Genomic DNA, 58803 nt, shown 5'->3' with positions numbered 1-58803 from the left:
GGGGGGATTCACCTTGCTGGATCCAATTGTGCGCTGTGTGTTTTTATCTCCTCCTTTTCTTCTTTGTCGTTCGCTTTTTCGTCAGTAAAATTTACAAGAATTTCTTCCACCTCCTCTTTCTCTTCCTTCTCCACATTCTTTTCCTTCTTTTCCTTCTTTTCCTTCTCCTTCACCTCCTTCTCATCCTCGTCCTCCTCCTTCTCTTCCTCGGTGTCATGTTCTTCCATCTGTTCGTTCACGGATTGCGAAAATAATTCATCTTTTGCAGTTTCAGTTTTCTAAAAAAAAACAATTTTAAAAGAATTGTAATATATTTGTTACAGAATGAGCTTTGGTAAATGTAAAACACTGTAAAAAAATACCAAATTTTTACATCGAAGGCTAAACAAAAGGCCAGGTATCAATTGCGTTAATTTGAATATAAATCATGGTTTAATGAAATAAGTCCTCAAATAACACAAAAATGAGGTTTCTTCGCATGTCAGCTTCAGAATTATAAAACAGAATATGTAAATTTATTTTCTATTAAATTAAGATATAGAGTAACATCAAATTCAAATTCAACTAAACTAAAGTTTTCCCTATACAAGTTGACCTACTTAACTTAGCTAGATTTGTTAAACCAAGTTAAGAACATTTTCATGCTACTAATTGCCCTAATCATAATTTAAGAAAAGTGTGTTCTGGGGTTTTTGTGTAATGATCTAACATTAAATTTTAACTAAAATAAACTCTCTAGAAAATGAAGGTGTTTAAAACACATACAAAATGTTCAAGCAAGAATGTTTTCAGAAGCTAGAACTTTTAAGTTGTAAATCTTAGGATCAAGCATTGATCTCCATCTTATGAATATCTATACGGATCAATTTATGTTCCTCTTCGATATCCCGTGGTGATCAAACTCTCCAGGGACAACTATAATTGAGGGATCAAGCATAGAATCTTAAATTTAAAAGTGTCCATATTGGATATCAAGATTAAGTTTTCAATATAAGATATATCCGAACTAAAGTTCCGATTTCACAAAACAAACAAAACTCGAGTAATGTTATGTTAAAAATATGGCGTGTCAGTATTCTTCATTCTTCTCTAAAGTTTTATAGATTTCCAATTATCAACATGAAAAGTTGTGTATATAAAAAGTTTACAATGGCAGTGTAGATTAAAAAAAAAGTTTAAAAAGTAAAAATTTGTTTTAAACGATTTGACCCATTTGAATCGTTTTGAAAAGAGTTTAGCTTTGGGGTCTTTATGTCTAGGTATATAGATTTTAATCTTAGAAAATGAAAAAGGAAAAATATATAAAAGCAATCCCACCCAGCGACCAAAACAAAATGTCGTTTAAATGATAGCCGGACGTTTCACCTTCTTGTCTTGGTGGCAAATGCTTGATTTTATAGTTCTGGTAACTTGCTGAAACTAACATATTTTATGTTGGGATAGGTAGGGATGTTAATGTTTTCATTTTTTTGAAAAACAATCGTTTTTTTTGTTTAATTAATGATCGTTTTCAAAAACGATTAACAACCCTAGGGATAGGTTTTGCCGAGACTTGCATATTTAAAAAAATTCACAAAAATCAATTTAAATTGGATATGTACTGTATACATTAAACACATGTACAGTGTACAGTGGTTGATGTAAATAAAAATTTTACACATATCCTGCAGTTTTTCAATAATTGTCATGAAGACATATAGGCTGTTGTGTTTTTGGACAATGCGGAAAAAATATTCTCCAGAATGGAGATTTTTTCCAGACTCAAAGAATTTTTTTTGAAAACACTTACATTGGAAAGGGAACCGAAAGCTTCAGAAAACCCCTGAGGCTTCCTTTAGAAATTTGGAATTTCTGAGATGAAATTTTTAATAATGAACCCACCACAAACAACCAAACTGAACGATGGTTTAGACAGTGGCGTACGAGGGGGTTTAGACAGTGGCGTACGAGGGGTGGGCGAGCCCCCCGCCCCCTATACGTGCCCCCTCTGAGGGGAGGGCCGACTCACCAAAACTAAAAGATTAAGAAAAGTATTAAAATATATTCTGATTCACAACAATACCCTTTAAAGCTTTGTCTGATCAAGTATTGCATTAAAAATCCATATTTCCCATTTTGAAAACTGAATATTTTTATTTGTGGTTTCTCTACAAAAGTGACTCGCGCATTTCTTGCTTCAGAACCAATAGAGAAATGAAGGTTTCAAAGGTACATCGTACATGCCACTATAATGGCTAATGGAGGGTCACTTGAAATTACGCATGTATTCCATTTAAGTATATTATTAACATTCCATTGTTTTCCATTCATGTATTTAAACATGAAAATAGTAAAAATAGCAAAAATTGCTTATAAGCACCGATAGTGTCCAAATTTTGACCTCACATGACCGGCCCAGGGAGGGTTTTTGGATGATCAAAAAGTTCTAAATTAGCTTACAACAAAATTTGACTTTTTTTAGAAACGTTTCCATCTATATTTTTCATCCCTTGAAGCTTACAGCACAGTATTAAGAGAGATTGCCTGGTTTTGTGCCCCCCCCCCCTTGGCAACAAAAAAATTAAATACATTTAAGTTTACATAGTTAAAAGGATCAATATTTTTTCCAAAAAAGGAGTTTTTAAGGGGTGGGCCCAATGTTGCCAAGGGGGGTACAATATTTTTTTGGCGCGCCGACGCGCGCAAACGGTCCCCCCCCCCCTACACAAATGCTCTCGTACACCCCTGGGTTTAGAAGTTTTAAAGCTGACCAGCCTGGAATACAAACTGCTGGGAAGTCCTTTTTATATGAGAAGACACATTGGTTAAATTACTTTTTAAAGAGCTCAAAGACAAGACCTACACTAATCCGCAGGCATCTCAATCGGCAAGAACTCTTAAAAGAAATATTCGACTTAAACTAATTGTCAATTATTTTGATGTATGCAATTTAAATTATCTTTTACAAATAATGAATAATATTTTTTTTGTCAAATTATTAGTGTTATTCATTACTGTAATGTTAAGTTCATTTCGTATCAACACTAATATTGAAGAGATTATGTTGTATTAAAAAAGCAGCCCTGACTGCAGTTTCAGTAATTTGCCGCCATGGAAAGAAGGTGAAACGTCCGGCTATCGTTTGATAGTTTAAATTATATAAAACAAATAAAAAATTTAAATCGACACTTTGAGGTTGTAAAATCTAAATTTTTAAATTTAAATTTTTAAATTTTTGCAATCATTATTGTTGTCGTGCTTTTATAAATACTTTTCATTTGGGGTATACCTACAAATAGTATGCCAGGGGCATCAAATGAGTATTTTTAGTTTTTTTTTGATTAAGGACTATGCAAAGAGAATAGAACATATATTGGAGGGGAATTTACTAGAAAAAGGTGTAAAACGGCCATTTTGTTGTACTGTTTCTATACTGCAGGTGTACTTCACATATTTATGCTATATAACCTTTTGGGCCCTGGAATACCATTTTATAGAAAATCTAAAATTAATTTTAAAAGAAAACCAAATTATGAAATTTCATAATTGACCAATGATCATTTCATATAGACTCTATGCCTTTTACTTTACAAACGATGATTTTCCGTTATAACTATAAATCAAATGATGTTTTTTGTTCACCTAATTCATTATAAAGTTTATTTAACAGTTTTAAAAAAAACAAAATTGAAATGGATAGTCTAGGGAACATACTGTGTTCTTGTACTCTATACTGCATATAATTTGTGAACATTTACATGATTTGCACACTTTGAACTCCCTTTCAGGCTTGAAAGGGACTGAAAATATTCATACGTAGAGATTCTTTAAATTCCCCTCTAACATATATTCTATTCTCTTTGGCTAAACGTCTACTTTTTAAAAAAATTTAAAATTATTAAATGATTGTTTTTATAATTGAGATGCATTTCTTTTTTATATTTTCAAAAAAATAAGAGTTTGTGAGGTTGAAAATGAAAAAATCGACGTTTATAATTCCAAAAAAAGCTGGCTGGCAAACGTTTCTGTCTGCTACAGTTGCGCAGACATCGAACTATTATCTTATAATTAATTTAACATTTGTACTTAAACTTACAAGTCGGCCAAGAAATAGAAAAAAGGAAGAAGCATTAAGACTAAAAACAAAGTTTTTACAAATGTGCATAAATTGGTATTAAAATCTTTGCAATACAGAATTTCTTTTTGATATAAAACAAACATATTGTTTTGATTTTAATATTGTCCAAAGACTAATTCCACCTCTTTTAATTAGATTATTTACGATCTGAGTGGATTAATTTAACTCTGTGAATTTGTATAGACGCAACACTCTGAGGTACAGGGTGTCCCACCGAACATGACAGTTATTGAATAGTTTTGAATGTCTTCTTTCATATATTATATTGGATATTAAAGACTTTTTTGCATGTCATTTCGTAAAAAAAAATCTTTTTCTAATATATATTTTACTTTGAAATTAATTTTACAATAATATCATTTATTGGCATACAATATACGTTATCATTCTCTTTAATATCAAATAACTTAACTAATTATGGTAGAAGACATTTTAAACTATTCACCAACTGCCACGTTTCGTGGGACACCTTGTATAAGACATGTTGAATAAACCATGTTCTCCTCATGAGCGCAACAGATAAAAGTAAAACTAATTAGTAAATTGAAATTATAGTGTTCATAACCATCTTTAATTTTGATGTACAGAAAAGTCAGACGATATTCAGTATTTTTCAAAAATATTGATTTTACTGTTTGTTTACCTCGGATAAAGAAACAAATTGTTTACTGAAAAAAAATTATATTGATATCTATCGACATAGCGTAAGCTGAAATAATCTCGGGAATGTAATGACAGGTTGTCAGAGAATTGATTTAGAGAAAATAAAACAATACTCAAGAATATTGGTTCTTTAAAAATATGTTCCAGGACCCTAAAGGTTATAATGCACAAATTTGTTAGATAACATGAAGTATGTATAACAGTACAACAAAATGGGGGTTTTACACTTTGTTTGACTTAATTCCACTCTTTATTAATCTATTCTCTTTGGTACATATATGCACACTGCACATGTTTCATGTTCGTTGGACTATTAAAATTAGATTATAAATCTGAAAGTTGTGTTCCTCTTACACAGGTTTATGGGCCTTGCTGTATCGTCAAAATAAAAATTAAAAATTCATGAAACCTGGATTCTGATACTGGGTTTGTGATAAAGGGTAAATTATTTAGGATTCCTATTAGAATAATTAGGAATAATTAATAATTTTGCTTACCTTTTGTTCTACAGATTCATGATAGTTATTTGAATCGTCATATTCGATATTTGTATTGGGCTGCTCGTTAGTTTTATCATCCTGATCATCCTCAAGAACTTGACTGGAGATTCCAATCCTTTTGATTTTCAAACTTTTTTAATAAAGATTGACATTATAAAAATATATTTAAAATGTTGGTAATGAGATTTCAAGATACCCTTAATCTGAGCATGCAACGGTGAGAAAAATATCGTCACTTTTAAGCTTAGAGAAGGAGTGTGGAGTGAATTCAGACAATTTCACTTTTCATTTCTTTAGCAGTCAGCTCATATTTTTGCAATTTTAGTAAAAAAAAACTCTGAAATAGGAAGACGACTTTTAAACTAGTTCAATGAACATTAGTCATAGCAATTGTACCCTTTTCACTTAAATTGTGCTTTGCTAAGTTACTAAAAAAAATATTTGCTTTGTAACAACATCAAAACGCTTCAGTATTGCTAATGTCATCTTTCTATTCCATTTTTTTCTGGTTATCACTGTAAAAAAAGAAAGTTTAACATTGCGTGTTTGAATATTTAAATGATTAGTCCCTGAGTCTGTTAGCAAGTGAGCTTATCGTATCATCTGCACTTGTCAAATAATCCTGAAATAGAAATACGGTTACTGACCTAGCTTAACATCTGCATGGTGAGAACATTACACTAGATAAATTAGACTATATGTCGTCTTTACCACTCCGTTCAGGGATAAGCTGAAATTGAAGATGGTTGTTCAGGAATAATCATAAAGGATAAGACTGTAAAGACGAAATGTAACTCGTAGAATATGACGGTCCCAAGGTTTAAATCAGTCTTCTGTTAAGAGTTTAGTCTGATAGAGTTAATTTAATGATTTGGCAAATAAAAACAGTTTAAAATTGAAGGGGATCAAAAATATAAGGATGAGACTTCAGAGACGACTGTATACACATTTTGTCAGCCCTAATCCTTTAAATCTTGATTGATAAAGCAATGAACTTATTCTGAGTCTTTTCTTCAGATCAGCTGATATGTTAATCTATTGATAGCATCAACACGATTCGAATGCTATGCAGAGGACTAAACATCATGGTTTGAAAAAGGTTTCATCCCATTCAAGTATCATCCTTTGTGTGTAACCCCTATATCTAGACTGTAGGATAAATATCGTCTTTAGGAATTCTTTCATTTAAGAAATTTCACAAATATTTTGTAATTTGCTATAAATGTTACAAACTTACGAATATTGTATTCCTAAAAAGCCTCGCCAGCAGAATTTCATAAAATAAGAAAAGACGACATGAATAATACTCGCTGCAAATTACAATAAAGCGTTAGTTTGTAAGATATTTTAACCGAATTATCAACTTCTACCTTAATTGCTGCAACCAGAGATATTTTATCAAATAACCCATTTTTGAATACTTTTTATGAGTTGAATAACGAGAAGGTGGGAAGGAAAAATAAGTTGGTGGTTCATTTAATTAGTTGAAAAGAGGAAGTAAATTGACGAAGCACTTAAAAAAAAGATATTTGAAGCAGTTATACCGGGAAAGGGAGGGGTGGCGGCTCTCATAAACTTTCACATTTTACTCCAAAACCCAGGGAGCCACTTCAAAATCCTGGGAGAACTCCAAAACCCTCGGAACAGTTCCAAAACAAATGTCGTCAGTTTGGTTAATCAAAACTTTATGATCACCACAGTCTACTGATGTTTGAGATTTTTTTCTCTGCAAATATCTGATTCTGAACAAAATCAGTAAAAAAAGGGGTAGCAGAGCCTTTTTTTTTCAATTTTCGATTTAAAAGTACTTTTGTTAGAACTTTTCTTCATAAAAGGTCGGATAAATATAACCCTGGAAGCAACTCCAAAATTCTGGGAGCACTCCAAAACCCTGGGAGCAATTCCAAAACCCTGAGAGCAGCCAACCCTTCCTCATCGGGGTTGATATGGAAGGGGGGGGGGGCAATGGGGGATTTTGAGTTAGATATTTTATAAAATTATAAAACGTTTCACAAAAAAAAGTTGCGCCTTGACAGAAGACCCTTAAAAGTACAAGAAAAAATCTTATGAAATTGAGTCTTTGCCGCTAACTCAAGTTTTTTATTCCCAATATCTTTACAACCTGATGGAGTAAACCTTTGATATATTTGATCTAACACATTGAAATATCTAGGGTCTACGATATTGGGTTGCAAAGATATAGGGAACAGAAAATCAGAGTTTGTGTCAAAGAATCAATTCCATCTTCGTTTTTTTTAATGCAAAGTTAAAAAGATTCAACAACTACTGCTTGGATTCTGGAAGGGAACTGTTTTATGCATTCATATTTCACTTGGTTTACCTGGTAGAAAACAAGTTTATTTCCTTGTCACTGGACACTGGTATTCTTAGATCTTCCTCTTCTTCTTCCTCTTCATCTTCTTCCTCCTCTAATTCTTCTTTTTCCATTTCCTTATCCCATATTTTAGTTGGTGAATTCATGCTGTTTCTAAAAATAATTTCAATTATTTTTGTACCTTAATCCCATGCATAAATGATCCAACCCGGTTCAAGGATTTAGCGTCAAAGTCATAATTTGTATTAATAACATCCCTGAGCATGTGAAGAAAACTGAAAGTGTCTGTAGACGTAATTTCAAGTCATTCTCTGTTATAGATTATAGTCGGATTATTAAACCCGCTCAACATTTATTTCTGCAGCTCGGAAAGGTTTAATTATGACAAAATGTTCCCTTTTTTTGTAGCAGAAATCCGTAAGTCACTCTTTTATAGAAACTAACCAAATTTCAAAATTAAAAACATTGATATTTCATTATTTTTCTGAAGGAGGGCGGGGGGGGGGGCTTCAAGTAGCCCTAAAACTAAAGAATATAATGTTACAAAGTGTTTAGTTTCAATATGTTTAATGTGTGTGCACATTTAATGCTTATTAAGCTGCATCCGAATCCTTATAGATATATTAAACATAGATTAAATATCATACAGTATGAAACTTGGCACAGGTAAAAAGAATTAAGATTATTCAATGTCAGAGCATATTCTAAAAGATTGTTGAATTAAAGACCAAACAGCGATTGAATTCAAATAGAAGAATCCGAATGCACGTTGCTTGAATGGCCCTTAACAATACTTTGTTACATGTATACACATAGATTATCAATTACAATAGGTGGCAACAGAGAAATGGATCAATAAGACACGACGTCAAGTGTCAAATTTTCTCATTATATTATTTGACATATTTTTCAAGATTAAATAAAAAAGTGTAAAAACAGAAAATAATTAACACATAAAATTGTACCTTTTTCCACTGTAAGATAAGCTCTTTATCTTTAAACTATCACTTTTATCAATAAACACTGAGTTGACACTTGTGACGTAAGAATACAGATGTACTGAGAGTGTACAAATACTATGTTGCCATCTTATGTACTTAACAATGTATTTGCATGTTACATGTATAGTTATCTAGGGAAAGGAGATGAAATACAAAAAGGTTTTCAAGATTTTGAATAAATTTCCTGTCTCGAATGTTGTCCTCCGTTTCTTGAGTCCTACTGGCCTCGGCTTTGGCCATCTGAGTGAGGCCGGGGACCAGGGTGGCCTCGTTTTTGGCCAAGCTCACCAGCGAAGTGTGTTCGTCATTCTAGAGTAAGAAAATGGTAAATGAATGATAAGACATTATGATTGAGTAATATCATTTTTCAGTATCGAAATCACTAACATTCTGATCTAAATAAAGAAACGGTTGATAGGCATATTTCACAAGTTTTAATAAGTCATTTCGATATTGGTATATTCTTTAATGATATTATCACCAAAACCTTTAAAAACTGAATCTAAAAAAATATTATATTTTCTATCTCATACTAGTAGTTTTTCATTTGAGTGTATTTAATATAAGTGTGGATTTATTCAGCAGAGAAAAGGAAAGAACTTTACAGAATTTAACACTTTCTGAGAAGGTAAATTTTATTTATATGAAGGTTTAAACGGTACATTTATGAATTGTGAATTGCATCTCATGAAATGGAGGGTCACTTGAAATAAAATTTACAGTTCCTTAAAAACATGATGTACCCGCATCGCAAAAACGGTGAAAATGAAAAGTATGCAAATTATTTGCAAGCCGGAGAGTTTTATTGCTTATGTAGTAGTACTTTGCACATGCCATTGTATGTAAATAGAATTAGCAAAACAAAACTTTATTTCCAGTTTTCTTTTGCGAAGAGTTAAAAAACGAATTTAAAAAATGTATGAGTTTATAATTAAGAAATGAACCTGAAGAAAAGGCCAGTTTTAAAAAGAATAACAATTAATAGATGTAGCATAGTCCGATTAACAAAGGCACCTCTGTCTTCTGAGAAATCGTTTTTCCATATTGAAAAGTGTAAAATTTCCTTTGCAATGTAAACTTTGGTAGATGAACCACAATTTTATAAAATCTATTTTTAGCTAGAAAAATAAGGTTATCTTATTCATACTTGACAAGGGTTGTAAATCGTAAACACCTAAACTGGAGAGTCTCTAAGAACTCAGCTTACAATCCTTGAATTACCTTTTTGTTGGAAAATTGTTCCCCGTTCATATACTTGGTGGCTATCTCCGAGATGACCCCGAAGGCGATGCAGAAGACGAATGTGAGAAGGAAATGATCAAAGTACGCGGCAACACACCAGAACACAAGGTAGAGGCTAGAGTAGATCTGCCAGGGTTGCAGGCTTCCAATATCATCATCCATTCTAATCATTTTATAATATTTGAACTTTTTAGAATTAGGATTTATTATTATTATTGATACTATTATTATTATTGGTTTTCAGCCATGGCATACGCATATATATGTATATATATATATATGTTTATATTTTTAATAGCAAAGAGCTTTATTACAAAGATGACTCATGCTTAAATAATTAATATATTCATGAAATATCGATCCTTTTATGAGTTATTTACTTATTCATTACAAATTCAAAGAGTTTCTACTTCAAATCATCTATTCAATTATATTTCATATAATTCATGTGCAGGTTTTATGTTTATTTTGTTTTTAAATTTCACATATATTATACATAAACAGAGTTGATGAGTTGTGAATTTGTACGTGTGTTAATTGTAAACATAGAGCCGCTGAATGTATATTTTAAATGGCTCGGTGCGTGTCAGCCGCGCCGGCCAGTATTTATTTTATTTGTCTTGGAACCGAACTTAATGAATTTGAGCTACTTCGCTAAACTACCTATTGCCAGTTCAAATTCATAAAATGGGTAACCATTATTCCTCGGATTAACTGTTTTAACGCAGAGCGTAAAAGTAAATTCCACGGGCAACGACCGAGCCGATTTATCTATTGGTAGACCATGAATGTCGTCTATCGGCCACCAAGTCATTAGACGATTTTTTAAATTCACGGCTGTTTCTGCTGGTTCTGATAACTGAGATACAGGCCACAGGGTTTTAACATAAACAAGCTACCATCAATATGACTCATGCAAAGAAAGAAAGTTCTACACTGAACATTTTATAGTCAGCAAGCATGAATCTTAAACTGGTAGAGGGGGGAGGGGTTAAAAAGGGGAAAATGTAAGTGAGGGGGAGGGCGGAAAGAGGGGGGAGAAGGACGAAAAAGGGTGAAGAGGGGGTAGGAGAGATTGACCAACAAACTACTCTCTCAACATAAATAATCAATATATTGTATAAACAAGATCTTTTTACCCAAACTTGTGGAGAAAACAGAATCACAACACAGTTACGAAAAAAACTTTTTACACTTTTCACTTGTGAATATGCATTCATAGCAGTTGTTTTTAACCACAGTTGACAGGAAAATAGGTATAGGAAGAAAATATATTTCTTAGATACGTATTTACAAACATAATTTGTGGACCTTTAAGAAATATTTTTTAAGTTATTATTTTTTATATTGCCTTCTGCTTACAAATAATTTGAACAAGTTGCTTATTGGCTACTGTCGACCTGTCCATACAGGGTTAAACATTGCCCCCCCCCCCGCCCCCACCCTTTCCTTTAAGAAAAATATAATTTTGCTGACACTTTATTTTTCTATTTAAGTAAGTTTAGAACGGTATTTGTAGTATTCAATTTCTGTGTACGTGTATGGGGGTGGCCACCCCTCAAATTCGGGGGGGGGGGGGGGGTTAACAGGAAAAGAGGGAGTATGATTTCTAGGAAAAGTTGGATAATAGTATTAATTGACAAATGTTGACATACATTAAACTAAATTAGTTGGTTGGGTATAATCCAGATGATTTTATTTTATCCTTGATTGTCATTTTCTGCAAGAAATAGGACGCATTATGCAGAGAGAAAACTTACCATTTTTCAACAAAATTTAAACAAGTTCTGATTATATAGTTTAACCTTAATCCCTGTCAACTTGTTTTATTGAAAACAAAATAAAAACATAAAATCTGCAATAAAATGACTAACCCGCACCTGTTCTTTAGAAACAAACTTGAATCATTTTCAGACATCTTAATGAATTGAGTTTTTGCCACAAACACACATTTTCTAATTACTATATCTTTGCTTACTATTGGTGAAAATCTTTAAAATTTTAAACTTAGATTATTTTAAATAACATAATTTATATTTTTCAAATATCTAAGATCTACGATTGCGCCAGATGTCTGTTTATCATTTGTGTTATTGTGTACAATCTTTATTATTGTTGTTACGCAAAAACTAGTTCTTCAGCAGTCCAAAACCGTCACAGCAAAGTGTACGAAACCCTATCGCCCCCTCCTTCTGTTCAATTCTCCTTGATTTCGAGCATCTAACAAGTTACTTTGACTGGTAAATGTTCACAATATACCAATGTTGCCAAGTTATAAAGATTAGAAAATCAAAGTTTGTGGCTCAATTTCTTTGATAAAATTGAGCATATATTGTAGAATTTGAGATAAATAGAACTTATAACTATCCAAGTGAGTCTGCGTTTTTTTTTTGCACAAATTCTTTTTATTGGTTTTGTTTTACCTTCATGAACTATTTTAAAGATACATTATTATTTATTAATGTCCTTTAAAACTTTTTAAAGAATTACATATTTACTTTTTTGTTGATACAATTTGCCGGTTTAAATTGCTGTAATATGATAAGAACCGCTGCTATAATGTTCCTTGAAATATTACCTGATGAATTGTTGTTGCTGTTGAAAGATAAGATTTGAATTTGCAACCAAGGAGTATTTGCGAAGAATAGATAGAGCCGGGTTGTATATAGTTTAACAGGGGCGGGGGCAGGATCAATACTGACTCTCTCGTACACTTTATATATATACAGCTTTTCACCAGCTGATTCACACACACACAGACAGACAGACAAAAATACCATTTCAACCATGCAATGAATATTATTGAATATAGAACTAGGATCAGATTTTCAATAATGTGTACGTAAATAATGACGACAAGCCAAGACAAGCAGATTTAAACTGACAGTTTAGTATATTCAACATTTACCTTTGTCTAATGCAAAATTACATTAAACAATATAAAAGTTAACAATTTAATATTAATACTCTTCTCTCTGGATATCGCATTTTATAATTGAAAGGGTTTGCCAAAAAACAGGTGCCAGACAAGACTTTTAGCATGAGTATAGTTTAGTTCATGAGATGGTTTTCAGAAATGGAGTTTCTTGGTCTCAGTCTAGTGTTTTTCGTTTTCTAAAATGTGGTATGATGACAGCACTGCAAGAGTTGATAGATTTTCGCACATTGCTTTGAAACAAACACTGGTTTTGCAAAACGTAATCAGTTTCTTTAGATTTGTTTTACATGATGGTGAGATATATCCTCTTGAGCCGATTTCAAAAGGCAGACAGAGAAAATGTCCTAGTTTTATGAGTGTTTCTGAATGTTCTCTCTGCAGAAAGTTTCATTTTTAAAAGATACTTTTTTATAGCATTGATGTTTTGAAGCTTGGTCATCCCACTCAGGTATTTCTGCTTGAACATAGTTCTCTAATTTGGCTTGTTGAAACATTTTTTTCTGCATAGTCTGTGATTAAATCTTTGCGGAGCCAATTTAATCCCTGTCTAATGTAGATTGTAAAGCAGAGTTAACTCTTTCATCCCCCAGTATTCTTATTCTAGTGTATGCTTGCGTCATGTGTTGTACAAGTTGTTGCTCTTCTTGAAATATATTTGGAATTTCAGTTTCACCAAAAGTAAAGCTTATTCTGCTAGGTACACCTGATCTGATGGAAAATGATCTACATTTTGCTGGTTTTAATCTCATTCCCATACTTTTAATCTTGGATTTTATTTCATTTTGAATTTTTTCATGTTTTCTCAGATCTGTTGTTATCAGGCAAAAATCGTCAGCATAGGGCAGAGTAATACTTTTCTCTCCATTCAGATTAAATCCACAATAATTCTTACTCTGTAGAAATTCAATGATTGGATTGAAAACCATCAGAAATATGATGGGACGAAGCCACGGGCAGCCGTAGTACATTTAAATTTCCTGGCCGGGTCAACCTTTCCGGTCCCAGTTTGTATCTGTACCTATAGCTCGATGGACAGGACTATCCGGTGCAACAAGGTTGACGCGTTAAGACTTTATGCTTTATATAGGCTGAATTTACTTTTACTGAAGGGGCAGATTTGCGTGAAGCGGCTCACCTCATGGAATACTCCTCTTTTAAAAGGAAACCAATTCATATTATGTGATAAATAGTTGTCTTAAAGATAAATGGATTAATAGATAGATAGATAGATAGATAGATAGATAGATAGAAAGATAGATAGCTATATATTTGCCGTAGATGCAGGTGTAATTTGAAGTGACCTTTCATTTGTAGAGTGGTGAGTCCGATTTACAACTGTACTAACTGATCTACATTATATAATTTCTAATTTTAGGACGGGTCGTTTAAGTAATATTTTGTCGTTCGATGCTTCCGTTCCGAGTCAAACTATGTCGAATGTTAGAAAATCTCTCTGTTTTAAAACAGTTAATAAATTTTATTATTCTATTCAAATCTATATTGCAGAGAGTTAAAAAAATAAACTTACATAATTGGATTACTATAATGTTTATTTCCTAAAGAGGTCCCAGTTAAATGATCTGCAAAAAAATGGCCTATTTTGAAGGTCCATCAAACCTGTTCGAAACTTAACAATTCTAAACTAAAGAATGCTGCAACCTCTCGTTTTAGGATTCTTTTCCATCAAGGAGTTCTGGGTTCAAGACTACTTGATAAAGAAGTAAAATATAAGAGGGTTCAGATATATGTAATATAGGTTTTTAAACAACATCGGTCAGCTGAGATTTTGGAATATCCGACTTATATAAAAGATAATTTTCCAGTCTTTTTAATGAGTAAAAGGGCTGAAAAACTCTATTCCCTGTTTACAGAACGTAATTGTTGAATTGTTGTGCAAATGATTTGCAAGCTGTTATATGTACATTGCCTAGTAATATTTATGTTTACATTATAAAAATCTCAGATAATTAATATTTACATGCATTAAAATTTTTGAAAACTACTTTTGACACAGAATATTTTGTACTTTTTAAGGTATTCATGTAACTACAGCTGAGTTGAGTGCACACTATAAGCTTCAGCAGAAATTTTGTTCCGATTTAGTGAAAACAGGTAAGTCCATAAGAATTTAAAGTTAATTCTATATAGTGCATAGTTTCCTTTGGATGCATAGAATGATAACTGAGAAAAAAATAAGATGGAGAAAAAAAACAAAGAAAAAAACTCTCAGTGCGACGCTCAGACTAAACTATTTTGAAAATGATACAGCATGTTTCTTCAATTATTTAGTAATCCCCGCGCATATTTTATTAAGCTTAGAACCAGAAACCTCAGGAATAGGAAGACGGCTTTTAAACTCAAGTTAGGTCTTATAACTAGTCCATTGAACATGAGACACAGCAGTAGAGCAGTTGTGCAGTGTAAACAAACCCATTTTAATTAATAACTGATTCAGTCATTATCTGAAATACCCGGGATACATTACAATTAATCACACGACTGTACAATTAATTACACGACTGTACAATTAATCACACGACTGTACAATTAATCACACGACTGTACAATTAATCACACAACTGTACAATTAATCACACGACTGTACAATTAATCTCTCCCTTCTTTACCCCTGTTTACCCTAAATAAATGTGTAACTGCATTGATCCAAAAAAACATTGATCAGAGCTAAAAACTTAAAAATGGTGGATATCGAGATCAATGCTTGATCTCCTCTTTTTCTTAATCTAATTTAATTATGCTTCTTCTCCTCTTGTTATTAATCTCCAGATTAATAAAAAGATCGTGATTAAGAATATACCATTCTAAATACTTTAAGATCAGTACCAATCCAGGTATAACCTTCGGTATTCTCAGGTATCTGTCTAACAAGATATACAACTCAATCTCGAACTCCAGGTTCCTCAATAATACCTTAGTCAATATCAATCCGGATATGACTTTGTCTGTATTCTTTGGTATCTGTCTAACAAGACACAACTCAATCTCAAACTCCAGGTTCCTCAATAATACCTTAGTCAATATCAATCCGGATATGACTTTGTCTGTATTCTTTGGTATCTGTCTAACAAGACACAACTCAATCTCAAACTTCAGGTTCCTCAATAATACCTTAGTCAATATCAATCCGGATACGACTCTATCTGTAGTCTCAGGTATCTGTCTTTCAAGATACAATTCAATCTCAAACTCCAGGTTCCTCAATAATACCTTAGTCAATATCAATCCGGATATGACTTTGTCTGTATTCTAAGGTATCTTTCTTACAAGATACAACTCAATCTTGAACTTAAGGTTCCTCAATAATACTTTAGTCAATATCAATCCGGATACGACTCTATATTTTGAGTTCTATGATACAGGCTAGATTGATAAACTTAATATCAAGTTTTACGTACGTTATTTACAAGTATAGTTAATTAAGCTAAATCGTGATACAAGTTTCACGTAGTTTTTTTTACAAGCGTAGTTAATTAATAACGAGCGAAGTTATTACAGATCATGTACAACGTAATATATATGCAGGTATGTCCAGGTTTACAGATATAGGGTTTACTACGATATTTATTTCATGTCGATATCCCGTTGTGATCCTGCAGTAACGACTTTGCTTGAGGGATTAAATATCCTTCTCCTCCTTAAATGCTACCCTACAGATTAGTTTAATACCGCCTCGATATTCCGAATTGTGGTCATATCCTGTAGAGAAAAAAATTAATTCAAGGATCATCAATTGATCTCCTTTTAAAAATGCAGTTTTATGGTCTAATTCAAAACCTTATTAATAATCCGTAGTGGTCATGCCCTGCAGTAATGACTGTAATTAAAGATTTATAATTCGGTGATGGTGATAGACCAAACCTGTGTAGAGTAAAAGAAATAGATTTTAGTTCCACATTTATTGAAAATATATTTCGGTCTGGGTAGACCCTCATCAATTTTAACTACATAATAACCATCAAGATCGATAAAAAGGTTGATAAGAAAATAAAGAAGAAAAAAAAGATTATTTAAAAAGAAAAATTGGGCTGTCAAATGGACAAAAGGGAAACGTAATCAAACATTTATTCTCAAATTCAAAAGTCACCACATTGGAGATCCAGATGATGAAGCATTTAAGATAAAGCAAAATATATCACTCCACTAGGTTAAATTTAAGCGTGGGGGGGGGGGTCCACTGGGGCTCAGCGCCCGTTGAGGACCCCCCATCTAAGGCCCCTTTATTGGAAAATCTTAACCATTACTTTTTTAAAGCATATACATAATGTCGTCTTACGTAGTAATTTTTATTTATTTTTTTGTTAAAAATGCAGTAAGCTACATAATTCGAGTTTTCGTGCTGTTGAAAGCCACACATTTTGGGTTTCATGGACATGTAACTTTTAATTTTTGCAATTTTTTTTGTTTGGAAAGATCTTTGGTCAACAATGGTGGAAATAAATGTTTGTTCTGACTTTTCAAACATTATTGTTTTCATATTTCATATTTTAGGATTACGTGCATTCTAGGACACTACGCAATGAATGCGCACAAAATGCGGACTTTACGCGCACACGATTATTTCATTCCGCTAGAAATCTCAATATTGTAAATGTAAGAAAAACATAAAAAAAAATAAAAAAAATAAACTATGAATTTATAATAAATTACAGTGTAAAAAGTTAGTTTTGTTCTATTATGCATTAAAAGAATTAATATAATCACTCTTATAGTTTTAATTTGATACAGTGACCAGTGTTTGTATCAATTCAATGAAGACGACTTTTTTATTGAAGTTTTTATTGTTAACAAGCGTTTTTCACAAAAATAATTTTACAAGTAAAAAAAAAGAAGCTATTATTTAACAACTTTTTTTCATGTTTATGTGTATTGTGTATTAATATGCTGTTTGATCAAGCTTTTAGAAAACGAAATTGAAATCAAATTTCGTCTTCATTGTATTGATATAAACGCCGACCACTGTAAATAAGCAATGGAGACATCAGCAGTTTTTATTATGTGCATATATTTGTTCTTTACCAGAAAAAAACTAAAAGCAAAATATTGGCTGAAGTAATAATAAATTAAAACGATAAAAAATCAGTTTTATTCTAAAGATCATTTAACAAATTCATAATCCTAAAAGTTGTGGCAGAGACGATGAAAAAAAAAAAAAAAATTTATTTAACTAACTATACAAATATATTGTTGATAAATGAGTTTGGTCCCGGGTTTGGTGCATTAACGATTCATAACACATATACGTAGATTCAAACTGCTACAGTTAAACCCTAAATGAGCCATACATCGAAAGAATTTATCAAATGTCGTCTTGACAATTTTTCAATGGGTTTTATACTATTTTACGTAAATCTCAGTATTTGCGAAAATAAATAAATAGCCATGAATATGCGGGAACAGTTTTAAAGAGATCTAAATAATCATTTAATTAAAAACTAAATATCTGAAACATTCCATTATTAGTAAGTGAAGAATACAACATTTGATGAATTCTTTCGATGTATAACCATGCATTATCAAGACTCTATAGGACGACTTTAAAGTGTTGCAATGCTTTGGCCTTTGATATTGAGTTACTAACTCATTTTTACTTTTTCGTAGCTCTAGACATGTTGATTTGATAACTTTAGGGCTCTTGCTTTTAGCTTTAAGTTAAAAAAAGCAAGCGGGAAAATTCTTGTATGTTTTTGCTTGAGAGCTTACAATCTTTTGATCACTATTGACATTTGACACTAATTAAAATTAATTTCATGAGTGACCATCCATGCAAAAATGGCAATGTCCGATTTAAAACGGTACCCTTGAAACCTTAATCTGATCAAAAATAGGTAAGAAACTGTTGTTTTTCTAATTCGTTAGTTCTGTGAAGTTCTCCTAACCAAGAAATGCGCAAGTCACTTTCGCAGAGAAACCGCAAATTGAAATAAACCGTTTTAAGTAACAAAAACTTGCATATCTAATTTATACTTTGTAAATCAGGCATTACCATCGTTGCATGGAGTGTCACTTGAAATTTCCCTTACAGTCTCTGTATCTAAGGTCACTATGAATGAATAAAACAATCCCTTTAATTTTTCCTCATTTTGAATGAAGAATCTGGATCCCACATCTGGCTTCCACTAAACCTCCTCACAGCATCCACATCTTCAACCTTCACAAGAAAACAAGCTTCAACAAAAATACATAAAAAATTTGGTTTACGAAATACAAATATTTGTTCGTGATCAAATAGTACTTTGATATAATCTACTTGAAAAAAATATTCAAATTACCAAAATGAAAAAAAAACCTTGTAAAAGAATTGAGTCTTTGCCGCAAATTCAATTTTTGTAATCCTTATATTTGCAACCTGAGGATATAAACCTTTGATATTTCAAACTTATCATGTGATCTAACAGAATTCATAGTTTGAAATATTATAGGTCTACAACATTGGTTTGCAATGATATTAAAATTAGAAAATCAGAGTTTGTGGCAAAAACTCAATTTCTTTAAGTGTGTTTTATTTGTTTTTGTTTTATTACATGTTTAAAAAATCTGTATGATCCCTGAGTCCTGACACTAAATATCAATTTTGCATTTTTAAGTGATCTTCCGATTAAAAAGGTCTTGCCGGATTCACAATTCTTTCAAACTTTAACTCATTAATAATATAAGAAGTGAACGGTGTTTAATTTTCACAAAATCCTTCATTGTTTCTGAGACAAAACATTTTGCAAAAAAACCACAGTTGAAAATTATCAATTTTTAAAAACAAGCAGATAGATGTTTAATGCATTAAAGGATACCGTTGTGAATCGAACTTGCAATTTTTTAAATCGAGAGTCACTTAAAAGATAACATCTGATTTTTATTTGAATTGCTTAATTTTTACCTTTTTCTGCGAAACATTGGACAATCGGGAGAAACAGGTTTCGAAGGTATCATCAAACTTTCTGAATGGTATTTTATAATATTATGCAGGCTGTTCCAAATTACAAAACATGGAAAGAAATTTCTGTAAAACTTAAAGATTGTTTGATCTAACAGAAGAACATTTTAAAAGATAAACGGTCTACGACATTTGGTTGCAAAGATTTTGGTATATTAGAAAATCAGAGTTTGCGTTATGCGACCTATTTCGTTATTTTGAGCTATTTCGCTATTTCGAGGTATTTCGTTTAATTTAGATAGCAAATTTCAGGAAATGAATCAATTTATCACTCCGTCATTTAAGACGTCCAGCCGACGGAGATAGGTAAAAAAAAAACAAGCAGACACCAAAACAAGAGAAATGTATCAATATCTATAGATTAATACAAAGATGTTATCAGTAAAACTGAGACGTCTCCATTAGTACCTTTTTTGCATTTTCCCAATGATTATCATGACAAATTTTATTAATGAAAGTAATCAACATTTTCACAGTGTCTAAGCTATAAATATGATAATATTGTGAGTATTGCTCAGTAATAAAATAGAATGCAGCCATGAAAAAAATATACTGAAACTACTTCACATTTTTTCTTTGTGTTTCTATTCATGCATTACTACATTTTAAAAAATTTCAATTTTTTCTTTATCTTGAGCAAGGCACGATTTTGTGCAAAAACTATGACCTTGTATTAATGCGCAAAATTATGCAAAACTGGTTTCGTATTAATACGAAATTGATGCAAAATTTCGTGCAAATAAATTCATTTCGAGCAAAAACGCGAAACTAATTGTTTGATCCGACCTCTTTGATTTGAAGAAACAAAGTCTTTGCAACAAACTAAAAGTTTGTAATCCCCTTATCTTGAGAATCTGATGGTGAAAAAATTGATATTTCAACCATAGATTATTTGATCCATTAAAATTTATATTTTAAAAGATCATAGTTCTTTTCTTATATGATTGTATTAAGAAAATTCTAAAAGTCTGGGCCTTGAAGTACTATATACCATAAAACTATGGTTAGTAAACCAAAGAATTAAAAATTAAGAAACTTGTTTAAGTTGTAATATTAGCAGGCATTGTGTCTTTGACACCTATTCTGATTTTCTAATCCATATATCTTTGCAACCCAATGTCGTAGATCTTAGATATTTTAAAATAAGAATTCTGTTAGTACACCATCAGGTTGCTAAGATATATGGGTAATCCTAGAATTTGGAAATACTTGTATTATAAAATAGGTGAAAAATCCCATTGACTATTTCTTATATATTTTCTTTTATTATGTTTGGCTCCACATATATTCCACTATTTCTTATATATTATCCTTTATTATGTTTGGCTCCATATATATTCCACTATTTCTTATATATTATCCTTTATTATGTTTGGCTTCACATATATTCCACTATTTCTTATATATTATTCTTTATTATGTTTGGCTCCACATATATTCCACTATTTCTTAAATATTATTCTTTATTATGTTTGGCTCCTTATATATTATTCCACTATTTCTTATATATTATCCTTTATTATGTTTGGCTCCACATATATTCCACTAATGATATGTTAATGTTAAAAACATGCCATTATTAATAAATAATAAAGAACTATCAAACGACCAAAAATAATATGTAAGCATAATAACTGTTAAATTTATATGCAATTATTAATTTATTTTGATAGATTTATATCTACTATTTATCAAAATGAACACTAATCATTTTGTTTTTGATAAAGTTTGCTTTTTTTAACCTTTTAATATTTAATCCTAAAATAATGGAAAACCCGTTTTAACAAATTCGTTTTCAGATAGGTTTTGGATAGTTTTTAGATAGGTTTTGGATCGTTTCTGGTTCGTTTTTAGATATGTTTTGATTCGTTTATAAAATAGGTTTTGGTTCGCTTTAGAAAGATTTTGGATCGTTTCTGGTTCGTTTTTAGATAGGTTTTGATTCGTTTAAAAAAGGTTTTGGTTTGTTTTAGATAGGTTTTGGATCGTTTCTGGTTCGTTTTTAGGAAGGTTTTGATTCGTTTTTAAATAGGGTTTGGTTCGTTTTAGAAAGGTTTTTGGATCGTTTTTGGTTCGTTTTTAGATATGTTTTGATTCGTTTATAAAAAAGGTTTTGGTTAGTTTTAGAAAGATTGTGGATCGTTTCTGGTTCGTTTTTATATATGTTTTGATTCGTTTATAAAATAGGTTTTGGTTCACTTTAGATAGGTTTTGATTCGTTTCTGGTTCGTTTTTAGATAGGTTTTGATTCGTTTTTAAAATAGGTTTTGGTTCGTTTCAGATAGGTTTTGGATCGTTTCTGGTTCGTTTTTAGGAAGGTTTTGATTCGTTTTTAAATAGTTTTTGGTTCGTTTTAGATAGGTTTTGGATCGTTTCTGGTTCGTTTTTAGGAAGGTTTTGATTCGTTTTTAAAAAGGTCTTGGTTCGCTTTAGAAAGGTTTTTGGATCGTTTTTGGTTCGTTTTTAGATATGTTTTGATTCGTTTATAAAAAAGGTTTTGGTTCGTTTTAGAAAGGCTTTGGATCGTGTTTGATTCGTTTTTAGATAGGTTTTAGATAGGTTTAAGATAGGTTTTGGTTCGTTTTAGAAAGGTTTTGGATCGTGTTTGATTCGGTTTTAGATAGGTTTTAGATAGGTTTAAAGGGAGTGTTAGCGAAAAATGAAAGAGGGTAAAGGCTTAATGCGATAAAAAAGCGCTTTTGTTCGCCACTAATCTTACTTCTATCTGTTGCGTCTATAAGGAGAAAATTGTTAAAGACGTTTCATACCGAATAACATTGTGTCCATACAAATTGAGAAAATTGCAACATACGACTTAGACCGCAAAAAAATCAATTTAATTTCAAACAAATCATTCAGATATTACAACCTATAGTCATCGATTATCTTTCGCCACATTTATATATAGTTGATTTTTCATAATATGTCTTAATTGTTATGATCTGAGAGTTACTTATAAAAACATTTATTCCTGTTTCGAGGATTTTTGGTAATGAAGACGACATTTTCATATTTTCCAGGAACGTTCGAAAACAAGTTGTAAGCAAAATATTATTTTAAAAAACAAAATCAAAACTCCCTTTAAGATAGGTTTTGGAAGGTGTCTGGATTATTTTTGATTATTTTTAACATAAAATTTCTGTCAGGGTTAAAGTTGACACAATACAGTACAAGAGAAATACAATAGAATAGAAATAAGAATAAAAGTATAAACCTTTTTTAAACATTTATTTTTATAACACTTTCCCAAATATGAACCTGAGAAAACATATAAAGAAAAAACCGAACCAAATTGATTAACAACACTTACTTTGGGGGAACAAATCTCCTTTCATTCAATCTTACTTGATCAAATGTAAAAAAGAGTATTCTATTAAATATGCACTGAAAATTATCTTTAATCATTGATAGCAAAAAACAAAGTGTGTTTAACTAAAAAAGTCTGCATAACTATGTAATAAGTTTATCAGAGGAGTTTTTTAATAGCATTTTTCATCATATAAAGGGTTTCCCACAAAAGATGAGACTTCAGAGATTACTATACGAAATTCATAAAAAAAAATCTCCATGAAAATTGTAACTTTTTCTTTTATTATATCATTTAGTAGATCATATATAGATTATCTTCAAGACAAAAAAAAACAAATTCATCGTTCAGATCATTTTCGGTTGCCATTAAAGTCTCATCCTTTGTGGGTAACTCTGTAAGACCAAAGACAATCATTCAGGTTATCTCTGAATTGTTAGGATTAGCGAACACCCTGTACCATACCTTGCAAACCATATTCTTGCAATATAGTATACTAGTCCACCAGCTAGAGTACATAAGCCTAAATAAAATATCACAACTTTTCAAGTCAAGAAAACGACGGTAACTTCAACATTGTTGGTCAGATTAAGATTTCAAGGGAACCCTTGCCATCTTTGCATAAATGGTTACTATAAATTAAGCCTACAGTCTCTTTAACAGATAGAATAATATTAACAGTGGCGCATAGTAAACGTTATTTAATGGTAAAATCTTGATGATTGATATTAAAAAAGCAGAACTAAAAGCTCTTTAAAAAGTTAGGATTTAGAAAGAACTAAATTAAAACCGACGGGCATCAATCCAGATTTTGGCCCTCGTTAGAGAATGTTGGAAGGAACGGTTTCAGAAGGTCTCTATAGCTCATGGGGTGGAATAAATTATGTCTAAGCCTTAATTTTAAATATTACCAAAAACAATTAGAAAAATGTGGAAGCCATCACTGCTTGTCGAAGACATCTGTATTCTGTAAACTACATTAATTAATAAAAATGATTATTTCTATTTTTTTAACCTAAAAAACTAAAAAACTACTGAAGAAGTTACAAATGAAAACTCTTGTTTTTTAATAATAATATTGCTGTAAACTGTGTTAATACCCTCCAGGTTTAGATTTCGGATTTGATAAGAATTATATATTCCTTGGAAGTAATAAACAATATAACTGCACACTGCAAGTATTATTATTCAGGGTTATATTTGCTTTCTTTTATATAAAATTCAATAACATCCCCTCTCTTTTCCCCCCTTCCTTTTGTTAAGGCTTTGTACAATATGAATACATCAAAATTACTTATTGTTAAAAGAATTCTTTTGACAATGTTGATTCATTTCAAGTACTATAAAACTGACAACTTTTTGAAATTATCACCTATCATGAAGATGCGAAAATTGTTTGGCCCCCTTTCGGGTGCTCCAAGAATTAAGAATTCCTCTTTTTTGCTAATACTTTCATTTAAGAAAATAAGTAACACATATTTAATTGTTAATTGTTTGGGTTACATGTGGAATTACACATGACTATCCATTGTCCATTCAAATAATAATTCGCTTTCAGGAAAAGTTCAATTGTTAAGTAACCAGAAAAAAAAACCAGATAATATTTTAAAAACGCTTTTTAATGACATAAAACAAAGCTTTATTGAGAATCAAAAGGACAAGTAGCGTAATTGAATGGGGTTATTCGTGCAAATATAGCAATGCCCAATTTTTAACGTCCCCATGAATTTTTTTATCTCATAATGTAGAAAATATTGTCGTTCACCTTGGTTTAAAATTGTTAATAAATTTTTTTCTGTGGTAGAAATTCACAAATGAAAGTAATCAGTTTTCAAATTTATTAATATGTATTAACATTAATTAATACTTAATCAGACAAAGCTTTTATAATAATTACTATTTGTGCACGGCCATCTATATGCATACGCCTACTTTACAGTCCCATAACTATGAAAACCAAATTTGTAATTTTTGTACATATTTAAACACAAAATTTTTCTATTTTAAACTGTTTTGAAGACGCTCACGCTTTATGTACAAGGGTAAGCGTTTATATCAATACAATGAAGAGGACTTTCGATTTCAATCTTGATTTATATCAAGCGGTTAAACAGCATGGAGACACATTATCATAGATGTCAAGAGAAGCTGTCAATTAAAAAAGCTTCTCTTTGATTACTTGTAAACTTGTAATTCGAAAAAAGCTTGTTAACAACTAAAACTTTAGTAAAAAGTCGTCTTCTCTGTATTGATATAATCGCCTACCACTGTAGATATATTTTTGTCATTGTTATCGCCAACTCTTATAAAGAAAGTGGATCTACATAATGCATGAAGTATTGTTATTAACTGGCGGGGAAAGTTTGGGTTTCTATAAATTATTATATTTTCATCAAAACCGCGGGGAACAACATAGTTCGAGGCCTTAACGGAATTAGTTTGTTATTTAAGCATTAAAGGGGCTATACACATAATTTTAAGTGATCTTCCATTATATGTACAAAAACATGGCCTTACAACTAACTTAATAATATATTGCTTTGCAACCAACTAGACCAAAATACTGCTTTGAAACCACCTAGATCAATATACTGCCTTACAAGTAACAAAATAATATATTGCTTTTCAACCAACTAGACCAAGATACTGCTTCGCAACCAACTAGGCCGAAATACTGCTTTGCAACCAACTAGACCAAGATACTGCCTTACAAATAACAATATAATATATTGCTTTGCAACCAACCAGAACAAGATACTGCTTTGTAACTAACTAGAAAAGGATCCTGCTTTGCAACCAACTAGACCAAGATCCTGCTTTGCAACCAACTAGACCAAGCTACTGCTTTGCAACCCACTAGAACTATATTGCTTTGCAACCAACCAGAACAAGATACTGCTTTGTAACCAACTAGAAAAGGATCCTGCTTTGCAACCAACTAGACCAAGATCCTGCTTTGCAACCAACTAGACCAAGCTACTGCTTTGCAACCCACTAGAACAAAATACGGCTTTGCAACCAACTAGAACAAGATACTGCTTTGCAACCAACAAGAACAAAATACTGCTTTCCAACCAACAAAAACAAGATACTGCTTTGCAACCAATTAGAACAAGATCCAGCTTCCAACTAGAACAAGATTCAGCTTTGCAACCAACTAGAACAAGATCCAATTTGCAATCAACTAGAACAAGATCCTGCTTTGCAACCAACTAGACCAAGCTACTGCTTTGCAACCCACTAGAACAAAATACAGCTTTGCAACCAACTAGAACAAGATCTTGCTTTACAACCAACTGAACCAAGATCCTGCTTTGCAACCAACTAGACCAAGATACTGCTTAGCAACTAACAAAAACAAGATACTGCTTTGCAACCAATTAGAACAAGATCCAGCTTTGCAACCAACTAGAACAAGATACTGTTTTGCAACCAACTAGAGCAAGATACTGCTTTGCAACCACCAAGAAGAAGATACTGCTTTGTAACCAACTAGAACAAGATACTGCTTTTTAACCAACTAGAACAAGGTACTGATTTGTAACCAACTAGAACAAGGTACTACTTTGCAACCAACTAGAACAAGGTACTGCGTTTTAAACAACTAGACCAAGATAATGCTTTGCAACCAACTAGAACAAGATACTGCTTTTTTAACCAACTAGAACAAGATACTGATTTGGAACCAACTAGACCAAGATACTGCTTTGCAACCAACTAAACCAAGATACAGCTTTGCAACCAACTAGAACAAGATACTGCTTTGTAACAAACTAAAACAAGATACTGCTTTTTAACCAACTAGAACAAGATACTGATTTGTAACCAACTAGAACAAGGTACTACTTTGCAACCAACTAGAACAAGGTACTGCGTTTTAACCAACTAGACCAAGATAATGCTTTGCAACCAACTAGAACAAGATACTGCTTTTTAACCAACTAGAACAAAATACTGATTTGGAACCAACTAGAACAAGGTACTACTTTGCAACCAACTAGAACAAGGTACTGCGTTTTAACCAACTAGACCAAGATAATGCTTTGCAACCAACTAGAACAAGATACTGCTTTTTAACCAACTAGAACAAAATACTGATTTGGAACCAACTAAAACAAGGTACTACTTTGCAACCAACTAGACCAAGATACTGCTTTGCAACCAACTAGACCAAGATACAGCTTTGCAACCAACTAGAACAAGATACTGCTTTGTAACCAACTAAAACAAGATACTGCTTTGTAACCATCTAAAACAAGATACTACTTTGCAACAAACTAGAACAAGATACTATTTTGCAATCAAGTAGAACAAGGTACTGCTTTGCTAACAACAAGAACAAGATTCTGCTTTACAACCAACCAGAACAAGATACTGCTTTGCAACCAAACAAACATAATACCACATTGCAGCCTAGAAGAACAAGGCATAACTTTGCAACCAACTAAACAAGATACTATTTTGCTAACAACTAGATCAAGGTACTGCTTTGCAACCAGTTTGAACAAAATACTACTTTGACGCAATCAAAAACAAGATGAAGATTTGCAACATGAACAAGAAAGTATTCTATACAACCTGATTTAGAAGGTATTGGTAAAAAAGTTAATTTGAAAGTCTAACCAAATAAATTTGATTGAGCTAAAAATCAAAGCTTGGGGAGAAACGAGGTTACAACGCCGTTCGAGTGGTGTTTCCAAAAAAATTAACGTTATTTTAATTCTAATTTTTTACTTCCGTTTTAATGCATTCTAATTTTTTACTTTCTTTTTTACTCCATTCTTTTTTTTTAATTTCTTTTTACACATTCTAATTTTTTACTTTTTTTACTGAATTCTAATCATATACTTTCATTTTTACTGCATTCTAATTTTTTACTTTCTCTTTACTGCATTCTAATTTTTTACTTTCTTCTTTAATGCATTCTAATTTTTTACTTTCTTTTTAATGCATTCTAATTTTTTACTTTCTTTTTTACTGCATTCTTATTTTTTACTTTCTTTTTACTACATCATAATTTTTTACTTTTTTTTACTGCATTCTAATCATTTACTTTCTTTTTTACTGCATTCTAATTTTTTACTTTCTACTTTAATGCATTCTAATTTTTTACTTTCTTTTTTACTGCATTCTTATTTTTTACTTTCTTTTTACTACATTCTAATTTTTTACTTTTTTTACTGCATTCTAATCATTTACTTTCTTTTTTACTGCATTCTAATTTTTTACTTTCTCTTTACTGCATTCTAATTTTTTACTTTCTTCTTTAATGCATTCTAATTTTTTACTTTCTTTTTACTGCATTCTAATTTTTTACTTTCTTTTTACTGCAGTTTAATTTTTTTACTTTTCCTCCTTCATCTCTTACTAAACTACAAACATTAACACTTCAGCATATTATCCCTTCTTTTCATTCTTTATAACATTCAAATTTTTAACTTATACTCATTTTACCAGATTGCATAACCCCAAAGCATGATTTAAGCTTTTTTCCTGTCTTTCTTTTTATCTAAATTTCACACTTTGTTTTTCTTGAACCCTTTTAACATTATTCCAGTTTTTAAAATTTAGAAGAAAAATTCAATGTTTGAAAAATCACATCTACAGTCTTTAAAGCATGTCGATTTTCTTATTCATATTTTTATCCTAAATATGCAGAATTTCACTAAACCAAGTCATTTATTTGATGGGGAAGTTTAAATTATGTTTTTTATTCTTAAAATTCTTATTCTAAATCTTTTGTACTGTATATTTGTACGTCTGCACTTAATAAATCTGAGCTGAAAACTTTAGAATGGGATATCCTTAATCATGATCGGATAATTAATCTGGAGATTAAAAATGAGAGGAGAACAAGCAATATTTAATCTGGATATTAAGAAAAAGAGTGGATTAAGCATTAATCCCGATATCCATCATTCTTAAGTTTTCAGCTCAGGAGTGTATATTTGTTTTAAAAAATCATTCAACCCTAAACCCTTTTTGAAAAAAAATTTCTCCAAACGTTAGGTATGTTTAGGTTTTTTGGGAAAATGATTTATTTCTAGGGAGAAAATAAAAAATATTTTGGACAATAAGTATCAAAAAGGGGGATAAAAGGGTAATTCTTAAAAATATACACCCCTACAATATACACCCCTGCAATATACACCCCTGCAATATACACCCCTGCAATATACACCCCTGCAATATACACCCCTGCAATATACACCCCTGCAATATACACCCCTGCAATATACACCCCTACAATATACACCCCTGCAATATACACCCCTACAATATACACCCCTGCAATGAATTACAAATGTTTAAAATGATAACATTCACAATAGTTTTCACATGCCATAATTAGAGTTTACTCTATTCTCGTAAACACCAGCCTGCCGTCTACCTCCGTCTGTTTTAAACATAAGAGAACTTAAATTTTAAAGAAACTGTTTAAACCATTTAAATCTTTCTCTGATCAATAATGTGGTCATTTTAAGTGTTACATTTTGACGATTTCCTTCAATGTTTCTCCGAAAGAAGTTACTTTTGATTCTGATCAATCTTTAGAAAGAACAACGTGGATATCTCATTAATTCATGGTCAGACAAAGCTCTTAATAGTGCCAAAAGGGCCTCCTAATTGCAAATCTATAAGAATGAAAGAAACATTTACAATTTTAGAAGTATTTTCAAATTCTGAAAATATTGGACCAAATGTTTGAAATTAAGTCCTCCATTCTTTTCCTGCATGATAATCAGGTATATCCAGTCCTAACCGGTAATCCGGGGCAGATTCTTGTACACGCTGCTCTAGCAGAATACTTTCAACAACCTGGAAAAATAATAATAAAAAAATAAAAAAATATAATATATTAATAGAAAATTTTCTAAGGAACGCTCCGTCAAAATAATGTAAATTGATTTAGAACAAAAAAAGAATATCCCCAAAAGACGCATTTTTTTAACTGCAAAATTGAAGATTTCTTCCGAAAGCTGCAATAACTAATAAGGCTTTAAGTTTGATTTCAATAGAAGACCAGGAATTTACTTAAATCTTAAAATTAAAGATAGAAACCTTAATCTGATTAAAAACGTGCAAGATACCGTCTTCTTCCTGAATTGATAATTTCTATATTGCTTCTTATAAGCAAGAAAGCGCAAGTCACTTTTGCAGAAAACCCGCAAATGAAGAGAAACAGTTTTAAGAAACAAAAACATGATTCTAAGGGTCCGTTGTAAATTGGGCATTACTTTCTTTACATGAATTACGCTTACAGTCCCTTTAATTCTTATTTTTCAAGTAGACATTCCAAACAACTTGCCTTCGGGTCTCCTGGTCCCCATTTCTGAGATGGTTTGACAACACTCAATAGTTTTCTTCTACAACAGTAGGTTATCATCATCAAAACTGCCCAGATAACAACCTAACAAAAACTCTTTTTATTTTCAAATAATGTTTTTAAAATGAAAAAATTTAAAAGATTTTATACCTTTTTTAAAATAAATAAGATAACTCAATATTATTTGGAAAAAATAAAACGCTTCGGGCATTTAAATTGCATGAGGCAAACAATATTTTAAAAATTATTTGTCTTTTTTCTAATGAAACCAATTTTTGATTGTACACCCCTCGGGAACATCTTTAGGAGGTAAAATAGGATTAAAGGATTGAATGTATTCCTAATTGTAAAACTGGACTTTCATGTTTTTTCTAATGGCTATTTTAGCTTTTAACTTTTGCTTTGGAAGTCACCATTTATCTACGAATTACTAAAATTGGTGTATTTTTAAAATAATCATGTCTACACTTTTTTTAACCTATACTTTTGTAATTTGACCGTCATAACCCTTCACTTGGGCCCGATCGGTTGAATCATTCTGAAGTTTATTGGATACAACCAGACAGACAAACACTGCACCAAAACAAACCAAACTTATGTTACAATTTTCAAATATGTCAATAATAAAGTTTTCTGGAGATATTTCTGTTTTCTCTAAAATACAGAAATATTAAAAATATTTTAGTTTAAGTCTTTTAAAAGCAATGGAAATTATTTATCAGAAATTTATAACATGCTTTTTAACAATATGTGTATATTTGTAAAGAAATCTGAATAAAACTTGTAAAAAAATTATCAAAGAAACTTTCATTCTCTGGATAAACAGAGAGATTACTTTTTCAGGAGTTATTTCGCTTTCCTAATGTTAAACATAATTCCATAATACTACACAATAGAGAATTACACACAATAGAGAAGGACATATTTATACGACATTACTGGCGCGACTTTGTGACCTCGTAAGTCGTAGTTCATCTACCTCTGCTTTTACGCACAATTATAAGAAATGCAAATATTTTCGATAACATATTAGAAATAAAAAACATTGTTGCGTACGTTTATCATCTACAATTTGCATGTATAAAGTAGCAATCTCAGTTTGTTTGTCCGGATGTCCGATCATAACTCATAAACCCATGAACCGTTTTAACTTAAACTTGTATTTGGAAGCTTGAAAAAACGCTCTTTTGGCTTATTTTTATTGAAAACCTGCAGGCAAAGCTGGGTTTCCAATGTATACCTGACTAGTTGATATTCCTATAAGTATCCATCCAATAATATGAGCCCAGTCGGGGTATTTGACCTAGATAAAGGAAATAAATGAAATAAGGAATTCACTTTTTACCACAAATTTAAATTTTCTAATCCCAATATTATCGCAACCCAATATTGGAGACCTTTAATATTTGAATTCGTAGAAAAAGTTAATTATTTTCTTTTCTTTGGGATAAATGTTAAGAAATACAAAATCATGTAATCATCAGAGTTATCCTATCCCAGAGTCTAAACAGATGTATTTGTTACAGTTATTTCATAGGTATTGTTCTTTAAATAAAAAAATATGTTCTTAACCAAATCTGTTTATGTTTAGCATTGGTGCTTTTGCATCTACAGTCGATTCAATCTTAAAGAAAAATTTATTTGGAACTACGGCAGTTCAAAATAGGCCTCCGCCCCCCCCCCCCTTAAAAATGATAGTTTTGAATTTTTAACCACTCGCTTAATCTGAATATTCACTGTGCAAACTTTAAATTTTATTTTTAATCCGCTCTGGATGGGTTTCGCATTTACTACTACTACAATAAAGATACGTTGATTACAAACACGGAAACAATACTATATCGATAGAACTAATATCCGATAGGACTAAAGTCCGCTGTTCACAAGCCGTCTTTTAGAACATTTAAACTAATACAAATTTAATAATGTTAATCATAAACTTACTAAAAAACAAATTGTATCACGTTTAAGGACTATAGACCTTTTGAATGTTAATCTTAATAAACATTAACATAAAAATTACTTTCGTTCAGTCGATCATTAGTCCAGTTGATAAAAAACAAAAATGCGGGAAAAATGAAAACCGTTTTTTAAAAGTTAAAAAGCGCATCTCTAATCTAAAGAAATTAATTTAAAGACTATATTAGTCTTGAGATTAGCAAAAAGAGAGGATTAATCTTCATAACCACCATTCTAAAGTTTTCAGCTCTGTGATCTTTCGAGTTGGATATAAATGAGGTATATTTCTGAACAGAGATCTTTCGAGTTGGATATAAATGAGATATATTTCTGAGCTGGGGTCTTTCGAGTTGGATATAAATGAGATATAATTCTGAGCTGGGGTCTTTCGAGTTGGATATAAATGAGATATAATTCTGAGCTGGGGTCTTTCGAGTTGGATACCCGTAAGTCTAGATATCCAAGTGGACACTTCACGAATTTTACGCAGAATCTGCTTGCTCGCTGGATTTTGAAAATCCTCAATATCTCTGTTTGAAGTAAACGCCTACTCCATAACACTTTCTCGAACACGTATCTATCCAGGTACAGCTCAGATTCTCTTGACTATCAATGTCAAAACATGGCTACAACCCCGTAAACTATCAACGATCTCGTTAGATATCGATGTCAATACGGAAACTATTACTTAATTGATCAATGCCTCAACAAGGTGTCTAAATGACGATTTAATTTCCCCCATACGACACTCTTACAGGGTATCAAATACAAATTAAATCTATTAGTAGATTAACAAAAGATTGATATCAGGCATTGATCTCAATATCCGCAATACAAAATATGTTTATAAAATTAAATACCTGTTTGTTAAATACTGGAATCTCCCAGAAAAGAATGGATGTTATGAAAATTGTCAAAAGAACAAGCGGACATAATATAGCCCAACATATCTAAACAAACAAATGATTATCAGGGGCGTACTTAAGATGTTTGGCCAGGAGGGGGGTGAGCGTTTTTTTTACTCACCAAGTGGGAGCTCAGTCTCAATTGGAAGCTAAAATCCCCCCCCCCCCAAAACCATGCTCGCCATTTTTTCAGAGAAGGGGGGGGGATTTTAGCTTCCAATTGAGACTGAGCTCCCACTTGGTGAGTATGCATCCCTGATTTATTATGTAAATTCATAATTGTAAAAAACTCAAGAATATAAGTAACTGCATGGAAGAAAATCAAAAGTTAAAGCAAAAATAACAAGTATCTTGTTAAAACCTTGCTTGTAGGCTGTGAATCAACAAATCATATCTATATATTATTCATAAAATATTTGTTTAATTATTTGTTTGTTTGTTTGTTTACCTTCCAGAACCAGTTTGGTTGATAGTTGACCATCAGGGCGATATCCTACCATGTTGAATAAACAATTTTAAAAAATCCTGAATCAAAAGATATCTGTCAATCTATTTCGTTTTTAACATTTAATCTTCATTAGAAATTCAGTAAGATTAAAAAAATAAATTTTCAAAGTCAAGCCCCCTGCAGAATGGACAAACAATTAGGATTTTAAAGATCGATTTTGCGCTCTTCCTGAAAAATTATACACCGCATAGTCTTAAAGGTCTCAAAAGAATCTTTCAAAATTTCTCTACAATACTGCACTCTCAACTATCGTGTCTAAACGGTCACTCCCTGTAATATTGTTCATCGCTTTTGGAAGAACACAGATTAACCGAAGAATTATAATGAAAAGATAGTTATTTCAGAGGTTTTAAACATGTTCTTGTACTGCAGTGTACTGTCTCTGGGCTATAAAGTAAACAAAAGACGGATGTCACGGCCTGACATGGGATCTATCTTTCACATAAAAAATCAATTATTATTAATTATCTAAATTAAATGCTTTTATCCTCCTGGGATACTATAGGAACACTGATGTATCTATTATTGTTTACAAATATGTACGCAGAGAATACGCAAACGCAATTAACTTTCCTTGCCTTATTACCTTGAAATTAACGACGCTACTTTTTATTATGATACCTTATTAAAAATTTGGATAATCTTGCACTTACACTTATTATTTTCCCCACTCAAGTCGGTCCCTCCTAAATTAAACTTAAGCTTAATATACATTCAGTGAAAATAAACAGGAAATAAAAGACTATCAGAATGATAAAAAAAAACAATGAAATTAATCGTTAAAACATGATCACATTCCTCAGGACAATAAATCATTATAAAAAAGAAAAAAACGTTCAACTCTGTTTTTCTTTTAGAATTTACAATGTAGAGTTTTAGGAAGAAAAACATCTTTCAATTTGCAAAATTTGGTAAAATTATAAGTTTCAAACAAATACAAAATTTTCATTGAAGAATCTACAAAAATAGAAAAACAAGAAATTCTGTGAAGAAAATATTGAATAAAAGTGATAAATCACATTTTTGCAATCTTTTTCCAATTATATATTAAAAAATGAAAAACACAAAATATTACGATTAGATGATTTTCTTTATTAAATTTGTACGGAAAATTGTACGGAAAGTTCAACCAAAATTACTTTTTAAAACAAAATTAGAAATGATAAGAATAACAACGAACAACAAAAATTTGAGGATTTTTTATTTTAAATAGCTTATCTATATATATATACTTTGCTTGTCTGTCTGTCTGTTTGTTTGTTATGTGTCTGTCTGTCGTGAGCCTGAAAGGTCCTAATAGCCTAGTTTCTGTAAATTCATAATGAAAATATTCATAACATTGTAAAAGAAAAAAAGGGACTATTAACGAAATTGCAAGTGCCTCCCCCCCCCCCCATCTGCATACCTAACTCCGAACAGTCCCCATATTAAACCTTCCCCGAGCAAAATTGAAGATATAATGTCGTAATTTTTCTGTCTGGAAAAGTGTAAAATTCTACTCATTTCCTTCTTTGTCACTGCAGCTTTAACATCCTCCCATAGAGAAACCAATACTCTGAATCGGAAGGAGTCTGTTCTAGAAAGTACGTCGATAGTCAATTAAAATTTTCCAAATAAAAAGTTTTAAGAATTGTTTTTGAAAATTCAAAATTTCCTTGGCCATATTGTTGTATCCATATATCCACATAATGGATATAACCTCCCATAGAGCAATCCATAGTACAGGGATACCAACTCCATACCGGACCATCAGGTCGTAGATAAACACACCTTAAAGGAACTGTAAGCGTAATTTCATGTAAAGATGACAATGTCCGATTCACAACGGTACCCTCAAAAACTTTGTCTGATTTCTACTGCAGAAAAACACATTAGAATTGCCGGAAATGGCTTTAAAGCGAGAAAAACGACAATATCTTCCACATTTTTGGTCAGATAAAGGTTTCAAGGGTATGGTTGTGAATCGGGCATTGCCATCTTCCGCTGTGGTTAGTTCATGAAAGAAATTGATGCTAGGAAAATGATAACGTAGAATTTTAAAAGATTTTTAGCGGTGCCGTTGTATTTTTCAGTGGTCAGTCCACAAGGGTACCTTTTAAAGATTTGTATGGCCAAAATTAATTAGCTATCAATGTTTTAAACTTTGAAAATTGATTGTTTTTTAAACGACTATTAAACTAACTTGATTAATTTTAAAGGTACCATTGAGAATTTGGTACTTCCCTGAATGGAGGTTGACTTGAATTTACAGCGAATAAAGATTGGAAAATAAATAAATATAGTTTTATAAGAACTGAGAGAGGAGATTGATGGCAGAAAAGAAAGAGAATATGGATTTAGAAGACAAGGATATTCGATTAGTACTGATTGTAAACATGACCCCACGGTCAGGGGGTTCCAGGGGAAAATAAGAATAACAAATAATAACAACTGGCATTATGGGGGTGGGGGAGGTAAGGGTGTTTTTTGGAAAGAGCAGAGTTTACAGTCATTATAAGAGCTTGTAGAGTAGTTTGCAAGATAAACCAGAGTCCAAATTTAATGAATTTGATCGGCCTCAAATCCACAAAAAATCGCCAGCTTAAATTCTGAAAAATTTAATACAATTTTAAGCAGAACCAACCATATTTGAGCCATGGCGGGGCTCCAATTCTTTAAATACGGACTCAGAATAAAAAAGGAAAGAAGAAAAATAAATAAAACATAATCTTACCATCTGCAGATACACAGGGCAGTCCTAATAGAAAACAGGAGGCACAGGCTAAACTAGCAACCTTAGCCTTAAACAAACATTTAAAAAGATATATTTAATTATTTAGGAAAATGATTTAAAATTGTTGTTTTTCCTATTAAATGACTTGCGTATTTTGTTCGCAAAAACAATAGAGCCTGGAGGAAATTGTCTTAATTAAACTCCTATCAAGCTACAGGGTGTCCCACGAAACATGACAATAGAAAGACGACTTGAAAGTCGTCTTTGGTATTTGAATTTATTTGTGACATTTAGTCTTCTATCTGCTTTAACATGTATGATTCTTGAAACAATTATCACATAATTCTCCTAGCCATGAGATGGAATTTAAAGAATTTGAGCCGCGGTTTAAATCTGCCAAAATCCACCAAAACCCGGTTTAAATTTAGCGCCGGCTTAAATCTTGAAACATTTGATACAATTTTAAGTGGAACCAACCATATTTAAGCCGCGGCTTAAATTTAAACCGCCGCTTAAATTCTATAAATTCGGCCACTGGCATTTCCAAAAAGTGGTCTGCGGTTTTTGTGCTTTCAATATTACCGGAGATATAAAGAGTTTGGTTCAGATTTCAATTTTGTTAAATAAAAGCAAAATTGTCGAAATCTGAACGAAATTCTTCATATCTCGGGCAATATTGAAAGCACAAAAAAGGCAGACCACATTTTGGAAATGGCAGGACAAAGGACATTTTGTGATTATTATCTATAGAAATTTACTTCTAAAATTAAGTTGACAAATAAACGCAGCAAATTATATCAAAAATCAAGACGACATTCAAGTCGTCCTGCAAACTGTCATGTTTCGTGGGACACCCTGTAAGAGAAAACTACAACCATCTTCCATATTATTTATCAGCTAAATAACGAAAAGTTCGTTAAAATCAATTTACTGAACTAAATCTTCTTTGCCAAAAGTTATGCGTTGAACTTAGGATTATTTGATTTTTTGTTTAGTGCATAAAGAATAAAGAGGCCCACTCCATCTTAGTTTTTGTCTCTTCATTATTAACTTTATTTGTTAAGATCCCTTGATGTTCAAAAATGTCTCCTGGAAATCCATAAAAAAACTTTTAAGGAGTTCCTAAAAGAACCTCTTGATGAAAACCTATAACCAAGGTAAAATTATAATTTGATGCAAAAAACTTAAAATTTGTTACAGATGTAGTTCCAAACAGCAATCTATATATAAATTTAGCTTGTCTGGGTGGGTTTTTGTCTGTTAGTTTGTGTCAAAATAAACGTCAAAATGGCTGAACCAATCGGGCCCAAACATTATGTGGGACCTCACGTGACCCCAGGGAAGGTTTATGAATAATCAAAATTTTAAAAATTTGTGCTTAAAAGTTTTTTATTTTTGTAAAATTTTAAAAACGTTTTTTTTGCTTACAGATGCTTACAGATAAAACCACAATTAAAAGTTGAAATATAGAAGATGGGTGCGAAGCGCCCTAAAAGCCTAGTAGAATAAATAAAGCAGATGTTATATCCCTTTTGTTGCATAGGTATCCTGGGATCTAATAAATCTGGTTAATTGGTTGAACATTGAAAAAACCTGTTAACAATGGGTGGCAATTCTTCTTCACGCATATGTGAATAAAAAGGAAGATTTGAAAAGAAGTTCTTGTTACAGAATTCAATGCACAAAATATCTACATATATTAATGTATGAGGTTTAGTTAAAACCAAAACTCAAAAGAAAATTTAATATTAATATCCATAATACATTCATTGTGCTATTAAGAGGGATAACAAGTCAGGCTTTCAAATAATTAAAATATTCTGAGGAATGCATTCAAAACAGAACGACATTAATACATAAATTGAACCTGAAATTTAAAAAATTCCAAATAAAAACTTCAGTCTGAAAAATGTCCAAATCATACAAAAACTTGATATTACTTTTGAAGAACTTCTGTCTTACCTTATGTAAACTGAGAATCGGTATTCCATCATAAACAGCTGATACAGCTGACTGAACAAGATGGACGCCAGAATTCAAACCAAGGAGGAAAATTAGGGAAAAGAAAACAGCTGACCACACCCAGGCCAGAGGCAGTGAGGACAATATCTAAATATGATCTTAAAATTGGTTCAATATTTGACAAATTGATTTTTATGATTTATGAGATTCAACTCGACGCATCTTTTGAAATTTTAGAGAAATATAACAGAAATGTAAAATTTCCGTTTTGTACCCTCTTTTAAAACTCAAGAACACTCCCCTTATCTTAATTTTTTATGAACATTGTTCGTGATCCAACATAATACCTGTGGATAAATGATGAAAGCCAGAGCAGGATCAAACTTGTAATCTGCTGCTTCCCTCAGCACGTGTTTTGTATCTATACCTGAACACGTGTTTTAAGCTTTTTAATCAACAAACGAGTACTTTGCTGGTAAATATCACAATATCAGATTTCAAATTAAAAATATTTGGTCAAAATGGTCAAATTATTTATTTATTATAAGGGCAACAACGAAGGGTTCAATGCCATAGAAACTTTTTAATCCAAATTTAAATTTCATCCAAAATTTGTAAAAAAAATCCTGAATTAAAGTCGAAAATGGGTAGGAATAAAATGAACATCAGAAATATAAAAGAATCTATTCCTAAAAGTAGTAAATCATGTCGGAGAGAAAATACGTTTTAAAACTAACAATCTCTAAATATTATTATAAAAGAAAAAGAGAATATGTAATGGACAGAAAAAATTTAAATTATTTTTAAATGATAAATAACGTTGGTCCATCTTTTTGTAACTTTTCCCGCGTCAGATTGAATTACGTTGTACAATGTACGGATCTGTACAGTGTACGGATCTGTACAGTGTACGGATCTGTACAGTGTACGGATCTGTACAGTGTACTAAATTACCGTTAAACATTCTTAGAATTTCTTTCATTGTCTCTGAAGTAAGAAATAAGTTTCTTGAATAAAGATTTAAAAACTAACAATTTTGACAAAGGTTTAAATGGTTCGTTAGGGAATCGGACATACCCTTCTATATGAAGGGTCACTTGAAATTATGTCTGCTGTCCTATTGAGACATAATTTCATAATAATAATTTCATAATAAGTATTTATTTTGTCTAACCTTGTGAGTATATAAGTGGAAAAGTGCAGAGTAGGAAGGATACTTGAATCAATGTGAACTTTATTCTTAAACCTGAAAAAGAAATTTCAATTGTTTTGTTATTTATTATTTATTATTTTATATTTATATATTATATTTCTTTTCTTGTGACATTTTTTTAGTGCATTAAACGACTTTTTTGTAAATAAAAAAGTCGCCAAATCGTGTGATCTATTTTGTGGCTTTTTGAAGTTTTTTTTTAACTGTTCCTCAATTTAATCAAACATTTAAAAAGTTCTATAATTCAAACATATAATTAATCCATATATTAAAGAATTTAAGCAATCCTTTATTCAAACATTTAAACAATTCCTTTATTTAAATATTTAAACAATTCCTTTGTTCAAACATTTAAATAATTCCTTTATTCAAACATTTCAACAATTCCTTTATTTAAACATTTAAACAATTTCTTCATAAAAACATATAAACAACACCCTGTATTCAAACATACAATTCCTTTATTAAAACATTTTAACAATTCTTTCACTAAAATATTTAAACATTACTTTTATTCAAACATTAAAACAATTCTTTATCAAACATTTAAGAAATTTTAACAGCTTCTTCAAAAAATATCCCAACAATTCCTTACAAACTTTGTCCAAGCTTAAATTTCAGCTTTTTTATATTTCCAACTAAAACTGTATAAACTTTCTCATTTGAAACTTCATCGAATTTAATTAAATTTAATTTGAAACAAATTATTAATTATTTTTAATTAATTATAAAATAAGCTTAAACTCAATTCAGGATTTGAACCTGAACCAACATTTAATATTAATTCAAATCAATTCAATTCAAATCTAGAATAGAATTGAACACAACCAATTAGAATTCTTTAACACAAAATTAAAACAAAACAAAAAAGCGTTAGGACCTTTAAAACTACAACAAAATACAAATCAATAAGATTTCATGTCAAAACCATTTTGAAAATTTATATTTTTTTATTTTTTCAAATAACATACTTGTTGTGTGATCCAAGCATGAAGAGAACTCCATAGGTGATCCCTAGACTATAGAACTGCTCTTCTGCAGCTATCTTCCATACCTGGAGTAGATAGGTAGGTAGGTAGGTAGGTAGGTAGGTAGGTAGGTAGTTAGGTAGATAGGTAGTTAGTTAGTTAGTCAGGTACGTAGGTAGGTAGGTACAGGAAAGATGAAGAAAAAATGGTACCAGTATAAAAGTCGGACCCACAAACGTCGGACGCTACAAAGGTCGGACAGTACAGTGGTCGGACTTACAAACGTAGGACTGGTAAAAACGTCGGACTGGTACAAACGTCGGACCAGTACAGATGTTAGACCAGTACAAACGTCGGACTAAGGATGAAAAAATTATTATAATTTTAAGATTTTTTTTTTATAAAAAAGTTATTTTCTATTATCGACTGGTCTAATAAAAATCTAACCAAAGGAACTAAGTTCTACCAAACATTACTGAGTTCTTGTCACTAACTCAAATATTCTCATCCCTATACGTTTGCAACCTGGTAATGGTATTGACATTTGATACTTTCAAATTTTAATTGTTTGATCTTATAGATTTCATAGGTTTAACTATTAAAGGTTATACAACATCGAGTTTCAAAAAGATATAGGCATATTAAAACATCAGAGTTTGTGACAATTGAACTCAACTCCATTTTGGCCTTTTGTTTTATACAGTGCTACCTTCAAAGCATGAGACTTTATTCAGTTGTCTTTGATTTTCAACACAGTAAGTGAGTGCTTTTTAATTTATTTCTTTTAGCAATTAGTATTTTTTTTTCAAACTCAAGCAAAGTCCTATGTTTTTCCTTATAATTGTACCCGTTCGACGTTTGTACTGGTGTTTGTACTGGTCCTACGTTTGTCTCAGTCCGACGTTTGTACCAGACCAACGTTTGTAAGTCCGACGTTTGTACTGTCCGACCTTTCTACCGTCCGACGTTTGTGGGTCCGAAGTTTTATAAATACTTACCATAGGATTCTTAAGCTGCTCCCAGTCTGGTTTAAAGAAGAGCTGTATCCCCTGGAATCCTCCAGGTAGAGTCAAAGATCTGGCCAGTAGAGATATTAACGCAGCATACGGTAGCAGTCCGGTCACATAAACAGCCTTAAAGAGAGTGTTCATGAATTTTAGATAGGTTAAGGCCAACACCGTTGTGAATTTTGTTGTTTATAAGTAACATAAGGTCATATAAAGGGATCAGTATGATGAGGGTATGGTAATAAAGGAATCAGTATCATGAGATGTGAATAGATGGATCTGTATAATTGTATCATGAGGCAAGGGGCCTAAAGTGATCAGAGCTGAAAACTTTAGAATGGTGGATATCGGGATTAAGGCTTAATCCACTCTTTTTCTTAATCTCCAGATTAAATATTGCTTGTTCTCCTCTCATTTTTAATCTCCAGATTAATTATCCGATCAGGATTAAGGATATCCCATTCTAAAGTTTTCAGCTCTGTATCATGATAAGTGGAAGATGGATCTGTATGATTGTATCATGACTCCTGAGGGAAGGGGCCTAGAGTGATAAAGTGATCTGAGTTGAAAACTTTAAAAAGTGACATACTTAATCCCGATCGGTTTTTTAATCTGGAAATTAATAACAAAAAGAGATTAAGCATTATTTAATGTTGAGAATAAGAAAAAGAGTGGATCAAACATTGATTCCGATATCCAACATTCAATAGTTTCCAGCTTAGGATTATTAGGGCAGGAGATTAAAGAGATGAGTACCTTGAGGACTTGTAGGTAATAAAAGAATAATTTAATAAGGGTATGTGGATTAATATACCAATATGATGAGGGATAAAGGGATCCATTTCCTTAGGGAAGGGAAATAATTGTATCATCAATATGAGGGTATCAAGAGGTTTAGTTAGGAAAACTCCCATTAACGAAACGGCAGTATTTAAGAAACAACGAAAACTTTCCTTCCTTGAACGAATGGACCAAATAAACAATTCCTGAAAGAAAATTGAATGGAAAATCAAAAAATAAGATAGAATGCTTTTTAAAAATAACGGCATATTTCGATATTTTTTGGGCTTTAACTTGGAAAGGCGTAAACAAATAATTATTTAACAATATTTGCATACTTTCTTTAACGAACTTATCATTTCCGATGAAGGGAGTTAACGAACGTTTGTTTAATCCACAGTTAACGCAGTTTTAATAATCTAGATAAATAACAAACGTCAACTTCATTAACGGACAGAAAGAAAAAATCAAACTGCAAGTTCAGTTTTACGAACGAACGGCTACTTGCGTTGAACCTGTTCACCTGTCCAGCGCCGGCGATTTAAAAATTCAAGAAAATACTACTCAGGTCGAAGCTGTCGTCGGGCCTTATTTACGACTTGAGCTTTTGGATTCTAACTGCATCTTATTTTCCACAGAGTTGAGTTTAAAACCCGAGCTGAAAACTTTAGAATGGTGGATATCGAGATTAATGCTTGATCTCCTCTTTTTCTTAATCTCCAGAGCTGAAAACTTTAGAATGGTGGATATCAGGATTAATGCTTAATCCACTTTTTTTCTTAATCTCCAGATTAAATATTGCTTGTTCTTCTCATGAATTTAATCTCCAGATTAATTAACAGATCGGGATTAAGGATATCACATTCTAAAGTTTTCAGCTCTGAGGTGGAAACTTTAGAATGGTGGATATCAGGATTAAGGCATAATCCACTCTTTTTCTTAATCTCCAGATTAAATAATGCTTGTTCTCCTCTTGTTATTAATCTCCAGATTAATTAACCGAAGGGGATTAGGAATATCCAATTCTAAAGTTCCCAGCTCCGGTTTAATATTCTATTTGGCGGATTTTCATGGCAGGAATTGGCGCATTCCGGGATTTTATGAGAACAAGACTAAACATTGAGCCTTATTCTTCACTAAAATCAACCAAGGTCGGTTTTATTTTCATTGGGCCTAACTCCTCAGTCGAGCAAAAAATCTTGCAGCTGTCAATCACGTGACACAAGCTATCGTCAGAGTTGAGTCTAAGATTGGGTTTTAAATCTGAGTTTAGGAAATTACGACCCGAGTGCACCGAAGCTGACTGTAAGCAAAACGATTAAAAAAGGTTGAATGTGCCTGTAGTCCTATTTATAGAACATTTAGTAAATATATTTTTATTTCTAAGCATTAGTTAATAAAAGATGTTTGTTTTCACACCAAACAGAGGCTGGAAAATATTGTGATACAAATACTCCTAAAAATACAATATTTAATGCTTAAATATACAAAAACACGGTCTTTAAGATTGAAGAGGGATACCACTTACCGCTAATAAAAAATAAACAAGTCTCAAACAAGATCTAAAAACTTCAATTTTATATTCCTTAAATAATGTTTAAAGAATGATCCAATACATCATCAACATACAGTCAAATAACAAAATATTACAACTAATCAGTGAACTGTAAAAAAGTTAAATTTCATAATTTCTTTAAATGTTCTTGGAATACTCTTACTCAACTTGACTCGTTATTTTGCCAGCTAACACTGCTAGCAGTCCCTTTAATACTGATTTCCTACCTTACCACTGCTAGCAGTCCCTTTAATACTAATATCCTACCTTACCACTGCTAGCGGTCCCTTTAATACTAATATCCTACCTTACCACTGCTAGCAGTCCCTTTAATACTAATATCCTACCTTACCACTGCTAGCAGTCCCTTTAATACTGATATCCTACCTTACCACTGCTAACAGTCCCTTTAATACTAATATCCTACCTTACCACTGCTAGCAGTCCCTTTAATACTAATATCCTACCTTACCACTACTAGCGGTCCCTTTAATACTAATATCCTACCTTACCACTGCTAGCAGTCCCTTTAATACTAATATCCTACCTTACCACTGCTAGCGGTCCCTTTAATACTAATATCCTACCTTACCACTGCTAGCGGTCCCTTTAATACTAATATCCTACCTTACCACTGCTGGAAGTCCATTTAATACTAATATCCTACCTTACCACTGCTAGCAGTCCCTTTAATACTAATATCCTACCTTACCACTGCTAGCAGTCCCTTTAATACTAATATCCTACCTTACCACTGCTAGCGGTCCCTTTAATACTAATATTCTACCTTACCACTGCTAGCGGTCCCTTTAATTATACAAATGAAAATGAATATCCAGGCTAGGAGGAGAGAGAGGGGAAGATGATATCTCCAGTTACCAACATCTCCAAACTCATGAAGGCCACGACCTGAAAAAGGGATTATACATGTTATGATAAACTGAGGATTAAGGATCAGATGGTAGTCATTATCTCTGGCCAAATTTTTTTTTCTTTTTAAACGACTTAGGGATTGTAAAACAATTGTTACCAATAAAACTGAGGTCCAACGTCACAAAAATAACATCTATGATTCCTTTATCTTTATTTTATTGTATACACTTAGGACTGGGCACGTTCCAGCTTTTTAAAGCCGTTTCTTTAATGGTTAGTTTCAACCGTTTTAATAATAAAACTAGTTCAAGAAGTCCAACGTTACAAAAAACAACATCTTTTATTTCCTTGTATACACTTAGGACTGGGCACGTTCCAGCTTTTTAAAGCCGTTTCGTAAATGGTTAGTTTCAACCGTTTTAATAATAAAATCTCTGGTAGACGTTAGTTCAGAGGGTCAGAACGAAACGAAGTTTCGGCAACAGTATTTTTCGTTTTTTATTGTTACAGTTAATTAATGATCTTAATTTTATTAACGGCGTTAACGGCAAATAATTTATTAACGGCGTTAATGGAAAATTTTCGTTAGCGTTTAATAAAATCGTCAATGGAAGAGCTGTTAGCGGTATATTACAATATTATCGGCTAACAGTGTGAATTGCCTTAAAACACAGAAGAGGACATTTAACAACATCAAAAAAGGCAAAAATAATTTTTATTTACTAGTTAAAAGCAATTTTAAGCAGAAAAAAAACTAAATTCACCGTTAAAAAAAAAATTGTTTTGTTTTCGTTTTCAAAAGTAATTTTTTTCAAAAACAGCTAGTCTGTTTCGTAAACGATTGAAAAATTATCGGTTTTTGCAGTTCGTTAACGAACTCTTCCGTTTCCATTCAAAAGTCTCTGTTTCGTTAACGCAACTTTGCCCGGCCCTATATACAATATCTACTTATAAAGTATCTGTATATATAATACATATGTGATATTCTCACCTATACCAAGTACATACTCTAGCCAGTATTCCTCTACGCTAGTTTTCAGATTACTGCAGTCGGTTTCCATTGAAAATATGCATCTATAAAATATACTTTATAGGGGTAAATGGATTTAAATTTTATTCCTAATTTTACCATTGTCAGGGTTATCTACGTAACTTTAAATTCAACTTTATTTACAGAGGGGCATGTCTGATTTACAACGGTGCCTTTAAACCTTTATTCAAACCTTGAAAATATAGATTTCGTTTTACTATTTAAAACTTTTAGTTTCCAGCTGTAGTTTCTCAAAAATGTAACTTGGCATTTATGCAGAAAAGACAAAGAATCGGGTATGTACTGAGGGGGGGGGGCATGTTATGGAGGGGGGGAATGTAATAGAGGGCATGTAATGGGGGGCATGCCTGGAAATTACGTCGACAGCCCCTTCAATAATCCACCTCCGGTGATTAATACTTACTTATTGTCTGTACGAGCTAGGGTTTGGTCAGGGGTAAGACTCGAGTTCAATGCAATACAGTTTTCTGAACTACCCCACCAGGACCCTACAAAGTACAGTGATAACCAGAAAACCTTGGAATAGGTAGACGACTTTAGGAATCAAGTTATAACTTTAAAAAGTCAAATGAACACGAACCAGCGCAATTAGGCATTTTAAATAGACCATTTCCCTAAATTAGTGACGTAATAACTGTCAAGTAAAACTGTTTACTCTGTAACAACATCAAATGCTATAACGTCGTCTTCATATTTCATTGTTTTATGGCTATCACTTTACAAACTTATTTTTTTTGCAAACTCTGAAGGTTAAACCATTTTCTACCAAATTTTTTCTGAACTTTATTTTTTTATCAGATTAAAAATTAAACTGTAATTATTTTTATATAGTAATAAAAAACATTTTTAATATTTAGGATCATACGTTTAAACATTTTTTTAAAATTTGAATTCAGTGTCAAATTCTAATAAATGACAAGCAAGACATGTTTTTAAAAGAGGTGAAATAATTCTCTGGACATGGGTATTTCCTTCCACTTATTACTTTCCTAGACTGTATTTGTACTTAACAGGCAGGTTTAGTACACAAATGTTTTTTCAGGACGCTTTGCGCCCATCTTCTATTTTAACTCTCAAGAGGTTGCAATTCTCTGGACATGGGTATTTTGTTCCATTAATTACTTTCCTAAACTGTATCTGTACTTAATCGGCAGGTTTTGTACAGAAATACATTGATAGGTGTACAGTGGATTTTGAACAAAAATACACAGTTGAGAACTTTCTTTCAAAAGAAATTTCATCAAAATTATATGTTTGTTTTATATCGAAAAAAAATCTTTATTGCAACGACTTTAATATCAGTTTCAGTACATTAGTATTTATAAACATTAGATATTCTAAAGTAAAGATTTTGGCTCTCAAATCAAAAAAAATTTTAAGTACTTATTTGACACCCCTGGAATATTATTTGTAGCTATACCCCCAAATGAAAAGTTTTATTTAAAGTACGAGTACAGTTAAGGAAAATATCAACCACAAAAAGTTTACAGGTCAGAGAGCTATACCACCTTCTTTGAATTTACCAAAGTAAAGAAACCATATTTTCTTTAGAAAATTATTAATATTTAGCGTAAAATTATTTTAAACTTGTTTAGTTTAAGTGATAAAAGATACATACTTCATATAAGCGGTTAAAAGATACGGCATCATATTTTAAACTAATTTTGGATGAAACTAATATATTAAATATTAAACTTTTAAGCTGTTGAGGGAATAACATTGTAAGAGAGTTTCAATTCAATTAAGAAATAAAAATAAAGTAGTAGACTAGTATCAAAACTTGCTCTTGTCGAGGGCATTGAACACACATTCTTCATTATTTTCGAGCAATTTTAAGGGAGTGTAAGCGTAACTTTCAAGATGGCAATGCCCGATTTACAACGGTACCCTTAAAACCTAAATCTGATCAAAAATATGAAAGATCACATCGTTTTTCAAACACGGAAAAGATTGTTTTTTTTTTGTGAGTTACTCCATTTCTTCTACTAAGTCAACTGTCGCAGAGAAACAGCAAATGAAAATAAATAGTTAAAAGAAACAAAAAGATTGAAATATAATTCATTCTTAACCAGACAAATCTTTTACGGGTACTGCAGTTGTAAATCGAGCACTGCCTTCTTTGCATTTAAAGTCACTTGAAATTACGCTTACAGTCCCTTTAATCAAAGCTGAATTGATAACAATCAATTTAGAGAGCCTGCCTTAATAAATTAAGATCGGAAAATGTTACTCATCTCATTCTTATTTACTATTACATAAACTTTTTCAGAATATTAATTTAAAAAAAAACTCTAACACTTTTAAAATAATGATCCAGCAAATATTAGTAAAATATAACACTTCTAATTGTCTTTTATATTATCTTTTTCACAGAAAGGCTGTCCTTTTTCATTACGTTTTTCAAGAAGTTTTCGCCAGGTTCATCAATTAACGCACATAACCTGATCGCTCGAAATAACAAACGAAATTTGTATTAGGACTGGTCTAAAATGTTCTTAAAAATACATAATATTTATATTAATACAAAGATATTGATAAAAAAAACTGAATTTGTAGATTTTTGAATTCTGTTTATTGTGTTTCTAAAGTCATACTTTGTTCCAGTATAAATACTTGACTGTAGTTTAAAATAAAAATAAAATATTTGCTTACCACAATAAACCCAGGGAACCTCATCCCCAGCTCCTTGAATGCTCGACACAAAATATACAATACTAAACAAAACAAAAAACAAATTTGGAAAAAAAATATTTAAAAGGAAATTCCAACATTATTTCTTCATTCAAGTAGTTACAAGGTGCCCTTAGAAATATTGTCGTACCAACATTTATTGAGCTATCCTTGGTTTTCAGGATAAAAATTGATAATTTTTAATTTCCGTTTATCTGTAAAAGACTTGCGGATGTACGCAGCAGAGACGAGACAAATATTTTATTTCAGCCAAAAAAAAATAAGGAATATCGAAGAAATGTAATGTTATGCATATTTGGCAACATATTTCAATCACTTCTTGATTATCAACATATATTTAACATATAAATTTAAAAAATAATACTAAATTTAAAAAATAATATTTAAATAACTACCTGTACGCCATGAGTGTTGTTGTATGAATAACTTTAATCAGACTTAGTACAAGCATACCCACCCCTACCCCTGTACATAGAGGTGTACTTCTCCATACCTAAATATTTAACAATACACAATCATTTTCTTTAACAGTTACTGTTCAAAAAAACTTTAAATTAAATAAATTTCGAAATTATAATTAGGTTTTTAGGATAACTTAACATTTTTCAGGATCCTTGTTTATACCTGCAAACAGCTGAGACGAGAGAACTGACCCATTGCTGTTTCCATATAGTACATTGGTGTACCCACTGCAGTACACATAGACAAAAATAATTACAATATTGTACTTACACATATGTACCATCTGCAGTACACATAAACAAAATAATTACAATGTTGTACTTACACATATATACCGTCTGCAGTACACATAAACAAAATAATTACAATGTTGTACTTACACATATGTACCGACTGCAGTACACATAAACAAAAGTAATTACAATGTTGTACTTACACATATGTACCGACTGCAGTACACATAAACAAAAGTAATTACAATGTTCTACTTACACATATGTACCGACTGCAGTACACCTATGCAAATTTCGGAAATCAATAGAAAACAAATGAAATCCGAACAAACAAAAATTTTTAAAATTTTATCAAAAACATTGATAGATCTTAAATTCAAGTCGAGGCCAAGGGAATGTTTTTCTTTATTTTTGAGAAGTTTAAATGGACAAAATTTGGAGTGGACTTCAACTTACATTATATATGAACATTTTGAAAATAAATTACTTTTATACTGAAATTTGAATCGAAATCAGAGACTCTAAAAAACATATTCTCTACATCACTCAAAGTTTGAATTCAGGAAATGATTTCATATTTTCTTTCTGTAACACAATTTTAAATTCTAAAGAAAATTTATAGCTGGAAAAAAACTTATGTTTTGAATTTTATTTTATAACAAAAATATCAAAAATCCAATTAATACATTTTAAAAATGACTTGCTTTCTCACGGACGCTGTGCGCTTCTCTCTATTTTATATATTCATTTTCTGCAATTATTCATTTTCAGACAATAAAAATGAAATAGTTCAATTTTCTCTAAAAATAATCTTCCTATTACCTAGAATAAGTAGGATACTGTAGGGTATTAGGAATGCCCCTCCTCCATGCTGGTGAGCCAAGAAAGGAAATCTCCAAATAGAACCTGACAAATGTTTGGTTTGTTAAAAGGGACTGTACGCGTAATTCCAGGTAAACTTTACCTCTAAAAATGCGATAAAATTACCTAAAAATATGCTGGGCATACAGTGTAAATACAACGAAAGTGACTTAAAAATTCCGTTTAACAGAACTTTGGACACATCGAAAGAATTTATAAATAGTTCTATTGACAATTTTTCGATAGGTTTTATACTTAAATCTAAGTAATTGCAACAGTATACAAATAGCCATGAAATATACGGGATAGGTTTTAAAGAGCTGTGTACAAAAATGCAGAGTTCAAAAACTGAATAGTTGCAGCATTTCCATTATCAATATGTTAAGAAGACGACATTTTGTAAAAACTTTCGATGTCTCCTAAAGTCCTAAGTTCTGGGATAAACTATTCATTTTAAAATTCTTTGTCTTCACAAAATTCAAAATTTAAATAAAAACTCTCATTTTCTGCGACTTTTGGAAAATAAATCTTCTTATGCATAAAAAAAATTAAATCAACAATTTCAAACGTTTCTGTATTATTACAAGCTAAAAATCTCAATATTTACTACGCATCTAAACTCATTGTAAAGCATAGAAAAGAAAAATTCTTTAAAAAATTAAAATTAATGCTTATAAATATTGAGATATAACTTAAATTTAATAAATTTCATAGACAAAAAATCTAATTATCAAATGAGGTAAATGTAAAAAAAGATTAAAGAAGGATGTTTAGATTTTTTCATCCGTAATCTTAGTATTGTGCTTAATTAACTAATAGCTGGCATCCGTAATCTTAGTATTGTGCTTAATTAACTAATAGCTGGCATCGTCTGAAAGTTAACATTTAAGTTTTTCTCCGCTTTCTCTAAAATCAAACAAATTCTAAAGAACAAATTTAATAAAATCAATATATATCTCATCGACTTTTGTAGATTCTTCTGATAAACAAATGAAAATTACCTATTCCAACAGAATAGGATAAACATGAGAGAAGAAATTCAGCTTTACTCCCCCATTCCTTCCTACAAACAAAGTGAAAAATGTTCTTAGGTATTTGTTAAGCTTTAATGTGATTTAATCTTGATATTTCGTTAATGAAATATTATTAATCAATGGCATTTAAATGTACTGGGCGGTCTGGGGCCTCTTGCAGATTTCACTTCCATATGAATGAAAAAAAGTTGAGGAACAGCAAAAACAATCTTGTCGAGAAAAAAACTTATTTGTTTAATGAATTATACTCCAAACCTAAATCTGAAAACATTTCAAAAATAGATTAAATAAACAAACCTTTCATACTCTTTGCTGGGAGAATCTGGAATCTAAAAATAAAAATAATTTTTTAATATTTAACGAATTTCACCTTTTCACTTATTTATCAATTAATCAAAAATTCAGAAATTTAAATATATATATTTTGCTTTTGCTTATCAGTCTTGGTGTCTGTGTGTTTTTTTCCAATAAACGTTAAAACGGCTGAACCGATCGGGCCCAAATTTTGCGTGGGACCTCACATGACCCCATGGAAGGTTTATGGATGATCAAAATTCCAAGAAAATTCCATTAAATTTTTAAAAATCCACGAAATGTTTTTTTATAAAATCCGCGAACTTTTTTGTTGTAATTGTTTTATAATGTATTCAAAGAGAAAATGCTGACAATTGAAACAGAAAAGCCTAGTTAATTAGATATAAATCATATAATAAATGTATTAACCAACCTCATGAATAGTTGATGTTCTTCTGTGTCCTCTCACTCGTACGTTTGCTGAACAAAATACTTCAGATTTAAAATGAAATAAAAAAATTATTTTTTTTATTTTTTCATTTTAATGCTATATTAATTTTACTTGCAAAAAAACTTGCAATGTGAACTCAAAATATTTGCAACCCATTGTCATAAACCTTAGATATTTTAAAACAAATTAGCTATTTGTATAAACGCACAGACCTAGTGCATACTGCATGTGTCACAGTAAAGAGACATTTTGAAAAAGGCCATAATCATGAACTTTTGTATATTATAGTGTTAAACTTAAAAAATTGATTTCGGTATCCAATGTTTGCACTTTAAATCTGAGGAACAAGTGTTTTATCATTCAGTTAAATTCGTCCTTCACAATTAGATATTATTATTATTATTATTAAAGGACAACCCATCATTCAATGATATAGGGGTCGGCGCTCCTAGCCGCCTAAACGTATCCATGGGCTGACCGAACTGGTCACCCTAGGGAGAAGACTTACGATCCGCCCAAGACAGCTCCATTTCTGTAGACTCTCTAAAAACCAGGCGGTCCGCCCAAGACAGCTCCAATTCTGGAGACTCTCTAAAAATTAGGCGGTCTGCCCAAGACAGCTCCATATCTGGAGACTCCAAAAAACTAGGCGGTCTGCCCAAGACAGCTCCATTTCTGGAGACTCTCCAAAAAACTAGGCGGTCTGCACAAGACAGCTCCATTTCTGGAGACTCTCTAAAAACCAAGCGATCCGCTCAGTACGGCACCGTCACCAGCTTTCATTATAAACATATTACCATATTCGTGGACCTTGACTAAATAAAAAAGGAATTGAATTAATTCATAGATTTCTATTGAGATCAAAGCTTGATCATGAAATTCACAGCACAGGTAAATATTAAAGATGGTCGTCTTCAAATAATCATATTTATTTAGATTGACTGAACCTGCAGTAGTGTACGAGGGAGGTTCATCATGAGAAGGTGCTCGGGGAATATACTGTTCAGATAAACGTTCTGATGGATCAAAGTGTTTATTCATATCTACTGCAGGTTTGTACCTCCCTTCTAACATTTCACTTTCAGAACTGAAATCTATGGCTGCACCACTGTACCCAGACTGAAAAATGTATTAAATTATTTGTATTGTCGCAACATAATTTAACTTACGACAAGAAAAAATACAAAAACGAACTGTTTTCTGCTTTCAAAAATAATCAAATAACGACATTTTTATTTTGGGCAGAATTTGTCACCTTTGACGGACAGTCACTATACCAATCACCATCCCTGTCTCAACACATTCAGCGGTTTTGACGTTTATTGGATATAGACACTCAAGACAGGCAGACAAAATTATAAATAGATATCATATTGGAAAATTAGATGATCCTTTAAAGCTGTCCTTAACGAAAACTAAGTCCGAAAAAGTTGTATGCTGCATAAAGATTTTTGGTTAAAAATGTCACCTTTAATAAAAAATTGTTAGCAAATTTTCCTCACAATTATGAGGCATGTTATTGAAGTAAAAAAGTTTTAGAATTTTCCAAAAATCGTTCTCTAGGACAGACCCAACATTATATCTCATATCGAAAATTTACTTAGACCAACTCACTTTTAAAATGTTAACTGTAAACATTAAATTAAATGGAAACGAAAATTGTTCATCTGTACGCAAAGTACTTTATTTGTCCATTCAAAGGAAGGTACACCAGGAACCCCTGTCTCCCCATATAATACTTTTTTACCTTATTACGAATTAGTTACTGACAGGAACATTAACAAACAACCTGAGCAGTGTTTAAATGACCTCGAGATTCAAGAAACAGCAGTACATTAAATAATGTAAACAAAGATTTAGGGTTGCTGGTATATCTTTCTTGGTTTAATGCAGGAAAGAAGTGTATCTAACGAACCCAAAGTGTACAGTGTATACGCTGTACACTGTACACCGTGAGGAAGGATAGGAGGATAGGGTTACCAACAAAGAATAATACTTTAAAGACGACCTACAAATTTGAAAACAGTGATTTAAAGACTAAATTTAGTTTCTATTCCTTGAACAACAATGCACACAGTTTTCATAATTAATTTGGCAAAGTAACAAAGTTTTAAGAATTGTTCAGGGAACCAAAAATGTAAGATAAAAAGACTACATATGTTATAGTTTTTGAAGTCGATCCTTTGTCAGTGACATACTGTAAAAAGATTTCAAGTATTTGTCAAAAGAAAATATATTTCTTGTTATTTGTTTATATTTAATTATTAATCAATATATAATTATAGTGTTTACCAAACTTATACTATCTCGTGTTCTGTCCGCCATTTACCAGACAGAAGATCTGAAATATATACACTGACAGTGAGAATCAGAAAACTATGGAATAGGAAGACGACTTTATGTTAAAGTTATGATCTCACTTTATGTTTGATTCATATGTATAAGTATATGCTTTATTTAACATTAAATAAATTTGTATTAATATTAGGTCATCCTCCTCTTCTATAGTTTTCTGGTTCTTACTGCATGTAAGGTAATCAAAGGGAAATATAACTTGGGAGAAAATACTTCCTGAAGGGACTGAAGTCATGATTCTAAGTGTCCCTTCATTTTGTCGAGAGGGATATATATAATTCACCTTTAACTGATCATGAATGAATAAGGTATCCAAGTTTTCTAAGTGAAAATTGTTTTTTTAAACAGTGGGATTTTCTGTTGAAGCGACTTGCGATTCTATTCTGCAGACACGAGTCAGGAAATTGTCGAATTCAACGCTTTTAAAGATAGAAAAACAAATTATGTTTTAACACGTTACTTTTAAATGTAGGCTCACTTAAAATTACAATGACAAAAAATCAATTATATATATATATATATATATCTCAGCTATAGCTGGCCAACTGCTGTAATTTCAAAATTCGTTTTTTTCGATATTCGAATTTTTTCCAATTATTTTAAAATTCCACGGACAACATCGGGACCTTCAGCTAGTTTATTGTTATAAAACTCTTTGCTCATAATATATAAAAATTATAATATAAATGTTTATAGCTGGGCAAATAATTGGACCAAATTGGCTGAAATTGTTTGGTAACTTGCGATGTCTCCTTGGGTAACAATGGCCTTAAAAAAAATTAATTTCTTTTCAAAATTCAACAGGCAACAAGGTTTGGGTCAAAAATCAATTTTAACATAACTACATAATACTGTTTATCAATGACTATACTTTATTTATTTTATAATATACCATTATCTGAATATTAATCATTTAATTAATTTCAACATTTAATTATATTATGTGAACATTTCGACCACAAAAATACATACTTATTATATTCAAACATAATTTCTAGGATTCTTAAATAGACAAATGTTCTCCTTTTTATATCTGAAGAACACTTGTTATCTGTGCACTGTCAGCAAGGGGGTAAAGCAAAGGTTTTTCTAGCTAAAGGGAAAGTTCACTGTGATTAAAGGGTTGCAAGCTCTCAAGAAAAATCGATGAGAATTTTGCAAATTATTTTTTAAAAACTAAAGCTGACAATAAGTGCGTTATTGTGCATGTACACGTAAAGGGCTACAGAAAAGCATACGTGAGTTTGAGCGGTAAACTCAAAGCCCAAGGCGTTGCGACACTTCAAAATTGACTCTGTTAAGTGTAGGCTGATTGTTAAAGATATAGAAATTGTGAGAACACCATCATAACCAAGTCCATAGAGATCCAGACAGTTATGAAAATCATTTCAATTTTCTGGACCAAGTCAACTTTTGAAGCCCATGAGCCTTTAGTATTAGAGTACCCAGCTATCCAAATCGCGTAAGCAGCGTAAGCGCATAATATTTTGGCTCTATGACGCAAGTACAGCGCAAATTTGCGTAACTCTAGATTTCAAATTAGTGTAAATATCTAATTTGCGTAATTGCCTTAAACTCTAATTTAAATTATTTGTAAAATATAAAATATGTCAGAAAAGACATTATTGCATTTTCCACGCAAACAAATTTTTAACATAGTTTTTTAAAAAGAATTTAAGTTTTCTTAGTTTTCGATAGTTGATGAATTACAAAGAAAATTACTAAAATAGCACTAGAACATACAGCCTCAAGCTTTAATAATTGCGCAATTTAAACATCTTCTTGAACAAATGACTATAGCAAACTAGACATAAGTTCAGCTGCCTAAATTTTGTATCGGAAAGTGTGCGAATTTACAGCTCTCATGACGTAAAATGAGCCAAAATTTAGACGCAATATTTACACGTTTTTTTTAAACTCTACTTTATAGTGACGCAAACTTTCAAGTCACTTTCGCAGTGAAACCGGCAATTAAATTTAACAATTTTAAGGAGAAAAGATATTGATATTTAATTCAACACTTGGTCAGACAAGGCTTTCAAGAGGGTACTGTTTGCATGGAGGGTCAATTAACATTACTAAGGAGTAACATGGCATAGCTGACAGATTCTATCGTGGGAGCATGCACAGATTTGTATTTTATTTATTTATTTATTTATTTATTTGGATTTATGTGAGCCAAAATAATTTCCTAAATGGACAAGCTGGAAAGAAGCTGTTTATGATGATAAATCAAGGATTTCCTGAAAGGAATTGTTCATGATGATAAATCAAGAATTTACTGAATGAACTGCTCATGATGATAAATCCAGGATTTTGTGTAGAAGCTGTTTACGATGATAAATCAAGGATTTTCTGAAAGGACTGATTATGATAATAAATCAAGGATTTCCGGAAAGGAATTGTTCATGATGATAAATCAAGGATTTCCTGAAAGGAATTGTTCATGATGATAAATCAAGGATTTCCTGAAAGGAATTGTTCATGATGATAAATCAAGGATTTCCTGAAAGGAATTGTTCATGATGATAAATCAAGGATTTCCTGAAAGGAATTGTTCATGATGATAAATCAAGGATTTCCTGAAAGGAATTGTTCATGATAATAAATTAAAGATTTCGTGAAGGAACTGCAGCTTACGATGATAAATCAAGGATTTCGTGAAAGGACTATTCATGATTCTAAATAAGAATTTCCTAAAGGGATATTCACGACATTTATATAGTGAGTTTTCCGAAGGGAATGGACAAAAAATGAAAATATAATCTTACTCGGGGAATAAGTTTTCACTGATTTTTTAATCATAATAATTGCTTGGATAAGTTTTATCACTTTAAATTTACTTCCTTGAACGTGATTCACGCAATCCCTACAACACGGTGACTCACAAAGAATGAGAAGTTAATAACGACAAGAAACTCTTCATATTAATTTTGCCTTTTATATACAGAGCTTCCCATATCATATTAGATTATCTCCAAGCTTAAGCGCCAATACAAGCACATAATACTCGGAAAACCAAGCATGTTTTCAAAAATATTTTTATATTTATAGCCTTACTCAAATTTTAATAGGAATTTAATCTTCTTCAATTTTCTGGTTATTCCCGCAAATCGTAATTTAGACCCATTAACAATCTAACATGATGTGGATCACCTTGTAGTTTTAAAATGGTTTGGTCATTAACAAGTTTACAGCTGCAGAGAACCATGAATGTTAGAAAGATGACTTAATAAGTTCTGTACAGTCGTCTCTGAAATCTTTTCCTTTGTATTTAGTGTTCATTTCAATATACAGGGTGTCCCATATCATGTATCTACAGGGTGTCCCATATCATGTATCTACAGGGTGTCCCGTATCATGTTAGATCGTCAATGGGTCTAAATTACAATTTCCGAGACTTTAATTTGAAAATTGAAGAAGAATAAATCATTTTGAAAAATTAAATAAAGCTAAAATAAAACTTTGGCATTTTTTCGAATATTATATGCTTATTTTGGAGTTAAAGCTTTGAGATAATCTATTGATAATGGTTGCTCTGTATATGTACAACATAGATTCACAAAACCTCTACTCCAAGTATTCAAAAAATAAATCAGTTTTCACTTTAATAATAAAATCTGTACTGAGAGCACTGCACGCTACTATTTATTATAGTAACATGCGCGTATATGAAACGCGCGTAATTTTCTGTATTTTCTTTGCGCATCAATGCACAGGACGTACCTGAAATCAATGAGCGTGCATCCCCCTCCCTTATATCGCGCTCCACACAATTCATTTAAAAATCCAGCTAATAGTAGATTTTGTTTAAAGTATACAGTACAGGGGAAAACAAGGGGGGTTATAAAGGGGGTAAAATATTACCTCCCATGGGGTGGGAATGTCATGGTTTTATATAAACAGTTTTATCTCCATATGTAAATTTATTGAACATTCACACAGAGAATAAAGGATGGGCCAGCATCGAACCGAATTTTCTTTAATTCCTATACTTTCCTGCTTGCTTCTATCATTCATTTCATCAAATCATTCAATGTACCTTTTCAAAACTTAACAAAGTAGAATTTAATCCAACTTAAACCTTCAAATTGTCATTAAAACAGTTTATTAGAGTATCATGTCTTGCAGGGGAACCCTGTATCTTTACTAAGTGCACAGGGAAAATACTGGGAAACATAAATATGAAAATATTTTGATCAAATTGTTAAAGCAATTTATATTTCTGCTTTCTTTTAATAAATTCTGATAAAAATAGAATATTTTAGAAATTCGAATAAAACATATTCTAATAAACATTACATTTAAACATATGTGTAAAGTTGAGCATCATGACAAATCATTTATTGGTCCAATGGTCCAATAGCTCTGTTGGTGAGTGAGAGAGAAGAGAGGGAGATGAGAGAGATCCTCTGGCGGCGAAGAGAGAGACGGTGAGATAGGAATACATATAGAGAGAGAAAAAACAACGGAGTAGAAACAAGAAGAACTAGTTGGTCTTCAGATCCAAAACACTGAACAGGGTCATGTACGGGGGGGGGGGGGGGGC

The 58803-nt window shown here is 31.5% G+C and overlaps 4 protein-coding genes across 13 annotated transcripts in view; all 4 read right to left on the bottom strand.

Moving 5' to 3' along the window:
• The window catches only part of LOC111714123 (myb-like protein X), a gene marked incomplete in the record, with an annotated part of 15295 nt that extends 7534 nt beyond the window's left edge, over positions 1-7761 (bottom strand). Inside the window, 5 exon segments of the mRNA XM_023489172.1 lie at positions 145-278; positions 5278-5395; positions 5850-5902; positions 6878-7022; positions 7622-7761. Coding sequence (XP_023344940.1) covers positions 145-278; positions 5278-5395; positions 5850-5902; positions 6878-7022; positions 7622-7761 — 590 coding nt within the window.
• A 1039-nt stretch (positions 7762-8800) lies between these two features.
• LOC111714252 (uncharacterized) lies at positions 8801-15161 on the bottom strand (the record flags this gene model as incomplete). Its single annotated transcript, XM_023489321.1, is given in 3 exon segments — positions 8801-8925; positions 9838-10021; positions 15126-15161. Coding segments are annotated over 2 exon segments (308 nt in total), but the record flags the coding sequence as incomplete, so codon positions are not given.
• A 2716-nt stretch (positions 15162-17877) lies between these two features.
• On the bottom strand, positions 17878-38878 carry LOC111714178 (sodium-dependent nutrient amino acid transporter 1-like). Of its 10 annotated transcripts, none has more exons than XM_023489231.1 (12): positions 38774-38878; positions 38427-38573; positions 36465-36531; positions 35406-35521; positions 33692-33736; positions 33199-33288; positions 31620-31682; positions 30362-30463; positions 29784-29871; positions 19689-19749; positions 18322-18965; positions 17878-18084 (listed from the first exon to the last, which is right to left on the bottom strand). In XM_023489231.1, the coding sequence occupies exons 4-11, from the start codon at positions 35499-35501 to the stop codon at positions 18944-18946; spliced, it is 567 nt and encodes a 188-aa protein (XP_023344999.1). In that variant the 5' UTR covers positions 35502-35521; positions 36465-36531; positions 38427-38573; positions 38774-38878; the 3' UTR covers positions 17878-18084; positions 18322-18943. The 10 variants fall into 10 exon arrangements, with proteins under 10 accessions (XP_023344999.1, XP_023345005.1, XP_023345013.1 ...); XM_023489237.1 differs by having other exon boundaries at positions 18406-18965; XM_023489245.1 differs by lacking the exons at positions 17878-18084; positions 18322-18965; positions 19689-19749 and adding exons at positions 24876-25080; positions 25318-25476; positions 29355-29449.
• On the bottom strand, positions 37587-54240 carry LOC111714116 (sodium-dependent proline transporter-like). The gene is made up of 19 exons (XM_023489160.1): positions 54192-54240; positions 52847-53018; positions 51882-51928; positions 51452-51483; positions 51122-51183; positions 50082-50165; positions 49189-49253; positions 48960-49057; positions 48526-48587; positions 46277-46361; positions 45814-45896; positions 44737-44858; positions 41606-41740; positions 40611-40693; positions 39601-39672; positions 39164-39168; positions 38774-38853; positions 38427-38477; positions 37587-37610 (listed from the first exon to the last, which is right to left on the bottom strand). Exons 1-19 carry the CDS (start codon positions 54222-54224, stop codon positions 37587-37589), a joined length of 1395 nt encoding a protein of 464 aa, XP_023344928.1. The 5' UTR covers positions 54225-54240.
• Positions 54241-58803: the final 4563 nt, after the last annotated feature.

The sequence above is a fragment of the Eurytemora carolleeae genome, unplaced genomic scaffold (assembly GCF_000591075.1).
Source record: "Eurytemora carolleeae unplaced genomic scaffold, Eaff_2.0 scaffold149, whole genome shotgun sequence".
NCBI lineage: Eukaryota > Metazoa > Arthropoda > Copepoda > Calanoida > Temoridae > Eurytemora > Eurytemora carolleeae.
This window is presented reverse-complemented; position numbering and strand designations above follow the sequence as displayed.

Excerpts from the sequence above, each read along its gene's own strand:
- LOC111714116 (XM_023489160.1), bottom strand. The coding sequence starts at position 54,224 with ATGGCGGACAGAACACGAGATAGTATAAGTTTG. Across the intron at positions 51,484-51,881 it reads GAACATCAACTATTCATGAG|ATTCCAGATTCTCCCAGCAA; the intron begins GTTGGTTAATAC and ends TTTTATTTTTAG. Across the intron at positions 48,588-48,959 it reads ACAACACTCATGGCGTACAG|TATTGTATATTTTGTGTCGA; the intron begins GTAGTTATTTAA and ends TGTTTTGTTTAG.
- LOC111714178 (XM_023489231.1), bottom strand. The coding sequence starts at position 35,501 with ATGGTCCGGTATGGAGTTGGTATCCCTGTACTATGGATTGCTCTATGG. Across the intron at positions 31,683-33,198 it reads TTCCAGTATTTAACAAACAG|GTCAAATACCCCGACTGGGC; the intron begins GTATTTAATTTT and ends TCCTTTATCTAG. Across the intron at positions 18,966-19,688 it reads CCAATGTTTCGCAGAAAAAG|GTTGAAGATGTGGATGCTGT; the intron begins GTAAAAATTAAG and ends TTTCTTGTGAAG.